The 72,089-nt window shown below is 30.0% G+C and overlaps 3 protein-coding genes across 5 annotated transcripts; 2 read left to right on the top strand and 1 right to left on the bottom strand.

Moving 5' to 3' along the window:
• Positions 1 to 18,191: 18,191 nt before the first annotated feature.
• On the bottom strand, positions 18,192 to 46,043 carry LOC119685250 (5-hydroxytryptamine receptor 2B). Of its 3 annotated transcripts, XM_038099491.1 has the most exons (10): positions 45,794 to 46,043; positions 34,326 to 34,714; positions 29,535 to 29,668; positions 26,973 to 27,082; positions 23,417 to 23,606; positions 22,936 to 23,073; positions 19,094 to 19,294; positions 18,818 to 18,949; positions 18,431 to 18,757; positions 18,192 to 18,368 (listed from the first exon to the last, which is right to left on the bottom strand). In XM_038099491.1, the coding sequence occupies exons 2-9, from the start codon at positions 34,609 to 34,611 to the stop codon at positions 18,452 to 18,454; spliced, it is 1,497 nt and encodes a 498-aa protein (XP_037955419.1). In that variant the 5' UTR covers positions 34,612 to 34,714; positions 45,794 to 46,043; the 3' UTR covers positions 18,192 to 18,368; positions 18,431 to 18,451. The 3 variants fall into 3 exon arrangements, with proteins under 3 accessions (XP_037955419.1, XP_037955417.1, XP_037955418.1); XM_038099489.1 differs by having other exon boundaries at positions 18,431 to 18,949; XM_038099490.1 differs by having other exon boundaries at positions 18,192 to 18,335; positions 18,431 to 18,949.
• Positions 46,044 to 69,151: 23,108 nt separating this feature from the next.
• LOC119673995 (14-3-3 protein 3-like) lies at positions 69,152 to 70,104 on the top strand. Its single transcript, XM_038085117.1, has 2 exons — positions 69,152 to 69,869; positions 70,079 to 70,104. Exons 1-2 carry the CDS (start codon positions 69,152 to 69,154, stop codon positions 70,102 to 70,104), a joined length of 744 nt encoding a protein of 247 aa, XP_037941045.1.
• Positions 70,105 to 71,049: 945 nt separating this feature from the next.
• Positions 71,050 to 71,757, top strand: LOC119673994 (14-3-3-like protein 2). Its single transcript, XM_038085116.1, has one exon. The coding sequence runs from the start codon at positions 71,050 to 71,052 to the stop codon at positions 71,755 to 71,757; it is 708 nt and encodes a 235-aa protein (XP_037941044.1).
• Positions 71,758 to 72,089: the final 332 nt, after the last annotated feature.

Genomic DNA, 72,089 nt, shown 5'->3' with positions numbered 1-72,089 from the left:
GTGGGGACTAAAAAATATGCCAGTACCGATGCGCTGAAGAAAGCCATTGCTCAGGAATGGGCCAAAATACGGGAAGATCACCTTCGTGAAGCATGCAACTCATTTTTAAACTGTTTGAAGATCATAGTTACGGCAAAAGCTGACCACATCGAGCTCGAGTGAATGGATTTTGAAATTTTGATAAAAGTTTTTGTAGTTTGAATAAACAAAAAATAATTTCATACCAAAATGATGTGGCCGGCAAAAACTAGCATCGTTTTTTTATCGTTCCGCAATCCCGTCAAATTGCGTGCCTGAAAAAGACACACATTAGGACGAAAACGAACCAATTACAGTTCGATGTGTCAGAAGAAACAATCAACTACTTACTTTTATACTCTAAAACATTTGCTGTATACCAAAACAGATGTCTTGTCATTACGGCATTAAATTATTTAAATATCATGGTAATAAGCGATGAATTATTGCGCTTAGCACTCTCTATACAGTGTCAAGAGGTGACCTTACCATTCGCGATACTTCATCTTATTTCATTTTTAATAGTATTTCTTCAGATTTTCAGTAACCTGCCCGAATCTCTCTGAATCTGTCTCAACTGTAACACTTGATGCACTACATAGTCTTTTGATCTTACTTTTAGATGACCACAATAATAAAAAATAGTTGTCTTGCCAATTGTTTCACTTATTACTTATCAATTATGAGCTTCTAGCCAATGCTGTTCGTTTATATTTTGTACTGGGATGTTAGGTGTTTATAAACATTGTTTGATACATTATGTCTCTATAAATAATGAAAATGAAAATATTTGATAAAAGTTTGCAATAAATTCAATCATGGAGTTAACGATCCTTCCCATTTTCTATTTTCAATATTTTGCTCTCTACACTTATTCAAAATTTTTCTAATTATTTCCAAATCGTCATTATGCGAATCTGATCGGACAAAAATGAAAAAAAATTTTTATAATTTAGTTCTTATATAAAAAGCAATTAACGCATGAATTTTCATTTCTAGATTGTTGTCAATTGTGTCCATAAGCCACCAACATTGCAAAACCCATATCATCATAACTTTTACTTTGGACGTGTTTATTGTTGTATGTTGATTGATGAATGTGAACTTTTTCTATCAGTGGAGTGAGTTTATATTTGCTTAATCTCAGAGTGAGTATGTCATCTTCGTATTGCATTCCATTGAACTACTTAAAAATTAAGTGCAATGCTTAATATTATAATAAGTACCATTTTCATATATTTAATAAATTCAAATTATTAAAAATATCTCTAATAACCTTAAAAAGTCATGAAATTTTGAAAAATGTAATGAATGAACCAATTACCTTCAGACTTTGAACCGACGCAAGCAGTTTCTCTTTCATTCGTGAAACCCCTTATTTATTTTGCATAACAATTTGCATTAACATAATTGGAGGGTTTTTTAATTAAATTCTCGCGTGTAATAAACCAAAAATTGGCGCCGTTTCTTCAGTTTGGGATCGCGTCACGGAAGGTGGCTTGTTAAACGGTTTTATAAATCACAGCAATGCACAGCGTGCAAAGGAGTATTTGCTGTTAAAAGCTCGACTACATTTGAATCGCCAATAATTAGCATGCATAAGTGGAAAAGCGTATAAGTGGAACACACTAAGCGGTTTGGAGCATTGTACCCAAAATTGGGATAAATGTTTTGCGAATAGTCTGACATCATTTAAGCCACCACAGCTGCTCACATGTTTATGGCCGTTATGTACGGACACCGCTGTTATCGTTGTAATCTTATCAAAAATAAAACACCATTCACAATGAAAGGCCCCACACTGACTGAGCGGTCGCAAGTTAGCAGTGAATACACGCCATCTTGTCATGCTATTTCGGTTTACGTCAATAGCCGTACTGCTTCATATGCGTGCCTGTTTATTTGCGTATAAGTGCGTTTATTTTTGCTATTTATTTTGGTAACACATTAACTGGTTACTACCCTCACTGACAAAAGTTCCTTTAGCCACAAAACGTAAAAACCAAACCATGCAGAGGGGTTCAGCATGCTTGCCGTTGACGATATTCATGTACTTGTTTATCTGAGAATTGGCATATACTGCTTGGGTTTGAGAATGCGAATATTGTTTAACGCCACCAAAGACTTTTGTAATTACTATGCAGATTAACTCATACAAGCCAAACAAACCAAACCAAATGGAACCAACAACAAAACATCCAAAACAAAACTATTTTCATGTTAATTCAACTTTTGTTCTGGTAAATGGCTTATAATTATGTCGGTCCGCACTTGCTTAATGCCATTGTGCATCCGTACAAGATTTCATATATTTTTTCCTGCAGTCACAATTCAGTAGAAGCGAGAGCAGTTCCAGAGTTTTTAGTTTATTCCACACAAGCGTTAATTACTGATTTAATAATTGTACTAAGTACGTGGAATGGCTAGTGGCACATTGCATACGATTTCATGTGATAACTGTCGTTTCATGTCGTTATCATGCAACAAATATGGGACTTAAGGATTATGGAGAGAACAAGTGATATGTGGAGGGATAGTGCAATGGTAAAAATTACGTTTGAATGTGATAAGATTTATTTTTCTCTACAATAATATGCTTAGGTACTTATATCTGCTTACAGTCCGTTTAATGTTATTAACTATTGTCTTTATGGTAAAAACAGCTGGTGTGCCACAATTTTTAGATTTGTTAAAAGTTTCTAAACCACCTGCACTACATGCGAATATTTAGCGCTGATGATGAGCATTTGACAATATTCGAAAAAACCGTATAGTCAGCCATAAATTCACTTAATTAAAAATAATAAATTGATTAAACCTTTCTATTGAAAACAATAGTTTATATTATGAATTTAGTTTCTTCCGTCAAAAACAGACGTTTATAAATCAATTTAATACAGAATTATGTCAACAAAAGCTCTTTTGAAATAATGTAGCAAAATAGTTAGTAACGATAGGTACTAGCATCCTCAAAGTCTTCATCATAAGTGCTTCATAGAGTTAACATTCGTTAAAAACTGTGAAGTAATAATCGGGAAACTAAACATTACATTGAAGAAAATAAAAAAGCAGACAGATTGGTTTACCCTGGAGCTTCGCTGAATGCACCTCTAGGCGTACCGGTTTATGTTCCTTTACAGATCATAAAGAGAAGATCTTACCTCTATTTGCTTCAGCTTGATAAGATACTCAAGAAGTCAAATGCAACTTTTCGTTTAACGTGCATTTATCTAACAAGTTCAAGCGTGAATTATTCTATATACCTACAGTAGTTCTGACTTGTCACTGCTGTAGGTATGTAGAAACCATCACAGAAAAACTGCGCATTTATTTCAAAACTTATTGTAGAAATTATTGAAAGTGACCGGCAAAAACAATACTCAACCATTTTCTCTGTGACTACGTTACTTTCGTTCAGATAAAACAGGTTTCTGGATATATACATTTTTAACAGTTGGTCTCATTGTTAAATTACCTGACTGTTATTTTATTTCTTCAGATTCAGTGTTAGAAATGTGGTAATAAGAAGGCGAATAATCGCTGATTGTGGGCAGAGAAAGGATATCTGCTGTCTTGTCACTACAACCATTCAACCAACCCATTTACAAATGGTGGTAAAGGATATTTGCATCTTCGCCGGAACTGCAATGTACATTATTTCACTTAATGCTAAAAGCAATCTGAATGGTTGACATGGGCTACTTTACCCAAGCAATGGCGATGTATGGCAGTAAAACTAAGTGCCTAAGTTTCTTTAGCCAGTAATTTTAAATATATTTTTTTTTAATTCCATATCTATTATTTTAGTCTTTTTTATTGGATATTAAATTTAAGTACAATTATATAGGATTATATAGATTTTTTTTCGACATACTTATTGGATTGCATGTTTGCAATCAATTATCCTAAATGATTTTACACTTATGTCAAAATCTTATTCACAAAATATTTCAATGGATCTAACATGCTCCTTTCAATTGACTTAAATGTCAGTTCAATGTGGATTTTTATTAAAAATGCAATAAAATTATCAACAGGTTTGCTTTCGTGCTCAATTGCAATTACACTTAAAGGATTGTTTAGTATTTTTTATATAGTTTTTTTATTGTCACAAAAATAAAAAATTTGATAAAATCAATTGTATTTTTGAGAACAATGTTGATATTGCAAGAAAATCACACAAAAACTGTGGTAGAACTTTTAATTCGATATTAAACAAGAACTTGCTAGGTGTCACAATATAAAAGTACGTACACTTTTGAATGAAAATAATTTCAAAGTATTCGATTAAGGAAAGAAGTTTTACCGACATTACAGAAGTGACAAAAACTGCTAAAGGAAACAAAATAAAACTATTTAAAAATAAAATACAAATAAGAAGTTTTCCATGATTTTGGTTTCATATAATGCAAGATACTTACGTTTTCCACAATATGGTTGACTGCAAGGAGGTGGAAAACTGCTACTTACTCTGGTCTACAAAGGCATTATAACGCCAAATAAACCGAAATTCTGAAAGCCACAAATGCCAACCAAAAACTTTGCAAAAAGAATTTTACAAATTTTTTAATTTCAAAATAAACACTTTGTATGAAAACTAAAATCATTTTAAAATTATTTTTAATAGAAGAATAATAAAAGAGTTTGCAATGATTTTGCAATATTAAGTGAAAATGCAGTGCTTGATTTGCATTTGTAGGAAAATTCAACACTACAACAGTAAGAAAATTATTAATAAAAACTTAAGAAAAACTTAAAATATTTGGAATCTGAAAACATGCCAAAGTAAATGCATGCAACTTTGTTTTGTTTCTATTAATTTTCACATAAAAACTCTAAACTTTTATGCAAAGCCATAAGAAGCATTAAGTATATCCATTGGAACTTGAATACCTTCAAAGGGAAAAGTTACTATGGTTTTAAAATAATTCTAAAGTAAATTAGTTTGGATTGTATGAACCTATCAAAAGAAACATCACAGAAATTCTAAAATACCACCCTACAAGACAGGGTATACTTACGAATGTAAGCTCTAGATTCTGCCAAGAGAATGAGGAGTCGTCCACACATGTGCTGTTAGAATGCCCTGCCATAATACACATATGGAATAGGCTCCTGGGAATGTATATTCTTAAGGAAGACGCAATAAAACTCTGTAAAGTAGTAGGTTTTATACTACTTTTTATTGACGCAAAAGGACTTAGAGACCTACTCTAAACTCAGAAGGGGGCACAATAGGCCCGAAGGTTGCAGTGCCTTATACCCTAACAATAATAATTCTAAAGTAAAATAGTTTTGCGAAATATATGTAGTAAAAATATATATATTAAAATATAAAATATATGAAAATAAAAAAATATGTATTGAAAATAAGTAATAAATGCATATTAATACAAACCTCGTTGCATACTTATCACTCGCACTTTTTTTCATATATATCTAAAATAAACATTTTTGTATTGCTTAAGGTAATTATTGTTTATTTAAGGGGAACAAGTGGCAATGACGTCAGCATTTCATTTTGTCAAAATATGAGCCTAAAGTGTGAAATTCGGAGTTTCATAATATATAAAAAAAAATATATGTATAAAATTATACATACATGGGTGTAGTGTTATAGAAAGTGGGGCAAATAATCAAGAGTTTCGCTCAGAAACTGCTCGAAAATATTATCAAGAAAGTTATTACATTTATTGAAATTGCTAATTTCTTTACAATTGAAAGACTGCCTCGATAATTCAGTCAGCCACATTATGTTATGCCTTTTCATTATGAAGTATTACTTCGAACTTTTAGTGGCAAGCCGCCCTTGCTCCTACCATATGGCTACATTTGACTGCTCACATAAGTGATGTAAATGTAAATGACTTAGATACCCAGTCCAACTATGAATCGACAAGTGATGTTAAATATAATATCAAAAAAAAATATATTGCCTATACCCATTGAATTACTTTTTTACGTACGTACGTAGTTATCAGTGCGACCGGAACCATTTGCGTTACATTTACATATAAAATTTTCCACTTGATTTGATGCTGTGATGCTGTAAAGTGAGTAAATTTGAGTCAAATATCTTAGAATTATGTTAAGAGATACAAATTAGCTAAATAAGTGCACAGTTTGTTGCAAAAATTTCCACTTATTTATGCGCACTCACACACAAGTGGATCAATTATGTTTGAAGGACCCTATTAGGTGTGAACTTGGCTGCGATAAGATGCCATTCATTTGATTTTAGTCAAGTCTTTTCATTTTATTTAGAAGTTAACTGTCAAGCAATGGATATATATAAATTATTATATGCTATATAAAACGTGCAGTCTTATATACCTACATCGTATGTACTATAGAAATGTGTATAAAAAACTGGATATTAATGTTTATGAGTAATTTTATTTTTGCAAACATAAAGTAACAAGTATAAATAACAAGCAACTTTTTATATTCTTTTTATATACTTTTATATATATGCACATTTTTAACTATACCTTCTGCTCAAAAAGTATTCGGATTTTGTTAATAAAACACAAATTTAAATTTTATTCTAAATATATTTTATCTCCTTCAAAATATGCTCCTTTTGAAGCGATACACATATGCCAACGCTTAACCCAATCTTCCATACACTTTTCGTAGGCCCGTGAAGGTATGGCTTTTAGTTCCTTCAGCAAATTCTCTTTTACCGATTAAATCGACTCAAAACGCTTACCACGAAGGGGCAATTTGAGATTCGGGAACAGGAAAAAGTCGCACGGATCCAGATCTGGCGAATATGGTGCCTAAGTGATGATAGTGGTGCCGTGTTTGGTCAAAAAATCGCGTACAACAAGAATTTTCCGTAGTAAAAATCGCTAAATGCACTTGAGGTAGTCTCACATTAACTGCTGCTGTAAACAAATTAATTGACAGATGGCACTCATTTGTTATTCGAGATGTGGCTTCACAGATTGCAGAAACTTTGTACATTTTCGATGTAGACGCCATCTAATTGAAAATTGGTTGATGAGTTTGAATTCAAACGCGTAGACTTAGTTTTGCTGCTATTGATTGACAGACAGATTATTATTAGCAATTTATTATATTCCACTAAATTTTTATTTCAATACTGAAACCAATACTGAATTCGTAATACTTGAAAATAAATGACACTGTGTTCTACATAGCTCTTCCTACGTTTTCACTGTACCACAAACTTGATTTTCAATACGAGATTAAATGTTTTAATTAATAAAAATTCTTTTATATGAATATTATACGAGTACGATATGAATTTTCTCTAAGGCGTACTGCAAATAGCAAAATTGCGATACTTTGAATTTACTCATTGACTGTATCCGATATCTATCACTTCTCGATATGCAGTTTCAAAATTATACACCAATGAAAATGATATAAATTGGTTTCTTTAATATTAGTGTATTGGTAAAGTGACATGTATTTCCTTTTTAACTGTTGCCACAATGTGGCAGGAGTCCTGCAGCAAATTTGTACGAGTTGCTTATTGTACACACCTTCGTTTCTGATAGTATTTTGCCCAAAGCCATAAACCGTGCTGACGCCTGCATTGCACTGCATGCGGTTATACTATACCTCATAGCATTTAAGTATTTAAGTACAATCGCTTGTTCAATTTAATTACTGCAGTTCAGTATAACCCCTGATATACACGTGTATCGCAAACATTTTTCAGCTTTCATGTAAGAAGTGTAAATGCTTTTTCAATTAATCGGAAAGTGCAATTTGAATTTTACGGGCTTTTTTACTGCAAATGCTACTGAGTACTTGATTGAGTAATCGCGTGTGAAAGTTAAAAAAGAAATTTTTCATTTTTTTTCCTAATTTAATACATTGTATAAAAATTCTGAATACCGAATCTTCTTAAATATTTCCTGATTGTGTAAAGGATTTTTGTTAAATAAAAAATAAGAAAAACTTTAAGTAATCTTACCAAAAGTAAATAAATAATATAGTTGTCCAAAGTATTATATATTCCAAAATCTGCAAAAGCTCAAGCTCTGAAAGCCCTTACATTAAATAACATATGTTGAATAAGAAAATTGAAATCTGAAAATATCTCCTGAAATAGCATCTTAAGTTTTTAGAGAGACTACAGCTTATCAAGCCATCTGCGTTATATACGGTAACACAATAAGCCAATAACCCTAAGTAAATTTAAACCAATTTTTTTTTTGAACCACACCAGAATCAGTTATTTCTCTTATACAAAAGCTGTATTTAAAAGTTCTCTATCGGGAGCTTAATATTAGGAAGCTTAATATCGCAAGTATATTGTACCGGATTACGACTTATGGTTGTTTTTATCACCATTTTTATCGATTTCATTGCTCGATTTCATTACTCACAATCTATTTTATTTTTTAATGATTTCATTAATCGAAATGTTTATTATTGCATTAGAGCAGCTTGGTATTCACAGTACCCAATAGTAAAGTTAGTAAAAAGTGCCATTCCGAATGGTTTTCATATTCCTAATAAATTTAAAATGAAGTGGGAAAAACTAATATTCACTACTTACTAATTATGTATTTATTTTACATTAGGTGCAGAAAAATATATCGGTGAAGTGTCCACATTTAAAATACACGTAGTTATGCGGTATTTTCATTGCAGCTTGCATTTATTTTTGAAGTTTACCCCAACTAATTTCCGATCTAGTAATATTTAGCAACTCCATTGAATTTCCCAAAAAAGCTTTACAAAAATAAGGGTACTGACATCAGACCATGTAATTAAAAATATTATCGCAAAATGTAAAGACAACACGATTCAGAAATTGCTTTTGCTATAAGCTTATTATCTCAAGTCAAGATGTAAGTCATAGCATCATATTACTAAAACCATATCTCCTCCTTATATGATCGCAGGATTTAAAAAGAAAGTCACAAAGCATTGTTCTGCAATAATTTCCATTGATCGTTATACTTATGTAAACAGCATTTTGAAACAAATATGATCCATACTTCATGTCCAAAGGTGATGTTACAACAAACAGTTACACGAATATAAGTAAACATTCTTGGTGTAATTAATGATCCAAAATCGGCAGTTTGGCTTATTCAGCATTCATCTTGGATAAAAGTAAACCTCGTGGGTCATCATAAAATTTCCGAAAAATGTTTGTATCTATCAACAAAATTTAGAACAATTTAACATTATGTCACGTGCAATAGTAGAGCATCAAAATGATACTGTTGAATAATCTTATTAAAAAACGATTAAACCTTTTCTAAAACCGGAAGAATAATATCTTATTGTAATGCTTAAACTTCCAGACGCTTTTGACCGATTGTTCAGTACAGAGACTTTACGGAAATCTCAAATATACCTAACATCCCCAAATCAGTTAATTATTCCAAAATTATTAAAATACCTGAAATGAAAAGAACATATATATATAAGCCAAGAAAGAGATATAGCAATAGCGTAATATTCCATTGTGTCTCAAAACAAGTACATAATTCAAAACACTCTGAAACAATATTTTTTAAAAGGGCTTACAAGAAATTTTCTATAGGATCAATTATGTCTCGAGGACACATCATAACAAACATGTGTTAGAACTACTATTAGAACTACTTAATATCTATTTTTATATTGCGCACTATACAAAAACAATACTTTTGTGAATATTTTATGAACTTACGTTAATTACTTTAAACGTTTTGAAATGGAATTAATTAAATAATATTAAAAACAAATATGATAATATAATTCTGCCCGTCCCCTTTAACACTTAACTTGTACCAAGAAGTATAAGGTCACACAGAAATAATTAAAAAAAAAAATAAAAACTGTTAAATAAACTCAAGGGAGATGTCCTTTAAATATTTTTTGTAATTATAATAAAATTCTATATTTTTATACTGAGAATTTCATTTATATCGAATGGACTTTATTATGTTTTTAACGTATATAAAAAAAGAATCAACGTGAATTATTACTTAAAACCAACTACGGAAATTAGGAATAAATTTATTATTGAAGAGAAAAATTCATGGCTGGAAATAAAATTATTTATTAAATCATAGAAAAATAATACATACATGAGTACATTAAAGAATTCCAAATTATTATAAAATTTTACTGTATATGTTATTTCAATAAATTTATTAGTTAATTTAAAATATAGAAATAAATTTATATTGCAAATATTATTGTTTTGTCATATCTGTAAATAAAAGTAAAAATGATTTTGTTATTATACTCGTATACCTTCAATAAAATAATGTGAAATAAAGAAAGTTGTTACTTGTCTTTTCGACTTCTATCAAGAAATTCAATTTCCTTTCTCGTTCCTAACAATCCAAAAAGGGTTATTAAATATTACCATTTACAAGAACTATAATGATTATAAGCATATTCATGACATACAATCATTTAAAACTTATATATTATTATATGTTCATAAATATGGAGAAGTACTTATTATTATTGCTGCTCTGTTGTTTTAGTGCGACTTCAGTATAATACGTTTATATCAGATTTTCTTATCCAGTTAAAGAATATTTTCCAATATATCAAAAAAAAACATTTTTTAATATCACAGTTTTTTATCAACAAGAGATAAATAATAACTATTCTTGCGTATCTATTTATCGATAACTTACTCACTAAGTTTCTGCGGCTAACTTAACTGACGCCTAAGGAATGTGGACCATCTTCAGTACTCATGTAAGTGTTGAGATCGACACCATTATATGCATAAAATATAGTACTAAATCCGTAAAGTGTTAGCGAATTGTTTATATATTAGCGTGGGATTGGCAATGCCTTAAACAAAGAAGCAGTAGAAGAGAAACAGTAGAAAAGAAACACTTAGGTGGACGTGGGTCTACCAAAAATTATGTAGACTTTATAAAATACAATTTATTAAATTCAAAATATGAATTAATTTGCACAAGATGTCTTCCTTTCCACCACTGTTTCCTTTCTACTGTTTCTCTTCTATTGCTTCTTTGTTGAAGGCATTGCCAACTCTACATTAGTGATGCTAAGTTCGGCTTTGAATTTGTTGAACTTTTGTGACTTCTCAATAGCTCTGTGCGAAGGATTTATATCTTCCTTTGACAAGAAAAATGAGTTCTCCGTATGACTTTCTAAAAACTTTCTTCTTTTTTCTATTGACATGTTATTAACAAATGACTTTTCAAAACAGTTATATCGATTAAGTAAGTACCTTATAATCTGATGCAAATCTCAATCAATATTTGTTAATGGTAAGTGAAAGAAACTGCGTAATTCTCAGATATGAAGATATATTTGTTACGGAATATAGAGTGAATATATGTGTGTTTGTATTCCACGTATAACGCCGTTAAAGATATTTTCAAACAATACTGCTCTCCCAGCCGTGTGTAATGTCATGTCAGGAACTTGTGTATTAACTATTTTACGGTATTACATTTTTTCTCTATGAGAAATTTGATTTTTATAAGTTCTCGACTCCATATATTACATTCGAAATTAAATTTAAAACTTAAACTAAATTGTTCAGAAATTAAAAGTAGTGGCTATGTAAGTATGGTTTTTATAATAGAAACATTTTTTTAAACTGCTTTAGTAAACTATGTTTATGACATTTACTTAATATTTAATAATTGTGAAATTCATAATTAATTTTTTCCAGCTTATGCTTCTGTCAGATTACAAAGCCATTTTGCAATGTCAATAATTCAATTAAGCCTTTTGAATGTAACCTGCAATTCAATCCAAATTGCTTACATGTTATTTATCATAATTGAATTATACGGTAAGTGAAGTTATATTAATTATTTTGTGTTTCAAATTGCATTTACATTATGTATCTTAACAATCTGAAATAATAAGAATATTGCATTTCAAAACTAAATGTCATTAAAAGTCAGTAATTATAGGAGATTTCGTCAATCAGATCCAAAAATGTTTTAAGTAATTTACTCGCCATTCACTGCTAACATAATTAATTATATCATGAATATTAATATAAATTTTTGTTCACATTGAATTATATATTTTATAATATATCATGCTGGCGTAAAAGGTGCTACTGAATTTCTAAATATGATTTTTTAAACTTATAAAATACTACAAAAATAATGGGCAAAGTACTACAGTGTACAATCTGGTTTTTATTAAAATTTTAAAATAATTTAAAATATTCTAAAAAAGTATAATAATAATATTAAACCCAGAAATAAAGAAAACGAAAACATATACACACTACCGACTATTACCGAAATTTAGGTGAATTATCTTCTGCGAAGAGAAGAAGACAGACTGAAAAAATGAGAATGACAGAAAGAGAGTAAGGAGTAAGAAATACAGAGCGAGAGAGAAAGAAACAGAGAGACAGGTTAAGCACTTTGATGTCTTCAGGATCAATGAATCTTCTTGACTACCGCATGCTTGTTTGGGCTCTCCAGTGTTCAAATAGATTTTGTTTCTCCCGTTCAAATAATAAATTATGTGTGAAGCTCTTTATAACCCCACAGAAGTGCTCTGGAAAGGAGTGCATGCACCCTTCTTTGCTAGGGAGTCTGCTATTTTATTGCCCTCATGCCCTTCATGTCCCGGTACTCACATAAGAGTAACATAGTTCCTCGATTGAGAAGTTGAAAGCATTCCCGTACCAACTTTGATTGGAATGAAGAGTTTGCTAAAGATTTTAGCGCTGCTTGGCTGTCAGAAAGAATGCAAATTTTGTTTCCTCAGTAGGCACTCTGTCGCACATAGTTCTAAGGCATAGACCTTTACCTGAAAAATGGAAGCAGTTTTCTCCATTGCACTATTACATACATAATACTAAATATTGTAGCTCAAATGGTATGTCAAATGGTACTACAGTTGTTTAAGCAAGAATCATTTTAATTGCCATTTTATTTCGCCATTTTTTACCTTACATATTTCCGTTACTCACTATATTTTTCTATAAACAAAGCCCACAAAATCATTGATCCAATAAAGGAATCCTAGCGAGCAAACACGGTAAATTGGTTTTGGACCCATAAGTGTCATAGCAGAGCCTTTATTAATTTTTCATTCTTTAAATTATTTAACTGATTATAATTTTATTTTTACTTATAATAATTTTTCATAATAATTTACATAATAATTTACATAATAATTTTTCAGATATAATATTCTTGCAATTATTACATGTAAGTCTCAAAGCAAATTTATATAAAATTATATTAACAACGTGATAGTCTTGCTTCTTCGTCGAATCCCCAAATAAAGTAGAACTGCATCAAAACAGTGATATAGAGTAAAACTGCAGTCGTCGAATTGAAGCAATTCTGTAAATTCAAAGTAAAGAAACCACATAAATCAATTTCCAAAGTAAAGCAATTGACTTGTAAGGCGAATTGTTCAATCTATAAATTAAGAATATAAAATACTATGTAATCTTTTTTCTTTTTAAGTATGGTATATATAATAACAACCGTTTTGTAAAAGTTCCAATGATGCTCTGAGCTGTCATTAAATCCACTTAATATACTAGCCGCACGCTTACCGTACTCGACTCCAATCTCACTTATGCAGTCGATAAAGTATATTTTAACCCAAGTGCTGACCACAAACAGGAAGGCAAGTAGACTCGCCAATGTCGCACAATCTTTGACGATTATGTATATGACACCGCAGAAGCAAAAAGCTATAATCCAACAAAGGCAACAGAGGCGTGTTAATAGCAAAGGAAGTTCGTAGGCTTCTTTAACTTTTCCAATTAACTTTAGCAAATGCCAATGCACATAGGCCAATCGCTGAACTTCTAGGCTAACTTTATCCAGAGCCAATAGTTGAAGTTTCTTATGCACTCTAGCATCAACAATTTTATTCCTTATTCTCTGCAAATGACCTAGCTGCTCATTAATTCTGGATAAGCTATTGCAGATATTTGTCATTTGTACAAAATAAGAAAGTACATTAAAAGCGATCATATTATCAGAATTACTAAAGAATAATATTATTAGTATTGAGTACCAAAACCGAAGTCTTACATCCAAATAAGTAAAAAGAGTTGAAAGTAAATAACATAGAAACACCGTAAAAAACTTAGCATAAAAAAGTTTAGTTAAAAATTTTGCTCGATTTTTGTTAGATGGGAAATATTGTACATGTTCCAGAAATAATTGACGTAATTTATTTTTTATTTTTAGCTCTTCTCGTTCTCGTTTGTATCATTGAAATACTATAAAAATTATTGTTAAAGTATATACGACCATGCTTCCTCCATATATGCATTTTAATAGTAACGTCCAAAAATGTTGATCTAGCTGTGATATGTGATCCCAAACACAAATGGGCAACAGCACGACCGTAAGAATATTCCACAAAATTGCCAGATAACGACTAAATTTTGTTTGGACATAGTTTAACGTTTCCTTATTGTAGTAATACGTAGTGATGCCTCCGATGACAGCCCAATAGTTAAAAACCGTCAATAGCACATTTTTTAATTTATTGCGTTCTCCGTACAACATTTTCACAAAGACTGTTTGTTCGAAATTGAGTTGGTCAAAAACTGTCCTTATAATTTTATAAAAGGACTTTACTTAATGCTTAAATGATACTAAATACTAACGCATTTTCATGTTAATTGTACATAAAGGTTTGATATTGCTTCTGTGGGCCCATAAACGATTACCATAAATGGTAATTGTTTTTTAAAATAATGTTCAATACTAATAATCACTTTAAACTCAATACACTGTTGCGATTATATAGTTAATTGAAATATTTCCTTGAAAAACTCTAACGATATTACATTAATTAAGGCTGAAATTTAATTCATTAATCCTAACCTTTTTTGTTTTATTACTACTTTATACTGAAAAGTCACACATATATCTTTTTTAGTAAAAAATAGCTCTGAGTTACTGGATCCTTGCTTTTATAGTCAATGCTAGAGTGATTGTGATAGATGCTGAACCACAACAATACTCTAGCAAATTAATCAGGAATTTCCGGATGGCTGAGAGACTGGAAAATAAAACCCAATTAAACTAAATCCAAAATATATTAGTTTTGAGACACAACAAACTTCTTTTCTCAAGATCGTTAGAACAATGCTTTGATACTCCACTCACCGAAATCCAAATATGAGGATGCGATATGTAATTTTTAAATGGAGAGAATAAGATAATGAGAATAAAAAAAAAATTGAAATTCGGATCGATTAATTTGCAACTTCTGTTGAGCTGAGTTTCAGATCAAGTGTGTCGATGCAACAAAGTAAAAATATGCCAATAATATTTTCCAAATGAAGAAGCGATTGGAAACTCTCAAAACCAGTTGGGAAATATATTCATCATCACAATAATCAGCGTAGTGTACTCAATTAAATTTCTTTTAATATTGTTGCAAATTCGCAATAGGTTCACATGAGTCCATTTCCTTAATAGTAAGAATAAGAGTTCTAAAACCTCTATTCTCCAAGTATGCTACCCCTGACTTAACCCACAACAGCAAGTTAGAGATAACTAAGACAATATCGGCTCTAAAAGGTACCTGAATCTGCCCTGCCGATAGAAGTCTAATCTTTATGCGGTACCTGCTTATAATACAAAAAAACTTTTAGGAGAAAAAATAATAACACAAGAATTTTCACTTAACATTTATTTGTTTATTTATAATATTGCAGTAAATAGTTACAATAATCGTCTCTAATACATTTACACTAAAATATCTTTGTACACGTCAACTTTTTTAATGAAAATATTTTAATTATGAATTAATACTCAGTTTAAGTATTCGTAGATACAAATTCTGAAAACTTTTAACCGAACATCTGCACAATTGTAAAGCTTAGTTTGCCTTTGTTTTAATTATTTTAAGCAAACATACATCAAACATACTAAGATTTCTGTATAGATATCATAACTCTGACAATGCAATAGTTAACTATATAACTTTGATTATAAGAAATCAACTAATAATTTCTATTTTGATTAAAATTGCACATTTGTACTTCAGAATTGCAATATAAAATTAAAATTTCTTACTGAACAGATGATAACATGGCATACATATATATACGTAATACTAAAAATATCTATATCAACTCATATTTGTTTGTTGTTTTTGCTTTCGAAATATTTAAAACTTTCGATCACACATCAAAATCACATCATTCGTTTTATATACAATTGGTCTCTGGGGTCATAGGTTTCTTTTCTTTGCTAATAAATGTAAAAGAAATTGATTTCCGATTGTCAACTACGAAATCTGTAATGAAAATAAAAACTCACTTATATGTACATATAATGTAATAATTATATAATTAGTATATATATAATTACATATAGTATATATATTAGTATATATATAATTATTTCATAGTGATATTTATTAGGTGTATGAAGTTTAGCATCCAATCAAATAGAAAATTGCTCTTATGAATGATGCAAATGGTAAGAAAAATATATTTTTATGATTTAATAGCCTAGATGGTAAAACCAGTCAAATAGAATTAATTCCCAGATATCTTTTAAATAATTTGTTTCATATTTATTTAATTATATTCAAGCAGTATGTATTATAGTAAAAATAATAAATTTGTGTTTTTATATTATAATATATTGCGTGTATGTACTATATATTAAAAATCCTACAGGTTAGGAATTGAGTAATTGGATTTAATATTTTATAAAGCCTAACAAACTTATAAATATTAGCATTTTTGCTTTTAAAACTAGATTGTTTAATTAATTCGCGGAGATCTTCCTATTCACCAGTAGTAAAACTTGAGCTTTGTTTCAATATTGAAATAGTATTTCTTTTCCACTAAAATTATTCTAACACAAACGAGTCCTACTGTAGTTATAGTCTTTCCCATGCGGGTAGAAGTTTATAATATTCTTGACGTGAAGCATATCTGCCGTAAGAGGTGACTAAAATCCCACAACATTCCGACACTGTTTGGAGTGTTTGGAATGGTAGTGAGTGGGATTCATATTCTACTCTCGACTGGAGACGTAAATCTGGTACCACGGGGGTCGGATGACCACAGCTTCGGCTGAGGTTGACAGTGTCGCGGTGGCTATGCGAGAAGAATGAGTGATACTTATTTTTCATCATTCAGCGTAATGTTGCGTATTCATCACCATGGCAGAGATACCATGGGCCTCACTTCTACCAAAGAAGTGAGTTTAGCAAAATTATGCTAAACACATATATTCAATTGGTACTAGTGGAATTCTGAAATTCTAATGGGGCGCTGATCAGCGTCTCAATGACGCTCAATGATGGTTTTAAGTCTCAATGACATAGAATTTCACGTTAAATAACAAGTTTGCATTGAGTAGGAAACTATATTCAAACGTATAGTTTCAATTGGTGTCGGCGGAGTAACTCGTAGTTCCAATGAGGCATTTATCGGCACAATATACCGATATGTGTGTTAAGAGTACCGTGGTGTTAAGCCTTCGCAGTAGCTTATCACGTTAAAGAACTCTGGATTTCTGTCCCTATATTGTGGTTATTGTACCGTTTTCCTAGTTAATGTACTTTTCGCTTTTATCGTAGTATTATACAAATCAGTTTCATCTATTTATGCTTAGAATAGTTGTACCTATATTCGAAAATTATGCCAATAGATAAATGTTAAAGAAAGTTTATTTAAAACAGTTGAATAGTAAAGATTGTTGATATCGATTGTTCGCTTTGTATAAATATTAATGGCGATTCCTAATAAATGGCATAAATCTACAAGGTTTTATCATGAAACAAAAAAGAAATGTATTATGTAGTAGGTTTCATATTCAATATTTATAGGACATCAAGCCAAAATTTGCCCCAAATTAAATAAAATCTCGAATACCTCAAGATCGATTGTTTCAAATAGTATCATGTATTAAAGTCTTAACTATTATATGTGCTTTGATTTGATGCTTAATGTTGTTTTATATATAAAATGGATCGGAAATAACAATTAAAATATTTTTGATCAATATTTCGTAGAAGCTCAAAATTTTTTTAAAAAATTTCTTTCTATCATTTTTCTCATACCAAAATATTATTTCAACTACAAAAAATCACCTTTTTGCATTAGTTCGTACAAATAAATACTATTTATTTATATAAAAATTTTATTTACTTACCTAAAATAGAAGTTTTGTTTTTCGTTTAAAGCATTTCCATGTTTTTGTTAGTTTACTTTTTTGGCTTAAGACTATACAAAATAAAATTAAATTTTATTTAATTTTCTTTTCAATAAGTAAGCGTAAGAATTTGGTTGTGGTTGCCTTTGTGCGAAGTTGCCAACAAACAATTTTTATATATAGAAAAAAGAAATCCTTCGAAAGTCAGTCTCACTAGTTTAATCAGCCAAAAAATAAATAATATTTCTATAAGATAGACCAACCAATTTATTTGTCAATAGTAGGAGAAGCTCAAGTTAAATACTCACACAGAAACAGCAAAAACTGTTTTAGATTTTGCCGCTATTCGTCTGTGAAAAGAGCAGCCTACCGTGAATCAGTCGTTTAAATGCTCGACGAAACTCTGGATTGAAGATCGTATAAATGATTGGATTTAAAGAGGAATTGAAATAGCCCAGCCATAGAAATAATGAAGCCAGTACACCGTTTAACTTGCAGTACTTGCATAAGGTCAACACAAGTGCAGTGACGAAAAACGGAAGCCAACAACAAACAAATGCACCGGTAATGATGGCCAAAGTCTGTGCCGCCTTGCGTTCACGTTTGGCTTCAATAAGTTTCCTGCGTTTTGCGAGCTTATTGTAAGGATTTGATAAGTTTACAGGTTGTAGATTTTTACGTAAAGCGGGTCTTACTTCATCTGTCATTGTGCTTAAGTTGCTGCAGCGTCCTGAAGTTGTTGTCGTCATTGCAGCAGCATGATGCGATATAGTTGTAGCTACTTGATATGAAACGGTTGTTATTTCATCTGCTGAAGATGTTTGTATCTACGAACGAATTTAGTAATAAAAGAAGCAGAAAGAAAAAAATAAAAAAAAAGAAAGGAATTGTATTTTATTGTTAGCAAAAACATGATTTAAAAATATATAACTCAAAATAAAATAATATAAATTTCTGTTTGTTGTATTTACATCGTCGGGATCTATGGATATTGCTGTATATTCCGTGCCATGACTTCTGCTGTCAAAATTACTAGTACTGAACTCAGTTTCTTCCTGTGTATTTATAGTTGTCACTTCCAGATTGTTGCCTAGTACACGTTTCTTATTAGGGCAATGCCTGCCAAAGCATATTTCCAGACGTCTACGTTTAAGTTCAGGTGCAGTTGTCAGCTATTGTATGAAAATTAAATTGAAGATAATTACAAGTTTATGAGTGTTAAAACAATATTATTTGAATTTATCTAATAAACCGTAGCTGAAAATTGAAAAGACAGTTAAGAAAAAAAAACATTGTTACTTACATTCTAAGTGAAAACCACAATCAGGAAAAACAATGACAAGTAAGTAGTGTTATTGCCCACAACATTGGATTTATGTATCGTATATGTTACATAGGAATAAAGCAATGTCAAGAGCAGAAAGTATTTTTACAACAAGCATAAAAAGTGGAATAGGATAAGACTATTTGAAAATAAAGTTGTAAAAATTTTATTCTGTTTGTGGGTATAAAATTGAAAAAATTCATGGTCGACATAATTTGACAGAAAAGTTAACGAACTCAAGTAACAACCACAAAAGCGGATTTTTATTCAATATTTAATTTCATTCAATACTTTTTAAATATCTTTAAGATGTACATATTTTAATTTACCATCAAAATATTTTTGTTTTTATTCTTCAGTAGCACTACAATTCATATTCTATGACACTCCACTCCTCTAAAATATTATTTATCTTATTCCAATACTCTTTTACTATGTTGGATGTGTTCAACTATCAAAATCAGATGCCAGGTTTTGAAAATTTAAGTTGTTGAAGAAGCTTTAACTACATTCTCTGTAAGTAAAACGTGATAGTTGCATAAATACATATCACATGTGTGTTCTGAAAATTTCAAACATTTTCATTTTTATGCATACCCATTAATGGTTACCCATTTCATAGTTCTTAGTTGGCGACACTGTCAGATATATCAGGAGAAATAATCATTTTACAAAAAATACAATTTTTTTTAAATTATATATTCCAATTCTAATTTATGCATGCTTTACTCTTCATTGAAAGGTTTAAGGTCTTAATCTTAGCACCTAATGCACACTTCTATATCTAATTTAATCCTTTAATTTAAATTCAAATAATTAATAGAAAATATGCTTCAGCACTGCAATTAGACTCTTACCCACACATACGAGGGCTCATAAGAGCTTCATTAATTATTTGATTTGTTATTAGCAACACCCTAAAGGGGTGTATTATTGATGTAATTGATTAAACTCCACACATTTTTGCATATAGAATTGAGTACGTACTCAGGCATGTTAATGCGTTCCATTGGCGATAGATTTTTCTTTTTGTTAATGACACTCGTCTAAAGAGCACAACGCAAGGACTACGCAAGGACTATGTAATTGCTTACATTGCAAATTTATTTCTGTTTTTCTTCCTTTCCTTTTGTAGCACTTTCATTTCATTCATTTCTTCTCTTTTCTTCTTTGTTTTGCTTTTGTTAATTTATTTTATTGTTTACACATTCCCTACAATCGAGTACTTGCAAAGTACGAGTACATAATAACGAGTATGTACATACTCGAACATATGTATATCCTTTGAAGTATCATCTCACAGCTATTAACATTACGAGAACCTCTTCTATCATCTAGAAAGGAGGAAAGAGTTTTCATTCAATTCTTACTAAAGTAACTTAAATAGAAAAGCATATTGCGTGTGCACACACCTTTCTGACGAAGAATTGCTATTTTATCTTCACAATGGGAATTAACTACAGTTGAGTGAAGATAATTATAAGTTTTTAAGGTACTTAACTATATTGAGGTGATGACCAAAAATTTTTCAAAAATAATTTAGTTCACAGAGTGCACATTAAGTGAAACAATAATAGTTCTTCTTGATTTCTTGTAATATTCCATTTATCTTGTAAAAACATAGCAGTGACCAATTTCAAAGTAGTATAGATTTTCATATAATTCTATATAATCTATCACGTCCATCGGAATACTTTAGGGTTTTTTTAACTATGTAAACAAATACTAGGCGGATTGAATTCACAATAGATGGCAACACCAGAAAAAAATACTCATATTTTATATATCTGTTAAGTTTTAAATGACAACTGTAAAAGTTTCGACTTCATCAGATGTCAAGTTAGTTTTTTGCAAATAATTAATAGAGTGCACCCTGATGATTTTTTATAAAATGGAAAAAATTGTTTATCGTTCAGTTATAAAATTCCTCTATTTGAGAGAACGATAGTGTAAGGTTGCCGTAAACGAAATCCATTTCCCATTTGATAGCATCATTGTTCATTCCTTTCAAATGATGGAGGATTGTTTTAATCACAAATTGATCTGGCGTTCTACTATAGAAACAAATAAAAATTCTACCAGAAAATGTAATTGACTATCCATTTACTCTTGGATAGAGTAAATGAAATAGCTGTTATATTAAATTTAGAGACGTAGCCCTGGCAGGCGTTACATGTGTTGGAAATGTGTATATAATTAAAAATACTAGATCGTATTGTAATTAATTAGGTGAGTTGCAAAAACATTGTCAAAAGAAATTTTTTCTCATTTTTTCTCCCTTAGCACAATCCTCGCTAAAGGTTATTACATTTGATTTAGTTATATTGATCAATCTTTTATCGAATATAGGATCCGCTTTGATCCCTTAATGATTTCAAATATTTAAGTTCCTATCGAAAACACGAGCTCACACTAGTACATATCTATTATCCAACTATCATATTCTTTCAAATAATCACAGACTTAAACCGAACCATTTTACTGAATATTTACATACCAGACTGCATCAGGAGTTAGAAACATTCCATATAAGCTATTCGAGAATTCCAAGACAGACGCTTCAGACAGTCAAAATAGCGCATTTAAGTTAACAGCGTTAATAATAGGTTTCTCAATTTAATTTAACTTAACCTCAAATTAATCATTAATTCTTCACTACACACACTCCTGTCAACTATCAGCCTTCAAAGACGCAACTAAAGAACACCGATATGTGAAGATTGTGCGGTATAAAGATTAAAACGTTCGCATATCTTATCTGCTTGCAACGTATCTACTATTGGCAGGAATCGAGTCCAGTATCTTGATTTGCCTTAATTTAACCGAATGGGATCTACAGCATAACAACATTGTTCGGCTTATCAAGAGCTTTTAATTCTCTAGATTAGCTTGTGAAACACTCTCTATGAATAACATAACCCTTCTTATAGGTGGCAATTTTCATGCCAAATTGATGAAACTTTTTAGATGAAAATTAATTCTAAAAACAGAAACTTTTGTAATAATTTAAATAAAAGCATTTGTTGATTCTTTAAATTATTAATTTTTTTATGTGCAATCATAACACTTCGTCAGTTTGCTTCTGTAAGTTTTAATTATAATTTGCAGTTCTCTATAATTATAATTACAGTACAAACTATTTTAATGCCTTATACTCGTTATGAATTCAATTTCCTGAACAATAAATATTTTTTCATGGTGTGTAATAAATTCATCCATTTTATTGTTTTTAATAAAATTTCTTTTAATTTTTTTACGTATTTCTTGGTGCGGATTGCAATGACGTTCTACTTTAGGTAAAATGGAATGAAGTAAATTAAATTTGCTCCAATAATAATTTATTGCACATTTTATTAGGTAAACATCATTCACAACTTTTGTTAAAATGCATTTTTCAAATAAATACATAAATAGTGCATAAAAAAAGTCTCCCCATTTAAGTTAACAAAGCCATTTAAAATTATTAAAATTATTCTTTTTTTAACTTACTTGACTTTCATTTAACGGCCCCGCAAGAGGTCGCTTCAAGCGACGTTTTATGCGTTTTTGTGCTATTTTATAGATTTTCCAATAGAGTAAAAGTATAATCAACAATGGAATATAAAAAGTAGCAAAAGTAGCAAAAATCTGTAAGTAATGCATAGAAAAATAATTAAATTTAGCTATAGACATGTCTTACTTAACATAATTTATTTTGAAAATGAAATTAAATGAGTGGAAAAATAAGTACAGTAATCCCCCCTATAACGGCGTAGATTGGTTCCGCGTTATAGGAAAACGCGTTATAGTGGTATTCCCATATACCCCACATACACACGTACAAAGGTATACGAAGCTTATTATGAACTGCACAAATCCCCACGTTATATCGGGGAACGTCCGTGTTATATCGGAGACTGAAACCGCCTAATATGAAAACGCGTTGTAAGGGTCCCGCGTTATAGGGGGGATTACTGTATTTTTAATTTACCTGATAAGTAACGTTTTGTGAAACCATACATTTCCTCTCCTCAATACGTTTCAAGTATTCTGGATCCTTCCAACCGAACTGGGGTGCCACTGAAACAGTGATAGCAACAATCCAAATGCATATTATCATAAAAAATATTCTCGTTGGGGTGCGTATGTTTCCATAGTCAATATTTGTGACAGTCCAGTATCTGTAAATGAGAATGTGTTCTTAAATGAATTTAAAATTTATTTCACAACATCACAACTACAATCGCAACGTAATTAATTGTAAATTTATACATAAGTTTTCCATTATGTCAAAAGGTTATCTGCGTATAACGTTAACTGAAATAACGCTCTTTATTGACATTTCAGCCAAATGGATATAAAATTGTTTTAAGCACTACTATAACTTCATTACTATTACTGTTAAATAAACCCATTTCACTACTTATACTGTTTTTGTATAAAATAATGTAGTGACACTAAATTTAATTAAAATTTTACAAAATGTCATTTACTAAACTTTAATTACTTCAGGTCCTGACAATCGTACACGTCATACAAATGGTTTAATAATAAAAATTACGAAATATCTCACAACAAAATGAATAACTTTAGATGAAATTATATTTATTCTTTCACTATCTATTTTTGACTATTCAGTTATTTATATCATTTAAACAGTAGTTAAACCTTACTTCGGTACCTCATACGCCTACATGACGGTCTTTCTAATTCTCATCCTACTTGAACCTTAACTCGATCTTAGCTATCGAGCACAATTCTCTAATCTACATTGGGGTCATCCCCCGCACAAAGCACGGCTTTCATGACAACAGTTTATGATAGAATTTATACCGAATATCTGCTTTGTGATTACAGAAAGGGTTACATCTTACTGGGCTAACAACCATGGGATAAGTTAAAATTGAAACTTTGAATTTAAGGAGAAAAAGGTATACGTATTGATATTTTTAAACCATAATCTGTGTAAGATAATCACAGGTATGAGAATTGTAACTGCACAGTAATGCAATTTTATTATATTAATGCAATGTCACTATGAGGTTTTGATATTCAAGTACGCACACGTGGATTACTACATATTTAAAGAGTATAAAATAAAACACTCATACGTAGTTGTACACTAATGTCCCGAAGATACTTTTACAGACGACAGTTACACCTCACTTTGAGCGGATTGGACGAAATTCGCTACTTAATATCGAGAAGATAATTCAATTGTGTAACTTTCAGTTACTTAGTGTACTTAAAGTCAAAAATAGCAAATTATTTTTGGGTAATTTTATTTTAACATTACAGATAAGTAGATCAAATCAAACTTAATGCCTCCAATTTATATTAAAAAAATCGAAAATTAATAAAAAATAATCAATAAAACTTTAAGGGCGACGTACACTCGCAGCCGCACATGTAAAAATTCACGTCCTTCTTCATATTTTTTTGTGTGTTATATTGTATCTTAAGTATTTTATCTACCGTTGGGCGGCACTTGGCATAAAATTTGTTATGAAATTCAACACAAAAAGTGAAATAAAAAATCAAAAATAATAAAATAAAATTACAAGGATCATGTGAAAGACACTGTACCAGTCTGTACGTGTATCTGAAGTCTTGTGTCCTTTACTTTTCGGAAGTTGAACTTGTTGGCAACAAATATCGAAAGTCTCTTACGAGGAAGAAGCAGATATTTAAATAATTTTAAATCGATAAAATGATTCTGTGCTTTCGAGAAACTGAATATTAAAGTTTAAAACGAATTGGATTTTTATAGTATTAAGTGATTTTATATATTCCATTGGAATTGCCAAAAACATAAAAAATTCATTTCGAGTTCTCAATACATTACTGTGGGGATTATCGTTATAATGTATATGATGTAACTTCAAACAAAAATTATAATATGATTTTATATTATATATTCATTTTATATGGTTTTTAAGAATTCTATAAAGATTTGAAGTGCAAATTGTTGAGATTTGAATAAAAATTTATTGTATATTAAATATATTTTTAAAGTCAATTTGAAGAGACAAAACTTTTGCACTGAAGCCTTAACAATTAAGAAATTATAAAAGTTGATTGCAGTTTCCATAGGATGTAGCTTTAAAGTTTGTTCAAATTAAAAAAAACACAAAAACTGCTGTTGTTGTTATCATCTGATAATTCAGAAAAAATTAAGAAAACAAACTTGAAATTTTAATAACATTATTTTCGCTTAGCTTAGGCTCGATTAGTTAAAACACACAAAATCCTTGCTTCTAATTTGACAGATACAAAGTTCTAAGCCTAACACTTGTAGTTCATAAGCTATATACTATGTGGACGTATAAAACCAACGAATATTTGCAAAGATCGCTGATGACGAGTATTTGACAATAATCGGAACAGAAGGTGTGATCAGTCAAATAATTCAATAAATAAAAATATAATTTAGTTATTGTAATACTTTAATACTTAAGTACTTCTTACTCTATTATTATTATGTTGAGGCTAGTTGACTCAGTGCACTTGAGCACTTTACTCTCTATTAACTGCGAGATTTCTTCATAACCTCTCTCTACGCCTTGACTGGATTATTGTTTATCAGTTTATCAGACTAAACAATAATTGACCTCAGATCTGCATACCTCCCCGAGGAGCCTACAAACATTCTGAGATTCGATACCGCGGTGTTGGTAAGCCTGTCAGTTTTCGTAAATAATTTCAGGACTTTATAGTTTATGTATTTTTTGATCGGATCAATCTTGAGGTGAAATGAAAACACCTTCACTAAGATTTGTAAAATGATTAGACTTTTAACAAAAGCAGGCAAATATTTAAAAATACTGTAATCTCAAGTAATAAGAGCTTGCGCAATATGTATTATTAATATTTATTTTATCTATAAATAATTAATGGAAAGAAAACTTTTTTATTAACATATTATCACTGGCAGTCGACTAAATAGGCGACTAACTTATCCCAAACACATTGAAGCCAAAAAACTGCGAAGGAAGTTCCAAATTGCTCTAAGTTGCATTGCCTCTTTATAAATAGATAAAAGAGTATAAAATATTTTTGTATATTTTTGTATATTTTTGCATCATAAAAACAATATGGACTTATGATATCCAGCTATTTGGTAATGCTAAAGCTTCAAATATTGAAACTACCGAATGAGCTCAGTCAAAAGTACTGAATAGAATCATCATCGAGATCTCAAAACTCGCGTAGTTGAAGCTAAACTTGACAATATAAGAAAAAAATAAGTTTCTCGAATCTTTTAAAAATTTTAATATAAAAAAAAATTTTATATTACTTAAGGTATAATTAATTAGAGAATAATTTCAATTGTCAACATGCGCATTACTTTTAATAGCATATGATGTCCTTACACTTTTGATCTAAATTTGAATATTTTGATCAAGAAAATAATGTCTGTTGTATATAAGAAATGCTTTCCGAATTTCTATTAGACTCATAAGTAAATTAGCTTTATTTTTTTTTTATTTATGTGATTTCTTTTATACACTTATAGATTTCTATAGGTTAATTTGATAATTACTCACCGGTCAGCAGCGATGGCCACCAAATGTAAAATTGAAGCAGTACAGCAAAGAACATCACAAGATGTCCAAATATCACATAGCTCTGGTCCCATAATCCAACCCTCACTTATCTAAAATTACAAAAAAAAAAATGGCTTATTTAATAAAAATAAAAAATATATTAAATGGAATAAGTTGGTTTCAGATACAACTAATCGTTTTAAAGATATTGTACTTCGAAGCAAAGTAGAACAGATAAAAGTTGATTACTTTTTATCAAGCCTAAAATTGGACAAAACTTCAAAGTTATGCAATTTCAAAGATTATTATTATTATGTATCTCACATAACTATAATGCAACCACATTAATTTGTTTTTTATATACACATTATTTGGCATAGAGAATTATCTGCTATCTGCCTAATTCGATAATAATGAAACTCAACATTGCCAAGTCATAATCGTTTATAAATTGCAAGTATTTTGTTGCCAAATATTTGTTAAGTATTTTATATAAATCGAGATATCCTTAATATTCAGGATAACATGTGCAACTGAAACTAAAAATATTTATGCAAACCGTAAAGAAAATTATAGCACCAAACGTGGTGCCAACACCACAAGTTGGTGACGCAGTTGGTGGAAAATTTTTTAGGTGGGAAATATACAAGTATCAGTAAATCACCAAACAACTCTGGAAATTTACGACAGAATGGAATGAAGTTTTTGGATACTTGATTGCTTTATTGTTCATGCAACAATCCAAATTGCCATTCATGCAGTACTTTGTATGCAAACCGAAGAGAACTGTTTGTGGTGCAGATATTTTCATTCATAAAAAGAAGAATATTTACTGAAATATTTTTGTATTTGACTGGGTTTCGGTACAATTTCTACGTGTATTAGATAAAAACTTGAGTTGCCTATTCATACTTATATTTGCCACTTAAATATTTAAAATGGTAAAAATCAGTCGAGGGACAAACTCAACAAGCGACAACTTGTTTCGATTTTTAGAGTGTTTTCTTGAGGATTCCTAAAATCTAGCAAAAATTTGTGTTAAATAAAGTGTGATATGAATAAAATTGCTAAGTACGAGTTTATTTTAATATAATATTATTTTACAACCTAATTTTGTTAGTGGTAGTTATATATATACATATTTATCAAAGTCATCATATTATGACAATAGTTTACAATACGAATTCTTAAACCATGCTCAGTGGAGCTTTCAACTTTCTACAGTTCACTTCCCAGTGAAGCAGTATCTTAACTTTCTGTAATATTGGATTATTTACAATACATCTGCATGTATTTATATATATTTGAACAAGTACTATATACAATACTTATCTGAATACAGTTTATATTTCACCATATCTTCTATGTCAATGTTCGATTAAAAATGTTTTTTTTTCACGGCAAGAATTCTATCTTCGAATAGAAGATAATATTAACGAAATTCTTAAATTCAAACATGTAAATAATAATCAAAAGACTTCTTGGAATAACCCCAACACATATTTAAATACCACCAACTATTTATCAATAGTACTCTTTAGAAATATCTACTGACTTAATTTTCAGCATATATTTTTTGAAATATAAGTAAGGCTAATAAGGCCCTCCAGAAAATGCGATCTACGGGACAAGGAAGCTCTAAACAAGAACATTGTAACATCATCTGCAGCTGCCATGCAACAAAGCACGAATTCAGAATTGGATTTACGTTAAGCCGAAAGACTTGCCAAAATTCATATTAAGGTACGGATTACATCACCCTAATTTGTGCACAAGCACCGACGGAAGATACAGATGACGATAGCAAGGAAACTTTCTATGAACAGCTTGAACAAGCATATGAACGCTGTCCCCTCATGACGTCAAAATCGTTGTAGGGGACTTCAATGCAAAGGTGGGTAAAAAAGGTGTTTTTGGTACTAGTGTCGGAAAGTTCAACGTTCTTACAAAAACTTCTGATAAGAGAAGTAGGCTAACTGATTTCGCCGAGACTAGAAACATGGTGGTTAGTAGTACCAGATTCCAGTATCTCTACACACACAAGGCTTCATGGCTGTCACAAGATCAAATCAAGATCTCAAATTGATAACGTTGTGATAGACGGAAGGCATGTGTCCAGTGTGAGGGAGCTATGTACTATCCAAGAAGTCAATATCGACTCGGATCATTATCTTGTTGCAGCCAAGATCCGTCTTCTGCCTTTTCCGCTTTTATTATTATATTTACTTTCAATAAAAATAATGATAATATGGTATAGGTATAATATTATATATTATATGGTATAATAATTACTACACATGACTTCACACATATTTTCAATGCTCTCTGTCTATGCCATGTTGAAATTATTATACTATACAGCTCTTAATTAAATTATTTTTGACCCCATATACATTCATCTTTTAAATTAACTTCAATTTTTAATTAAAACCGCGTTAAGACTATTAAAACAAAAAGGATTCAAAATAAAATTGTAAGGAAACTTCAGTTCCTGCTGTGGCTATTGCCATCAATGGCTTCTCTGTCATCAAAGCCATCACGATGAAAGCATAAAATTCTTACCTCGTATACAGCGCCAAGTGGCATAACTAAGCAAGCAACAAACAAGTCAGCAACAGCCAGCGATGCAACCAAATAATTAGCAACATTTTGCAAGTTGCGCTCGAGTATGATGGCACAAATCACAAAAACGTTGCCTTTTGTTGTTCAATATACATTTTTTATATACATTTTAATTTTTTTTTTCATTTTTTTTTAATTTTTTTATCATTCAAGCAACATTGAGAGAGCAATGACATTCAAGTTGTTGCAAGTGGAGCAAAGTGTCATTGGTGTCGTTGATGTTGTTGAGTTGTTGTTTTTGTTGTTGTCACATAAAAGTTGTTAGCGTTGTTGTTGATGGTGAAAGGCAGTAGAAGCAACAGTAACAGCAGCAGCAGCAGCAGTTGTCATTTGTGACGTTGTAATGTTATTGATAATTGCGATAATTACATTGACAGCCATTTTAATGTGGGTTGAGGTGTGTGTATGCGTGTATGAGTAGGTATACGTGCAGCAATTTTGCGTTGTTTTTTTGTTGTTTTTTTTTGTTTGGTGTGTTTTTTATGGTGCCAGCAACACGTGCATTTTTCACAGCATAAAGTGGAGCAAAAAATTGTCGAGTACATAAGACGACGAACATGAAAAGAAAAGAAATGGAAGAAAATTAAATAAGCATTTGTTCCTTCTTCCTCGTAATAAAGTAGAGCTCAAATATCCTGGGTAAGCAAAAATTGCGCCTTTCGATGCTCTACATTATTGGGAGGCAATATTAGTGTGGTTTAAGCTTTGAAATAATTTTCATAATTTAAATAAAATTTAAATATATAAGTGTGCATTTGTGATATGTAAAAGATATTGCACTTGAAATAATCTATAAAATTAAAAATGAAAATTATAAATACTCTACATATATTTGAATATATTTACAACATCTAAATTATTGCATTTTTTTTATTTCATTCAATCTTTTCAAATAAGAGATAAAATTGTAATAATTATTGCTCTTTTAATAAAAAATTGACTAAAATTAGAAAAGGATAAACTAATTATATAAAAGAATTTTTCGTCAAGACAATGCGAGTGCTCATATACCTCATCAAACAACCGACAACTTAAACATTCAAAAAATCGAATTGATGGGTCATCGGCCTGATTTGAATTTAAGAATAATAAAGAATAAATTGCGTGGACAACGATTTTTGTCGGCGGAAGAAATCGTTGTTGCATTTAAAAACCATTCTTTGAAGGTATCTGAAGAAGATTGAACAAATTCTTTGACCAATGATTCGAACGCATGTAAACGTGTATTAATCATAAAAGACAATACTTCGAGAAACAATAAAGCAATTTTCAACAAGTTAATATTTTTTCATTATGGAGCTCAAAATATAAATATCGATCCTAGTACAATTCAAATAAACTTTAAAGTATTCTGCAGGACCGATTTTAAATGACTTTTTTCTATTTTTTTTTTGTTTTGTGTTTTCTATTAATATTATGTCATATTGTCCATTTCACTTTTCACTTTCAATTATTTTTTAAATTTTTAGATACCCGTAATTTGAAATTAGAGTCATTGTCTATAAATATAAAAGAGGAGATAATTTTTTTTAACTTCGCTTTCATTCGAAAATGGTTTAATAATGTATTTGGTTTCACTTTACAGTGTACTCATCAAAAATAAAGTATGAAATAAGAATACTTTACATTATCCTTACCTTTAGGAATTTATTTTATTGATTGAACAGGCATTTTACTGTGGAGGCCAGCATGTCATATTAAACTATAAGCTACCTACGTTCATATTAATTCAATCTGTCTATTAATATCTTGTAATACAATAAACTTAATTTAGTAAGAAATAAAATGTGAAGTAAAATGTTTTTAAGGTAAATTTTTGTTTTTGTTTTAACTAAGGCATGATTATATTCACAATAATTTATTTTCTACTATCTTTTTATAATGTTTTAAAGGAGTATGATCACCATATTAAAATGCCTAGAGGCAATATTCTTTAAGAAATGTCTCTAAAAGAAAATACTCACACATTTTTGTATAGATTTTGTATGACAAATGCGACAAATTATGTACAACATAGCTATCAAAATAAAATTAAAAATGCAATTACTATTTTAGTATAAAATTATAATTGAAATAACTATATCTACTACAGTACAAATATTGGAGAACACTTACTTTGTCAAAGTTATCTGAATAATATTAACCATTTAATATGAATGATATTAACCATTTAATGAATATGATTTAATAGTTGTAGTTTAATCTTCTTCTTTATATAGTACCCCAACATATTTTCACCTTAAATTGAATATGGTATAACTCTTTTAAATTAAAAGTGTTTAAGTGAGCCGTATCTTCCTATGAGACGGGCTACCACTGATGGCTACCATCTTCATTCATTAATCTTCATCTATTTCTAGAACTTTACTATGTAAACTACTCAAGATTTTATTCACTACTGTGAGCAAGACAAATAACGTAAGTCATTAAAAGACTTTTTCCATTTTTTTCTACATTTAATGGTTATCTCAATTGCCAAAGATATCCCTAATATTAGTTCTGAAATAACAATGTTGTCTAACGAATAGTGTGTGGTTTTTACAAAAATACTATAAATTACAACTTTTTACTAGAAATAAAAATTAAGCGTTGAATTTAAGTTTTCACTTTAATAGAAATTTTATTTTATTTTCATTTTAAATTTATTTTATCGCCAATAAAGCTTAGAAATATTTTTTCTCAATTCAATGCGCAAAATTTTATTTTTTAGTGGTTCCGAGTGAAATTTTTATGACAAAAGTTTTTTGTGAATTCAATTTTATTTTTATTTATTTCTATTAGTTTTCCATTTTCAGGTATATTTGATATATGAATAGAGTTGTTTCATATCAAATAAATTACATTTAAATGTCACTACAATTTAGGAATATTCGATTTTTTTATATTTATTTTCTATTATTTTTATTGTAAAAACTTAAGAAAATTTTAGGATTCATATTTTTAAGAAAATTGTTATTTGTCATTCACACAACTAATAACGTAAATAATAATTCATTTAATAGTTAAATATATTTATCATATGCTTTTGAAAAACTACAAGCATTATAAAAGTTCTACTAATGGAATTCTTATTCGTTGTTTAGCGGTCCAGTTTTAGCAAGAATCTACCATTTATGAAAAAGATTTCTTGAGGACCTTTAAAAACTTTTGTGTCACAAAAATCTTAAAGAAAATAAATTGGTCAAAGTAATGCAGTTATCTCGTAAATCGATAATATATATAATATATATCAGAGACAGCAGCTCTCTATAAGAACCATACCTCCAGAACATCTCAGTGATTGGTGCTCATTACACTCATTACCCAACATAAGAATAATGTAATGACCTATGGACTATCTATGTGAAGTTTTCAATAGAAACCTACTTAATATACAATATAAACAAAGTTGGTATATAAAGCTATAATAGCAACGACAACACCAACAGATAAATCAATAAATTAACTAACTGTATTCCATCATGTCCTATAGTGATCGCTATTAATGATCTGTTCTATTTCAATGTGATAGATGTAATCAACTTGCATCTCAAAACACGGATGCCATAACCTTATCAGTTGACTGCCGCGTTTTCGATAGCTTTGGTCTAGGTTAACGGGTTGCTGTTCACGCCGATTCAATTCTGGGGTAATGTGATAGATCCAAATTTCAGCCATTGTTGCATGCCGATGCAAAAAGTTCTTTTTATGTCGCTTCCACTAATACAAATAGCTCTCAGAGCTATCGACATTTTCTTGTTTTTGGTCAGCTGTCAGCAAACTCGGCAGTAACTTTGCGAAGAACCGTTGGCGTTTTCTCATAGGAAAGTGTTTATAAGAAATGAAGCTGATACCTTCTATTGAAATTTTTAAGGTAATAGCTCTCACTTCACTTCACTTCATAAAACAATTTTGTGGACTTTTTTGATATTTTTAGCTTTTTTTAAACGATAAGTTTTAAACGAACTTTTTGCATTCTGTTACTTTTATGCATCAAATTAAAGAAGACTTAGTTAACAATAAAATTATATAGGATTTAAGTTATCTTAATAAATTATTTTTTAGTTTTTTATTTTATTTGGAACATATTTACTATTTTATTATGAATGCATTTCACTTTGACTTACCCTTACACAGTTTGTATTAAAATGAGTATACTTTTCCAGTACGGTTGCATTCATCTCTTCGACTGAGACCTTAATATTTTCATGAGATATATGAGACAAACCCTATATATAATAGATTTGTATCACCTTATACAATACATTCCGTACACAAGCATTTTAACCTTCCCATTGTGTTCAACTTGTACAGTTGAAAGTGTTATTGTTATCGTGAGGTTTATAAAAATTTATTTCGCTGCTAAGTTCATAGAAAATAATATTAAAAATATTTTCCTTGAAAAAAACTACTCTCATGAGCTGATGCCGAACAATTAATCAAAAATAAAAACTTTTTTCTAAATTAGTTGAACAACATTTTCCCCTACATAAAACTTTGAGCGCACAACAGAACAGTAGTACCCTCAATACCGCATACATAGTCTGGGTTAATAGCGCAAATAAAATAATGAGGACAACAAACGATGGTGCATAGTCACTGGTAGTTTATGAAAAAAGAAATTATATAAAACAAAAGCAATGAGTTTCCTGCAAACTAAACAATTGTTATCAAACGGATAAAGTACTTTTAAACTGCAGAAGCCCACAAATAGATACTGGCACGCTTATACTCATATATATATATACTTACCGATAACTGTTATAAGTATCATGAAGCCCAAAATAATCGATAATGTGACCACTTTAAACATGACCACAAAACGATCATTCGCCATTTGAACGTCGGTGACATTTTCGAATAGCGGGTACGTCCCATTGCTGTCATTAAGTGGAAATGCTTTGTTGGTCGTGTCATTGCCGTCTATTAGCAAAGGATTGGTCTCGAAAAATAAGTTCACATATGATGTCGCGAAATTCGTGTCATTGTCATCTTTAAATCCGCTTGTACTATTAAACGCATTGCCAATACTCGGCATGTCGATGGATTAACACTTTTTAACCTACTGGGAATTCAGTTACTAATTTATTAGAACTCCTTTTTATAGTTGGTATGAGTTGTTGTTGTTAAGCTTCGAACATCTGAAAAAGTAATATTTTTAAATTTGCAGTGCCAAAAAAAATTATCAAAAAGTTCTTTAATAGTTTATTAAAGAGATATATTTAGTTACTTTAGAATTTAATAAAGGAGATGAAATAAATCATAGAAGACAATGAAATATTTACAGCATGTATATGTATGTATATATGCATATGTATGTAGGTATGTATTATAAAAACTATTAGGATAGAAAGAGTTTTTTGTTACCCATTTGAGCTTTACAAGTTTCTATGAAAAATATTAAACAATAATACATGCAAGTTAATTCTGAACAATACAACAAGCAGTTTAACAAAAAAACATGTCCTTTGTTGTAGGTGAAAAATATTTTATTTATAGTTAAAAAACAAAAAAAAAACTTTTTAAATCCTTTTTTTCATAAAATGAAATTGCATGCACAAAGCAAAAACTAAAAAGGAAAAATTCAGAAAAAAAAGTGTAAAGGAAAACGTCATTATAAATAAAAAGTATTATTTCTTTTTTATATACAAAAAAAAATAATTATAAAAAATATGTTCTTTTAAAAATTAATAAACAGATATTACATATGTATCTTTAAAATATTATTAAAGCAATGTCCTTGCTAGAAAAAAATTGAAGAAAAATATTTATTTTTGCTGTAACTAAATAGTTTTAAAGATATCAATCTCGTTGAAAGCTTAAACAAAAATTCACTATTCTCCTACTTAGTTATTATGTCATACACAATTTAAATTAAATTTTGGAGTCCAACGTACCATTCCTGATTTATGCTCTTATTATGTTGAAGCTATTTGAGCCAGTGCACTCGAGGTATTTTCAAAACCCCTCTTTACACCTTGACTGGATTATTGTTTATCACTTCATCAGACTAAACAATAATTGACCTTAGATCTACATACCTCCACTAGGCGACTGTAACAATTATGCTCTTATTCACTAGTTTGTATTAAATATTGGGCTCCTAAATAAAAGAGGAAAATGCATTTGCTGAAGTGCTACAAATTTTAATTCTTCAAGGTTATTGTGGCTGCTTAGTAACATAGAATTGGAAGGAAATTATATATTATGCGCTGCCCCAGCATATTGCAGTGGTTAATTCAATCTTCAACTATTTACAGTTCGACCACTTAAATAGAACAATCAAGAAAAAGTGACCAAATTGACCAACTGGATATGAGCTATGTTTTATAATGACAAAGTCAAGCTAAACACTCAATATTAACTCAGAACAAATTGAACGAATTTATCTGAAAGTCCAGATCCTGCACAAACTGATTATTATTTGTTTTAGTCTCTGCAAAACTCTCTTACTTACTTACTTGCATACTTTTTTGACCATAAACACCCGTTATCGGATTTTGGACTAACGCAAAACTCTCTTATTTGTTGAAAATTGGGGAACCTAGTTAGTTAGTTGCGGTGGAGAGAATAACGAGTCCTCCTCAATTAGCTAAAAAAGCCGTTTTGAATCCACAAACCCCGTAATAGTGGATAGTAAAGAGAAGGTCAAGCTAGAACCAGCTAGTGACATTTATAAAGGCAAGAATCTGGCCAATGTTAATACTAGAGAAACTTAAGCCTAGTTCTGACCAAACCTGCACACAAACACATCAGATTGCGAACCAAAAAGTCGCTAAGAATCTTGTCTAAGTTTTCCGTCAATAAACCACAGAAGTTCTAGTAATAGTAATAATAGCCATTATAAACACTATTAAAATTTATTTTTAATTTAAAAAATTTGTATTCAAAAATGTCCTGAAAATGAGGATACTCTTTTGTTTATTTACATATTTTTACACATTTTTAGTTTTTCATGTCAATTTAAATACTTGGGATAGATTAAAGCGTCAAAATAACCACAAAATTGTAAGTTTCGAGTTAATTACATTCTGCACAGAAACCAACTTACAGTTGACAACTGACAACTGACAACATAATAAAAAATGCATTAAGGTACAAATGCGACACAGGAAAAGTGGAAATTATATGCAGGAACATATTTTAGCTTGTATGCAGTATGGTTATGACATTGCCATATTTTGGCAAAAAGTGAGTTCCGTATCAAAATTGTATATTTTTTTGTATTTCCATGTATTTTCATATATTTCAAAACCTGAAGTAGCAAATATTCCTGAGAAACATCTGTAGGAACAGTACAAGCAGCTACCCAACCAGCCAAGGCCGTATCAACAACAACACGTGGCAGTCCGAATATTTTACATTATTTTGAACTTAACACAAAATGTTGTTTTCGTTCGCATTTCCATATATATTTGCATATGCAAGCAACAGCACCGACAGATCCTTTACGAGTACATAACCCTTTGGTGCAAAGTGAAGTGCGAGTTGAAGTCTAACATGGCAAAGTGAAGTAGCAAACAGCAATTGTTCGCACACAATCGCCAAAAAAAGGATATAGAAAAATAATTGACATTCATTTCCTTCCGTTACGTGCATGCTTTACCTTTACTCTATAGTATTTGTGTATGTATGTGTGTGTGTGTGTGTGTGTCACAATGTCAGTGCATTTGTACTATGTCAGGATAATGCATATTCGTATGCATGCTCTGTCAAGTTTTCCATTGTACTGGCAAACTTGCTTGCCGCTTTCCCTACCATTGCAATGTTTCTGTTTTTAGGTTTTCCATCCTTGCGTTTTTGGGGTTCTGAATTTTTTTGGTTAAATGAGCTTTGATTGAAAAATGGCAGTTAAACTGTTGTCTTGGTTTTTAAATGCATGCGCTTGTTTTTAAGCAATCGTGACGCTCAAAGGAAACGACAAATGAAAAAACGAAAACAGATTGTAAGTTTCGCCATTTCTGACTTTTTATCTGTGTTATTGCTCTGCCATGGTATTTCCATGAAAATTGCTTATGCTACCTCCTGTAGCAAGGACATAGATTTAAGAGCGGTTTTATAATTGATTGATTGCCTTTCAGTTTACGACAATAAACCTTTAACAAGAGGAAATGTTATTTAAAAGGACGACAGACTAAAAAGTACTATCAAATGACGAAGCCATTCGAAGGTTAAGTAAGAACCAAAAAAAAAATATGTACTGCACCGGTGTAGTTCTTTAAGTTTAGTTTTTGGAATAACAGCGAATACGAAATGCTTGAGTTCGCTTAAAGTTGGTACTTAACAAAACTACATTTGCATGGAAAATACTTTTTCCAGTTGACCTTAAGATAAAAAATGAACAAAATGTACCTTAATTGATATTTATCTGCCAACATCTTTAAAGAAAGTGAATATTGCAAAGGAAAAATAAAATTGAAACTGAAATATTCTCATAATAATCCCGAGAAGTGAGTTGAATATAAATACAAAATTAATTCCAATGGAAGAAGCATGTAGAGAAGAATCTGTAATTCCTCCCATGAAAGATATTTTGCCAGCAATCACAGGATTTACTAAATAAAAAGCAATCTTCAATCGATAGGAAAGCAAATAAGAAAAGGAATATTAAATGGCATTCTAGTAAGGATGAGGCGCTATGTACAGCAACAAAAAATGTAACATCGAAAATATTATAAAAAAAAAGAACTCTTACAAAAAAATCTCAATTTGAAAATTTGCAAAGAAGCTGCAAAGGAGCAAGCAGCAGATAATGCAAGCTCAATATAGTTGACAGGAATATAGTTCTCATAATCATAAGAATATGAACTATATTCTTAGGCAGAGGTCCGAAGAATACAGAAATGGTTACTAACACCAAAATAATACATGGAGCCTAATGTGTTGCAGTTATATGTATAAAAATAGATGGACGTTTAGAATGTGACATTGGACAATATACCCAAATTTTTACTTGTGGTGCGTCTTTAGAGACCCATTATTTGCATACTGTGGAATGTAAAATACACTTTTGCGTTTTAAGGGTTTCAGCGTTAGTGAGTGCTTTGAATGACACTAGAAAATTTGTATATCTTAATGTGTGAATTACGGAAGTAGTTTTTTATTCTTTAAAAATTTGATTTAATTAGAAATCAACAATAGTAGCTACATATCGCAAATTCACCAACATTGAAGCCACTCAGTGTGCTGTAATAAGGGCACTATAATTTTGAAAGGACATTCAAATGATCTCTTTAGTATGTATATACAGCGCATATGTACACAAAGTGTGCTATAGAAAAGACGGATGATTTTCGGTAAGACATCAAAGTAGATTTTATTTAATGAAAATTTCGCTATATAATGATAAACATAATATGAGATCCCAGATTTACCAATGCAATTGCAGTATTATCGCTACTACTGTAAGAATACGAAACTAAACTTATTACCACTACTTCTGGTATTGATATCCCAAACTTACAGCGAATCATAGAGTTCTTGGAATTCCAAACTATATTAACTTGACAATAAAGCAGCTGACATTATACATATATAAGAATTATGAAATCTTCTTCGATTCAACTGTAATGATCAAACTCATTTATACTTAATACAGTTGTCAATGCCTAGTTAGCCGACGGAATCTATAATCACACGTATTTAACTTTTGCTGTATGTATATAATTTTGTGTGTCAGCAAGCTAAGGTAGTCCACGCATTATAGATATTCTAGTTGAATGAAACTCATGTGTACTTAATAGCGTTTTGAATTAGGTTCCAGAACCATAACTTTTCAATAATATTTTTATTTTGCTTGGATTAATCTCGACTCAAAGTTTTTGGGTAAAAAAAAAGTATGTATATAAACACCGTTGCGTTAATATCGCACCAAGCACGTACTTTGTGCATTCAACATTTCCTGGATGTGCGAAATTGGACTATTGTATTCCTTTTCTATCTTCAGTGTTCACATTGAAATTGGTGCATTGATTAAACATTTTGTTTTAAAACTATATTCTGTTTAAATGAAAATTTAATTAAAACTTGTGTTGTGTAATAATTACTCTGATCATTAATAATTTTCCTCCGCGAATAAGTACACATATATATACATATACATACATATCTCTCTCTTATCCTCATCTCCCAGTGGAGCATAGGACGTCTACCATCCTTTTACATCGGATTCCGTTATTTGATTCTCGGTAGATATCATTCCAGGACTAATTGGCTTCTCTTACCTCTTCCTTAATTGTTCCCTTCCAAGTTTTAGCTCCAGGTCGACGGTTTCCTTTAGGATTCTACCTCAGAGCTTGACGTTCAATGTTTTTATTGAATGTGCGGAGATTGTGACCTATCCAGCGCCATTTGTATCTACTTCTCTCAACAATACCAGGAGATTAATTAATAACGGCCCATAGGTTGTTGTCTATAATGCAGTTGGATCACCATATTCTCGATATATGACATACATACAAATAAATATATTTTACTAAATATATTTAAGTAGCTTGATATAAATTTAGCACGAATAAATACAATTATCAAAACTCTCGAGAGCTTAAATATACCACTAAGTAATACTTTTAAAAGTTACAAGCATAATAAATGTGAATTTGTTTAGAAATCATATTTAAAGAAAAAAATACTATTTCTGTTTAAATATTGGCACGAAATTTTAGGGTACATTACTCTAGGTATTTCATAACCTTGACACTTCGTAAGTAATTGAACTTCGTAAGTAACTAGATACTTTTGTATCAAAATAAATTTCGTTCTTAATTACACATCAGTAAATGTGGTCAAAGTTAAACGTTAACAAATACTGCATACTGTATAATAATTTTGACCCTCATCAATCATCTGGATATATTGTAGACTTTATTTTTTTGTTGATTTTTTTTTATTTGTTGTTTTTGTTTTTTATTTTCTATAACAATTATTCGAACGACTCTAATTGTTATTTAAATAATTAATAATTCGTCGTCTAATGGCCACACTTAAAGCCATTCAATTTATTCAATTCATGCAGATTTGACAGACTTGAGAGCAGTGCGGATATTGATTTTTTGACAAAATTTTGTTATTGACAAAGTGAGATATACGCTTGACTGCCATTTGCCATTTCCCATGAATTATTTAATTTTAATAAGCGTAATGGTTAATGTAGGCACAAAAGCAAATGTTTAAATATTTTATTAAATTTTGCAAAAGTTTACAGTGAAAGTTTTTTCACGCACGAGAACTTTTCAGGAAAGTTTCTTTGTCAATTTTAATTAAATGGCTTAATTAAAATTAACACGTACACGTTGGAAGTCTACGTTGGCAGTCAAGCTACACTCTGTATAGTATCTGCAGAGATACGCAAAGCAGCACTACCAAAAATCGCCCAAATAATATTGAAGTTTAATGTGTTGTTGTTCCGTATCCTAAGCTATCGTAACAAATGGATTGTGAGTATAGACTAGAAGCGGCAAATGGAAATTAAATGAAAACTACAATAAAAACAAAGTGAACAAAAACGTTTCCACTAAGAATTCGATTATACATAGACTTTGCATAGATATGGACTACTCGTATCTCGAGCTGAGCACAAATTGTTTTGCACGTTTGCAGATGTTTTACTCCAAGGCAAACATTATTTTGCTTTCTAACATTTTCTCATGTGACGTTCGAGGATAAGGATAACCTTCATCCTTTTAATATTTTTACTCATTTTTGTTTGGTTTATTGCAACATTTTTTATACTTTATTTATTTTCCGTGTGCACTTGTTGTACTTGTGCTACTCGACGAATTGTGTTTATTTATATTTTGTTGTTGCTTTTCTGTTTTACAGTTTTACTGTTTTTCTACTTGCTACTTTCTGCTTTCAGTTTTCAGTTTTCAGTTTTCATCTTTTTTGAAATGAAAAAAATACATTTGTGCTGAAAAATATTAAAACAATATCTCAAAGGATTACGTCCCACAGTAGAATGCACTGATACAGTAGCGCAAGTGTAAGCACAGAAAAAGTAAATAAATACTCGTAAAAACGTAGAGCAGAAATAATAACTGAAAAAGGAAACAAATACGAAATTAACAATCATGAAAAACGTTCAGCCTTTAAATGTACGTTTTTGTGATTGCGACTGTGTGCGATTGTATGCGTGTGTTTGTGTGAAAGTGTGCGGTAATTGCTTGTTTACAACCCAAAGTGTTAACTAATGTGGCGCCCCAAAATATGCTACAGTTTTTACAATATCCTTACAATAGTTGTCTTTATTGGGTTATGTATTTGCAGTTTAACAAAATAAAATGAAGTTTTAAAGCGAGATTCCCCACTTTTGTGCCGCAGTTAACATGAATGCAAATATTTTTTATTTTAATGAGTAAGATATCTACTCATATAAAGCTGAGTAGTTAAGGATTTAATTATACGAAAAAGTAGGCCAAGAAGTCTGGTACATGCTTGTAATAGTCATATATGACAAATGAAGACATTAAATATTTAAAAGGAAAGAAAAACGGAATATAAATGAAATTGTATTTTATATTTATAATATGTGAAGCCTTATATGTACAAATTTTTAAATTTACTAGTTGAATAAAAAATTTGTTTAAAAAGAAAAGTTTTGAATAGTAGTAAAGTACTACTTACTTAAACTATAATTTAAAACAAATATTTACTTTGATTTTAAGATCAATGTGACAATAGTGACTACTTTTTTTTAATAGGAACTGTGATATTTTATAAGGAAGTTTAGAAAAGTAGTGCACTACAAAAAAAAAGAAAAAGAATTTTGATTGTTGTAGTTCACCACTTTTCGAAACCTCTCTATTAAAATAAACAGTTAAGAAAATAACTATTTAAATAGAAAGACACTGAAAAGTAGTAAATTACAACTATAATATCACTTTTTTTACTTTTTTTATTTTGAGTATTGTCAAATACTCATTATCTATGATCTTTAAATATATATCTTGGATTTAAATATTCAAAAATAGCTTTTGAAACCGGTGTGATTTATTTTTTAACCAACTTTTTCTATACAGTACTCGACATTGGACTTCTTACCTGAACTTTTTGTCAATATTGATATTAATGCTCATCTACAAATTTACTTAATGTATTTTATTAGAAGGAAATATTGTTTTTGCAGTTAAATAATAAAAAATAAATTTTAGTTTTAGAAAAGTTTAAGATATTTAAACATCCTCAATGTTTTGTCTATATTTTAAAATCCCATATGTCAACGGTAGAACATACAGTAGAACAACTCATAAAACTATACGCATATGTAAACAATAAAACTCAATGTGTAAACAAAAAGTAACCACAATTTTAAATGTTTTCTTTAATTAAATCTTTAATTTAATCTTTAAAAACAGTTTCGAGTGATTATAAAATTTATAACACAGCAGTGTCCAGTTTGTAAAACATTATTGGATTGCCTAATTCGCTAATACTTAAGCTTATTTTAAGTTATTTCCTTCAACTCAATTGTTGTTGAAAAATGTCATCCTTTGTTTATAAAAACCGGTCTCAAAATTATATATCTGGAAAATTGCGACATTATATAGCATAAATGTTATAATTCGCCCCCAATTGTTACATGAGCAACAAATTTTGAGAACAAAATATTTGTGAAAGTTAATTCGTGTGAACTTTATGACATTTCTATTTCATCACAAACATATGCAATGTTAATACTTCTTTTAACAAGAAAAATCTGTATATATTTGTCTATATTTTCATGATCAATCCACATATTAAGAAGACCAAACAATGAATCATCCACATCTGAGAGGCCTATTTGATTTTTCAGAAAGCATCTGTACCATTTGAAAACGCTCATCATTATTATATACTATCGCCACCAAGTTTTGTATGCCTTACTTCATTAAATTTGTTTATTTTTAACGAAGTTTGACATAAACTGTTTGATCGGTAATATTGTCGCACAAAAAATCTCCAGAACCATTACTGTATGTCTCACTCAGTTACACAGCCGACACGAACTAAGCATCGCAGTTGCATGAGTGTTATTATGTACGGTACTTAATATGCAACCAATACACAAAAAGTGACTCGGCTCGGCTCATCTCGTATCTCTTTCTAAAGTTTTTGATTTTGTTTTTTGCTGTAGCTGAACAAACATTTTTTTTCTTCTATTGTGAAAAATGAAATATACTATTTGTCATTTCTGTCTATTATTATTACCAGACAGCTAAAAAAAATCTGAGATCTTATCTTATCGGTAGTTCAATATGTTGGAAGTGATATTTAATAGAACTTTCAGTACAAATGTGAATGCAGGAATAAAAATCAATGCAATTATTTCCAATTAGGGGAGATAATAGATTCATATATTACCATGGTTAGCAATATACTTTCATATACTATTAATAAGTACATAACTGTTCAAGTATTTCAATTTTTCACTGATATTATTGTTCTATATAATGTGAGTTTAAATGATTTCTTTCTTTCTTTAATTCATCATTTTCTAAACAAAAAAGTCCATACTGTAGAATAATTAAATAATAGGGTATAATTAAGTTTTAAATTATATTATAAAAAACAACCCAACAAATAATCTATTTGTCTACATTAATTAAAAATATAATCTTGTCATAATTGCATATAGTACATTTCTAACTTATTTACTTAAAGTACTCCTTGATAATCTTTTTCTTATATTTGATATAACAAATCTACTCTACTTTACTTATTGATAAATTCTTGTATTATTTGGATATAGTAGCTTGGTAAAAGTAGTCTCATACTCTTAAAATGAACTACAATATTGAACAACTCGAATTGGTAGCAGACTTAAATCAGTAGAATATTTAAGAGATTATAACATTTCCATTTCACCAGTACAGAACCGTGCTATTTGAATTTATGGTCGGTTTATTGTTTATGTTACTACTTTCTGTCAAGACGAAGGAATTGAAAGAAGGTATTGAGCATTATATGAACCCGTAGCACACCGGTAATCGTTGTAATCTAATTCTAAGCACAAATACTACGTATAAAGAACACAAAAAATACATGTTGAAACAAAAATAATAAGAATACAAAAAGAATATATTAAGAATCTAATAAGAATATATTCCGAATATAATCAAAACTTTATGAGAGTTTAGAAATATTATAATAGAAGTATAAAAAGACTATATTAAAATTATGAAAAGATCATTGTAGGAATATTGTCATATAATTGGAACACAATAAGAATATAAGAATGTAATAACAAAAAATGGATTAAATAGGAATAATAACCTGTTACATAAATACAAGAAACTCTATTTCGTTGGTTATTGGCTTAAGTTCATTCTTTATTACTAATTTTTGTTTTCAGAACATTACTTGTTGAATAACTGTTTATGTAATATGAATTTGTAAGAAATATGATGAGAATATGGTAACATTATAAAACAAAATCAGATTAAGTTTTGTTCTTGTTCTAGGGATTAAAAAAACATAATAATTAGAAGAAAAAATAAGATGAATATAGAAAATTTTATAACCAAAGTAATTGACTTCACTCTCTACTCTTAATATTCAAAACAAAACTCAAGAAAATGAGAAAATTGTAATAGAACTATAATAGAAATATATTAAGAATAAAAGAAGGATGAAATAAGTATAATAACCAGTAAAAATAAGTTATTTATATCTCCTAAGTTCTTGACCTAAGTTCACTCTCAACTTTTTATATTCAGAGGAAAACATTACGTGTTGAATAATTGTTTATATAGGTTAGTCCTAGTTTTAAATGTTTCCTCCTTCACGATGTTGGTAACTATCCTTCATTATAGACAACTATTATTTCTATTATTTCTTTATTATATATAAGACTAACTAATTATATCTTAAAAGAGTACATCTTGGATCAATCACATTGTTGCTATTATTCATATTTACTTACTGTACAAAACCGGTTTTTAATCACAAAGGGAAGGGAAGTCACATATCATATGTATTTCCGAATGCAATTTTTCAGATTTACAAAAATTATTAATAAAATTATATGAATGAATTCTAAACAAATACCATTACTACACGGAAGATTATACACAGTATCTTAATCAAAATAAAAACACAGTCTGTTTATAATCATGCAATTAAAAATATTTTTCAAACAATATTATATCAACTAAAAATGAAAAATTTAAAAGAGAAATTATTAATCATTTTTAGTATTTTTTTTAATATTAAACAAAATAATAGCTATTAATAAAATTTATTACCTTCTCCAATATAAACAGATGAATTCCAGATGTTCTCGTTTGCAATGGAAATCACTTATTTACATTTTAGACAACAGACAGTTCTTGTTCTTGTTTTTGTTATTGTTATTGTTATTGTTGTGGTTTTGGTTTTGTCAGGAAAATAGATTTGTGTTATTTTAGAAAGATTTTGGTCTTTTCGAACTTTTGGCGCAAATCTTCAAAGAATTTTGATTAATTTTTTTTGGTTTTTTTTTGTTTTCACCGCATCAACGCAATAATAAATCAATGTTCCTTATATCTTTTTAAATAGAATAATGTTTATTTTCATTAACGAGTTGAGTTTTGAGTTTTATTTTTTTACTTATATTATTAATAACACTTTTTAATTAAATTAAAATAATTAATTTTAAAATCATTACATAAATTATGGGTTAGCAAATGTATAACCAAACACGTTTAAAACAATTGACATACTGATACAGACGGCAATACGCTTTATTACTTAAAGCAGCTGATATTGTTTTGTAGAGATTTTCGCGCAGAAGCCCTGTACATTTCGAATAGTTCGAGTTCGAAAACGTGCGTTTGTTGTTGCTTCAGTTTGATTCTTATAAAAACTCTACACTGCGAGACATACAAACCAAAACATACTAGATACAATTACTGCGAGATATGATGAATTGTTGATAATGACGGCTGATTGTGCTAGCGTCTGCCGTTGTTAGGTAGTCTTGAAGATAATTCAATACTTTTTGAAGTAAAAAAATGCATGTCGTTTTGACTTTTAGGCTTCGAAGTCTCACATACACACACACATACTCGCCCTTAGCATACACATACACACATGTGATAAGTGAAATACCTTGGCGTATATATTTATTTTTATGTATGTTGGGATTTTGTTATAGGCATTGTGTACATAGAAAATTCCTTTATTTTTAACACTTTTTATTTGACACCCCCAAAAGGAAGCCATAAGGATACTTAGGATGTGAATGTAATTTAGGCGTGTGTGAATTCGTGTGCAAATCTGTTTGCTTATTACTAAGGGAAGCTTAAGTGAGCAAAGAAAATGTCAAACGGCATCAAATTTTCTAAAATCAGCATATTTTATGTTTAAATCAGTACGCTAATTTGCACAAAGATACAAATTTCAAATATTTAAATATTTTCCACAGTTTCTAAAATACTTGCACCGGCACGTTAGTATAGATTTTTGTGAATAACAAAGTTAAACAAAATCTGAAGTACGAGTATGAGGGAAAATGTGTTTCTAGAATTAAATTTGCCTGCTACTGAACACGAAATATTAGAGATTACAGACAGAATTTAATTTCATCGTTAATGGTTATACTTAGTAGGAGGAAAAAAACAGTAATGAGTAGCATAAATGTAGCTAGAATCCTAGACAGGGGAAGCCGAATAATTTTTTTTGATTGAAAATTTTTTTTTGAAATAAATTTTTTGTTATTAAAATACGAAATATCACAGATTACAGACAGATTTTAATTTTAAAGTAAAAGGTAGGACTTATTAGCAGAAAAAAAATAACACGCAGCATGTATTCCACCAAAAACTTGAACCGGGGATGCCAAACAATTTTTTTAAATAACAATTCTTTTTTTTGAATTAAGTTTTTATGTTACTGAAATACGAAATGTGAGAGATTACAGACCAAATCAAATTTTATAGTTAAAGATTTCAATCATTAGAAGTAAGAAAAAAATAACACGCAGCATGAATGTACTGAAAAGCTTGTACCGGGGGAGCCAAACAATTTTCTTCATTTGAAAATTTTTTCAAATTAAATTTGAAAGATTGACTCATTGTTTTATTTTAAAAGCTCAATTAATAAATATCTGCTAACAGATTCTTGCCTATTATTCTAAATATTATTTAAATTTAATTAACAAATAAGAATTTGATTAGATTTAAGTTCGTGTGACAAGCAGTGCTGTTTAGGAATGAGATAAATATTTAATACTTACATCACATAGTTTAAGCATTATTTTTGATACATAGTCACTAAGTTTTAACTGTTTATTTAAGAATCTTTTTAATATATTCTAACAAATGAATAAAGATTTAGCTACAATGCGAGTTAGCTCATATGGTATGAATGGAGGATGTTGTTCCTGCAAAAAGCTTTCGAAAATGGCGAAAAGACTTAATCACAATAGAAGGAGATTTTATTAAGGGGCGAAAATATAAAGTGTGCAGCAATTTATCACAGATTTATGTAGGTAATTATTGAATTAACTACAACGAGGTGAAAAATAATTTATGGTTTCAAGAACGTTCGGGTCTACGTTCCGGAGCCAGCGACGACCAAATGTTGTTCGAGACCTCCAAAAAGGACCTCACAATCACGTCCCAGGGGATTATAACAAAAACAACAAGAGTAACTCAAAATATCATCATCCAAATCCTGTCCATAATTTTCCACTATCTATTCCAACTTTATTCTTAGCTTTGTGTTTAACTAATTATTGCTTGTTATTATTTTAAAGTAATCGCTTGGACTCCATGCAGGGATTTATTTGCTCCATTGATTATCTGTGATGCAAGATATATACCCAAACTATCGTCCCATCGATTTGATTACTGTTTTCATCATATCTGCAAGTTTTTTCTTTCAGAGTTGTATTTGTTAAATAGCATTTTCTAGTTATGTCTTTAAATTATATTTTCGTCGCTGTTTGAACCACTTGCTACTTATAGATTACTTAGTGGTTATGAGTAAACGTTTTGCACCCGTACGTGTTAAAATGCAATGTCATACCTTTTATTTCACGGATATAACTAAATTGATTTTAATAATCTTCAATCTTTCATTTCTTCAACATCAAGTAAAAGTAAACAGTTGGTGAATAATACTGTAAGATACGGAAAAGAAAAAAAGGCGGTAATACGTCTGATTTCGGCTTACAAAAAAGACTGCCAAGATGCATATATATCAAGATATATATATATATCAATATATAAAGCGGCTACTTTGCAGTTAACAAATTATATAAAAAATTGTTGATATTGTAATTGTTAAGGTAAATTAAATTAGTTATAAATATAGAAGCATTTTATAATTAACTGATTCAATATCAAATTTATTATTAAGTGGTAAAAATCACATTCAAAACCCCTTGAAAAAACTAGTATATTTATTTTGTGAACACTTCACATACTCTTTCATACAGTTATGAAATTCACATCTACATATTTTTATAGATCAATATATGATATGTCCTTTAAATAAATCATAATATTTTATAATATTTTTTTGAAGGATAAAAATTATTTTTTACATAATATACAAATATTTGTTACATATTGATTGGTTGAATATAATGTCTATCTGTTTTTCCAAATAAATTTGTAGGCAAATCAATGAATTTTTTCTGATATTAAATACAATCTTTAAATACATAAAGTTTTTAACATATATATATATATTTTAAGTTTAAATATAAATATAAAAAACTGTGAACTACATTACCAGTTATCGCATACATCACAACATAACGAAAAACTAAAGATATATATTGCATTCAGAAACGTATTTCTTCTTCGTCTAACATTTTTTAGGATCATTTCGGTTTCGGAAGGAAGAGAACATTCAACTTTGTGGACACTCTATTGCTACCTTCAATATTGGCTCTATAAATATGAAAAGATTCTTCATTTTAAAAGTTGTCCAACATCTCTGTTTAATCGACTCATAGTCGATTCTTACCACTTTTGTGTTATCGTTGATTTGCCAAACCGAAAAGCAATCGGTTCTGTCCTTATTCTATTAGTCAGTAGCCTATTGTAATTAAAAGCATCCACCAACTGATACAGAGAATAAAGATTTCTTGCGTCGAAATATCCATCACAAAGTTAAACAGCAGCAAATTCAATGTTGAGCTCTAAAACGCTCAGCAAGAACTCAAAACACGTCATGTGTCGTGAGTGGATGACAGGTTATGAGGACTTGTTTGAAGATAGTTTTTAAGGTTAGCTGATTTCTTCAGGCTTGCTATACGTTTGTTTAGGGATGAATCAAAGGCTTTTTCAAAGTGAGTAAAACACCGTATTAGTTGTTTTTAAGTTAGTTTTTTTCATGGCAACTCCATAGTAAGAGTGGATTGGTTATCGAAGATTGTTAAGATGTTTCTAATGAGCACAACTGAGTAGTGGAAAATATTGTAGATATTATTCTGCAGTTATTTTAATAACTTTTTTGTTTTACTTTGATTTAACAGAGTGGAAGTTTATTGAATTGTGACGTTAGTTATAAAATGCCTTCTTCGCATAGTATGTGGATATATCTGCTGAGTTCCTGCCTGCTCCGAGAGCATTATTCTTTCTGATTTCAGCAACAGAAAATCTCGCTTCATGTTAATTATTCTGTTTTTGTGTTTCTCAACTGAATCTTGAATCATTTTTTTACTCATGGAAATTTAATTCCTGATACACAATATAGCTGTGGTTACGGCTGTATGGCGTATATAAACTGATTAGATTGTTTTCGCTTTTCATAGTTCATATTTATTTTATTTAAGCACCATTTAGTAAATCATAGATAAGCTCATAAAATAATTACATTTTTATTAGCAATTAATCAATTGGTGCTCTGAGTAAATAATCACAAATAATTAATTTGTTTGTGTGCATATATGCAGCTATATACATATATACTTCCACATGCAAGTATATTAGTATCAATTAATCTAATTTTTAAACTAATATTGAGATAAAAAATAGAAATTATAGAAATTTTTTTTTGGTTTCAATTGTTTTAAAATGCATCACTTTTGTGTTCAAATGTCAACTGCTGTTTTTGCCAACTGAACATAAAAATAAGTATCTTTGGGAATTCCCAGTGAAAACCAGAGCTTAATAAAATTTCAAAGGATGTTGTTTCTGTTTCTGTTTCAGTTTCTGGTGAATTCTGCGAAAAATTTGAGTTGCACATTCATGTCGGAAAGTGGTACGATTGGTGTAATCTGTTCTATTTAACTGCCAACTGAAAATTTATGATGACAGCAAAGTGCAAATAAATCCTCGAATGCTTTTTAAGCTTTGAACTGCAACTTCATTTCTGTTTTTTTTTCCTTTTTCGATTCTATTTAATTGAATGCGTTTTAAAAATTTTTCTTTGAGGATATTTTCGAAATTACCGATTGCGTATATTTACTTTATAATTACTCAATTACTGTTAATAGGCATCCTTATGCCATTCCATCGGAAAATCGTTTGCTGGAAACATTTCATGAAAATAAAAATCATTTCAAATACCATTTGCTACAATTTATTCTGAAATAAACTTTGCAAAAAGCATTTCAATTATCTCAAATATTGATTCCACCAGCCATGAGTCAATTGGCGCGGCGCCTATGCATATGAAGTCTGTTGATATTTGAAAAGAATATGAAGAGCATATGTAATTACTTTTTGTCCTTCAACTTTTTCAAAAGTTTGAAAGTGAGATAAACGTACATATAAAAATACACTGGATTTAAAAATTAAATTAATTGATATACCATAGTTCAATATGATATACAGTAATTTCTCTTTATATATGTAGCAATCTGAAGGTGTATACAATGACGCGTAAGCCTATTACTTGTTAGAAAGGACTTATGAATTATATTAAAGTATTCATGAAGAGTCTGCTCAATAGATAAATTTAAAACTGTTAATAAACTATGATTACGATTAATTCAAAGACATATCCATCATTTTTTTACTAAGTATTATATGGAAATATTGGTTCTGCTTAGCTGGATTTCAAAAAAAACTACATATGTTGAGGTTCTTTATCTCCATCTATATACTTACTTAGCGAATATATCTTAATAATAATAAATATACTATAATGTTAATAACAATCGTACAAATCACTTCGTATTGCTACATAACAGCCAATTTAGTTAGTTGTTTTCTAAAAGCTCTTTGATTGGGCAACATTAGATTACATTATTCATGTGTCTGAACCTTTACTAACTGGAGTTTCGTTACTGTCATAACTCCCTAACCATTTTCATAGTTATAGACCCATGCTCTTAGTGTTTTGCCTAATAACAATACCCGGACACATTGAAGGATAGTCACCAGAGATACGCCAAAAAAAAAAGATGTATACTTAACATTACAGATTAAAATCTAAATCGGTCGATATACATAAAAGGGTGAGTTTCAGAACACTGCTAAAAGGTTACCGTTAATCAAATAGACTCACTATCAAATTTCCCTGTAAAAATATAAATCAGTCTGTTTTTAGGTGATCAATATCAATAGTCAAAATTAGTATTGATAAACACAGTTGCACTTTTCGATGTGTGGGCCGCTTTTTATATCTCACTTGTGATCTTACATAACACTTACCAAGTGGTCTGATTATATGTTGACGGACTAAATTTTACTTAATTGAAAATAATTATTGTTTTATTTTTATTATAAGTTTTATAACTTATATGTGACGGACTCTTTATTTATAGTCACATTTCCAATGTACCAGGATTTGTTAAATATTCACTATATCACTGTATTCTGAAAGACTAGTATTCTATGATTTAATATTGGTTTATGATCTAATGTTCTCAAGATATATATAGCATATATATATATATAACTATGTCGGAATTTTGATTGAGTTAAAAATTATTTTTAAGTATATTATAATATTTATATCATCTTGCCTTTCAACGTACTCTTAAATTCCTAATCAGTTACAATAAAATGAATTCAATACATCACCACCACATATTTTCCAATAAAAGTCACTGATTTTGTTGTAAGAACCACAAAAAAATTCCTCCATTGTGATGTTGGGGCATTTTCGGGTATCTTTAAGGTTTGATTAGATTTGTTTCTTTCATATTTGCATACTTGGCAAGAAAAACACTGCAGGCATTAGAAATTTAATTTCCTTCATTTTTCACGAAGTCGGGGTAACCATAAATTGATTCTATTCAATTTAATTTACAAAGTCCGGCAAATTGGTTTTATATTTTCTGTCAATATTTTTACAGTATCCATCCACTATGCAGCTTGGTTGATGTAATATCCTGTTGTTGAAATATTATTCCAAACAGTCAACATTTTTTATTTATTTGCGAAATATATTAGAAAAAAAATCAAAATCTACAGAGGGAAATAATATTTTATATGAAAATATTCACATTTTCCACTTAATATTTTCACAGTTTCGCCACAAACCCAAGCGAAAAAAATTCAATAAAATTTAAAATATTTTTTAATATGAATTTTTAATTTATTACAGTTTAAATGAACGTCAGTTATAATATTCGCATGACATTGTAAATTGGGAGAATATGGAATCAAGCAAAGCTTACTGCTCCATAAATATACATGAAGTGAAGATTTTAAAATATACATTTCGAAGCGAATTTCTGGAGCGTGCACACTTAGGGTCAGGTCAGCTCGACACATTACACATTTAATATTGCGTAAGTTTGACTATGAAAGCACTCCGCATATAAACTGCGGGAAACTCAACATCGAAATGGTTTTTCTGGGAAAAACATATCACATTGGAATTGTTATTAATGTGAAATCTTTAAGGAAACTTTCGTTAGGAGTCAAATTCCAAGGACATGCTACCCTAAAGTTGTTGTGTTTATACCAGCATTTGCCTTTTAAAAAGTGCTCCTCTCGAGAATTCGCATGTGTGCACGTTGGCACAATAGCAAATATCGTACATAACACAAGAGTACCAAATGCCAGCGCGGTTACCCACAAACACATCCTTCAACGCAGCCAACCCAGCAGTTCGCATAATTGCGAAAACACTAAGCGAAATGTCACTCCGTAATGATGTTTATTTACTTTATTTATTCACTTCAACTTAACGCAAATACATAGATTTTAGTTAGTACAAATCCGCTGGGATGCGAAAGTGTTTACTTACACCTAAACGCGTGCACGCACGGATTTCCCTTAGTTCTGTACTTATATAAATATTAATAGCGTTTGATGGTGCTTTGAACTGAAAGCGATAATCGTTGGTTTTATTTCCTTTAAAATTAGTTACATTTAACATTTGGACCCTTATGTAGATTCCATACAAAGGTTGTCATTGGTCCTGGCAACCATTATTTCAAATGTGCAGCACATTTCATATGTAGTTAACTGCTCACTTAACAGTAACAAAACGGTCAAAGAAGTATCCTTGAAAGGACATAGCAAATTTGCTGTGAAGAGCGTTCGGGATGCGAACTCTGGGATACGGAGTTTCAATTTTTTATTTACATGTAGTTATTCGTAACGTAGTCCACACTATGACTTTTATAAGAATGCACCTAAGCTCAAAAGTTTCAAACTTAGTCGCAGTATTTAAGCGAAGAAGTGATAGAAAGGATATAATTAAATAAATTAATGTGGAATTTTTCCGACATAAGTGCGGAATATATTTCCTAGGCACTAAGTACTTGTCTTACAAGCAAAATGTTTAATTAAAAACCCTCAATATCTTAATAATGTTTCCTATTTTACAAATATTTAAAAGCATATATCACCTCAAAACTAGTGTAGGAATGCCTTCAACTTCTCAAAGACCTTGCTGAAAGGAACAGGGTTCACTTAATATGGATCCTAAGACACAGAGGATTTGAAGGAAACGAGAAACCAGATGAACTAGCCAGTTCTGCGGTTATTTATGAAGCTTTTTCAAATTCAAAACTAACGAAAAGCTAGAAAGAGCAACTCAGCCTGATAGAATTAATGTAATTGAATCAATTGTAAATTTAAAACTAACGGAAAGCTAGAAAGAGTAGCTCAGACTGATAGAATTAATGAAATTACCTGCAGACAAGCTAAGGAATTCACGCCGCCTCAATCAAAAGCCCGAACTACGGGGTTTCTAGTGCCGAACAGAAATGTCATCCAACTTGTCACAGGGTTTCTCACTGGACATTGCAGAGTAAGAAAGCCTCTATCGAACCTAGGTATAATAACAGGCCATAGCTGCAGACTTTGCTGTGAAGAAGAGGAAACAACAGAACACATTCCGTGTCACTATGATAGTCCCGCTAGAGTCAGACTTCGGAATTTATCAACTGCATATCCACTTATAATGGAATTAGGCAACATCTCTCCAAAGCATGTAATTGCGTTTTTAACTGAAACTACTCTATGGAGTAAGGCATGAGTTCGATTCCTGTTACTTGCAGTCCCAATTATTTACGAATAATTAAATACAAAAATTTATTCAAAGACCACTGATGATGGGTGTTCGGCAATACTCGAGGCAGCCGTGTGGTCAGCCAAAAATTCAATTAATTAAAATAATATAAAGAAGAATTTTTGTTGTTGTAGTTCACTACTGTTCGAAAAACCTCTTTATATAGTGTTTTATATTTTTTTAATTTTCAATTGCAAGACCCTTCTGAGTCAATTTATATACTGAAGTTTAATAAAATTCCGAATGATGATGCACTGAAGGTCAAAATAAACTTATTTTTATTTGGAAATTATAATAACGATGTACTGCTCTACCTTTTCTTCTCCATTTCTCTAAATGCGAGTACACAGGGTTTTAGTAAAAATTCAAGCTTTAACTATTTTTGAATGTTTTCCTAAGATTAAAGTGTAAAGTTTTTTAACCCAGGACGTGGTTGGTGTATGTTTTTGAATGATATACTATTTTATGAATGCCTTTGTGAACATAAAAATAATACAAAGTAGGTGTAAACTGCAAGAAAATAAGCTTTACGGTGGGTATACGACCCTTTTATGACTTTGTATGCGGTCATAAAACACATTAAAAGGATAAAGGATTTTATGTTTATAAGATTTACTTAATGTAATTGTACCTTAAAAACTAATAAAAGAAGGAACGTGTGTTCAAAATTAATGAAACGATAGATAAATACTGGAACATAGTAGACAATAAGTGATTTTAACAACAACAAAATGGCTTAATTAACTTAAGTCAAAGTTAATGAGAAAGTGAAAAGGATTTAAAGTAAATGGCATGAAATTAAGCAGATAAGTCTGTAATAATAGCAATAAATGTGAAACATTTGGAGGATATGTGGGTGAGTTTATATGTAAAATGACATACTAGATTTGTAAACCGAAAATTTGTGGCGAAGTAAGTATTAGGCCTGAAATTGCCAAACAATGGATACTGAAAATATATACACAATAAAAAAAAAAGCAAAAAAAAAACTTAAAAGTAAAGTAATGTAAAAACCATAAATGGAAGTTAATAGAGACTAGAACTGCAGCAATAATAATTGACTGTCCAAATAAGTAAAATGTCACGTATCGACTATAAAAAAAGTCCAATTTACGAGCTGCAATAAAAAATCGAAAAAAAAATTCCTGACAAACAACAACAAAGCAATCTAAATAATAGAACTGTGGTCTTTATGTAGACTAAAATTTTGACTTTAATAAACATGGACCTCACGCACTTAAACACTTGAAATATGTTTCTGGTACAATGGCCTATGAGTGCCAACAGCCGAACCGTGCCTAAACCGATAAGCACACACATACAATTAAAGGCAAATAAATTACAATTGCAGAGGCAAAATAACAAAGACACTTGTAATTTGAATGAACTATGACATACGTTGACCACATTCGGCCATATCTGAAACATTGGTAGCAATGGTCAGGCGGTTGTAAACGTAACAGGAACGTCAGTTGTCAGCTACAAGGCACGATTACATTGTCAACACACGTTCCAAAGTTGGTCAAATTGCTGGTGCAACATGGCCGATATTGGCGTACAATAAATTTAGATGAAAATTCTGTGGGCACATGGTTTTGCACCACAAAGTTGAATTCCACAAAATTCCAAATATAAATATTTACGTTCAATTTTGAATTTTAAATTTCAAATAGAAAATAAATTCTTTTTCTTTTATGGTATTATTTTTTTCTATTATATTTTAAAATATTTTATTTTATTTAACAGGTTTTTATCCATCAAATTTTGGTAGATTTGCGTGCTTCAGGGTGATGTTGACCCAAAAATGTCACCATAAGTGGGCACTATCACATAACATATTATTTTTCTAAAATGCAACAGCCAATTTGGTTAGAACTAAAATTGCTTCAATCCTATTCATGCAAAGAAAGTTTCACATGTTATTTCAAATGTGTACACCCAAAGAAAGAAGGTTCTCTAAAATTGACTTTCCAATCCTCATGATCAATAAGTTAAATATATTTATTTATTTTTGAACCGACTGCCTTCGACTTTAATCTATGTTTGGTATTTAGATATATCTCAAGCCGGCTATATATTCAAATATTTCTAAATTACGGGTCAAATTTATTATGAATAGCATCATGTTATACAGTGATATATAGCCATTTGAACTATATTTCTAAATTTTTTTCAACCCTATAACTTTTCCACAATGCTCATTTTCAAAACAATTATCAATATAATGTTTCCATTATATATTTTGCCCATAAAGTATTTGTACTTATATAAGGTGAGCATTGTCTTTTAGCTTAGATTAATGTAATAATAAATGGTGCCACCAATTAAATACAGAATAGAAATTTTGTTATTAGAATGAGAATGAGAGAATAATGTATATTATTATGCTCAGGTTCTCAAAGAACTGTTGATGAAAATAGTCAACGCTTAATATTAATAAAGTATTTATCAAAGAAATAGAATACTACTACATAATTTTAACTGGAAACTACCTCAAGCGGAGATTGTGGGTTCTCAGAAAAAGGATAAAAACTCAAAACATGTACCAAGAATATACCCAGAACTGATATATAAAGTAGTGATATATGCAGGCTGACTACTTTAATGAATGGTTGTAAACTTTTATGCCCATAATTACGAAAATGAGTTATTATGTCTAGGGAACCTTTTGAGACTGTCTGTTTAGTGTCAAGCAACTAGATAACCATCGGATTTACTACGTGTTATTAATGATTAAATTATTTTAGTTGATGATAATAATATTCTCTTAATTTCAGCTGGCGAATATAGTAGAAACCTCACACAGCTGTTCTATTTCATACTAATAATTTAACTCCTTTCAAATATTTCTCACATTCTCAAAATTCTTTTTATAGACTTTACTTATATTATTTTTAGTCGCTCTTGTTTTTTACTTCCTTTGGTGTTCTAGTCAAGCGCTGGCTTGGAAATTTCATTAGTGATTTAGAGTAGTTTGATTCCAACTCATTTTTAGTTTCTTATTTCTATTGGTTTCACACACGTTCTAGTATTGATTGGTGAGCCAATACAGAAATTCCATTTTCCCTCTACCTACTCCCGATCTACTTGCGTTACGACAATTTCTTCTGGCTTAGATAAACCTAGTCTAATAGGTTTTTAGCTTCTTACTCATATCTCTCTCTCTCTCTCTCTCTCTCGCTCTCTCTCTCTCTCTCTCTCTCTCTCTCTCTCTCTCTCTCTTGTTTACTGGAATGAAGTTTCCATTTTGCCACCATTAATTCCTAAGAGGTGGTTGTAGTGGATTCAAGTCTCCCACTGTGGCTTTTGATGCTTTCCACCAATTGCAAAATAGAAACATTTACATATTTCTTTCTCATCGAAAATATCATAACACCGTACTTCGATCCGAAGACATAAATTTCTATTTCAAATACAGATAACTGACTTTATACTCGCATTTATTTTTTTAAAAATATAATTCCAACACCCGCTTGTGAACTGTGAAGTGCTTATGGTACTTGACAGTTCAATTTTTTACACTATTTTTTATGGTTGAATCATTAAAATGTTATTATTTGCTTTTAACATTTTACTTTGAGTGTTAATATCCTGTTGTTGAGTAAAAGCCTGTAAGCCGAGTCAAGCGGTTTTGTATGTGGTTAAGTTGCCTGGTGTGCAAGTGTCCATTGTGCGAGTTTGTAAACATATTTTTAATATTTTATTCAACTATTTCAACCACAGATCGAAAACAAAAAACAACTGAAATTGCACTGAAGCAGAAGTGGTTTTTGCCACATCAATTTATATAAATAAACCCCGATGTATATAAATATGTATTTATTTACGAGTTCATACCCGTACGCTAAGGCATTAAATTACACCAAAAAATTTAAGCAAAAATGAATTTTAATTTCGAGTGAAAAATATTTATGCCAAATGCAAAATTCTATTTAATGTTAAGCGAAACTAATGCACAGGAAAGTATCCTTCATATGGAGTCATTTATTTTATTTATTTTTTTAATTTTTTAAATTACAACACATATATATTTCTATAATAAATTTAATGTTTATGCGACAAATTATTGTCAAAAATATACATTTTATTTCCTTAATATGCAAATTCCAGTCGTAAAAATAGTTAGTTTCAAAACCGAAAATATTGCATTTTACATAAATTTGTGTATTAAATTTGAAACTATTTAAAAAATAAAGAAAAAAATTAAAATACTATAGAAGAGACAGAGTTGGCCACAAAATGCACACAAGAGCATACTTCAAATATTTGCTATGCATATTGAATTTCGTAAAGCGATTTGAAAAAATAATATCGCAGAATTGAAATAAAATGCAATAAAACTAATCTGCTTCTGTGAAAATACAATATAATGCAGCAAATAAAGCACATCAATGCTAGCGATTGCACTATAGTTGCAGTTCGTGAAAGCAAACTCTACGACTGTGAACTGTGCAGACATCCTTCTCCAACAGCTAGGATATTTGCATATCTTAAAGACTTTGAAGTATGTGAGACTACTCAAATTGCAGTGAATTGCTTTCCAATCTACTTAGCATTTAACTTCATAGTACTCGTACAGTATTTTTACTGTATTTTATTTAAAGTATTTAAAGTATTATTGAATCCTATTCGGACTACAGGATTGTGATTTTGGCTAACGTATGTACATAGAATATGTATGTGTTTAATTGATAAATTTTATTAGAATTTTAATTTAAATTTTCTAATCAGGAAATTATAATGCATAATATTTAAAGCATGTATAATGTATGTTGAAATTAAATAAAATCCTTTGCTGAAATTCATAATTAAATGCTTTTCCTAATCACTGAAACTGTAATCCTAATTAATTTTAACAGAATGTTAAGTTTACTGTGCTGTTAATTTGTTAAAAGCTTTTAGTTTGACATGATTTAAATGTAATTGGATTAAGATTTACCTGCAGAAAATGTTAAATATTGGCTTAAAATAAAGTTTTGTGAAAAAATAGCTGCTAAAGGCTTCGCAAAATTAAATTATACTTTTATCATATTATCCTTTGTACTCAAAGCTACTGTTCAGAAAAGTGCAGTAACTTGTTACTAGTAATGTTAAAAATTAATTTGAATTTGAAAACAAACAAAATGAAAGTTGTGATATATGGTACTTTTTCTTGCCCTGACAACGCTTTGAAGCTTAATATAAAAAAAGAATGTTAGCGTACATGAAAAATAGATTCTTTTAATAAAAATATAAAAAAGTTTTTCAAAACTAACAATTTAACTAATAATTCTCATAATTTAGCTCAAATTTAGAAGAGTGTCTACACTGCCAGCTCATTTATAGAGTAGATTAATATAATAGTAACCAAACTATTCCATTTATTTTGTATGTGTATGCTCTGTTCTTCAAAATTTGAGAACAGTCCTATCAGGCAAATTAGTTTTCACCAATACTGTTACGGTAATACTGTTGCGGAAATAAAAATTAACGGATTGCACATGTTACTAAACTAAACTTACTAGATCTTATAGAGCACCATATAGAGATATCGTCTTTAACGAAAGTGTTAATTAGACTCATGAATCAAGTCACCACCTACTCATATGAAACAAGTCATGATCAAAAAATGAATATACCTTATGAATATAATTAGGTATGAAATTAGTTGGATGCTTAACGATAAATATGCTAAGGAATTCATTTAGCTTGGGAAGTAAACTGTGCTCTGAAGACGCTATTGAAATCAAATAAATTTACACAGCAAACTTTAAAGATTTACTTTAAAATTTAAACTTTAAAAATAATTCAAACTTTAAAATTTAAAGAAACTAGGCGTTAATATACTCTCTGCGAACGCTTAGTTAATACATAAGTTTGAACCCAAACTACTCTATGAGCATGTTTTCGAATCATTTGAGTTGGAAAAGTAACTTACTATCTGCTTATGCTCTGAAACCAAAACAAAATTAAGATGTACAGTAATTTGTATATAAACACACATATAAAATAAACTAAAAAGTAAAATAGAATCGGTAATGAACATGTACTGACTCTTAGGAAGCGGAGCACTGTGACTATGATTAATCTTTTATGTTGTGTACTGACCCTAAGCGACCTACATCTTTCGAATTAAAAAAAAATATCAGCTGTACTGACTCCAGCAATAGTATTTCTTCATTTTATATCTAGAATGATTTTGCTTTTGATGTCTATAATATTGCACATAATATATACTGGAAAGTGAAATAGAATAGGTAATGAATGGGGTACTGGCTCTTATGCACTGATCCTCACCGACCTCCTCATTTTAAATTAAAACAAAATATCAACTGTTCTGACTTCGGCAACGGTATTTCTTAGTCTAATATCTTGGTTAATTTTGATGTTGGTGTCTATAATAGTACCGAGGTAGAAAGATACTTTGCTAGCTTTGATTACCTACTAGTAGCCTGTAGGTATAGTAGTATATAGACCGCCTGATCGCTATTTTTAGTAAGTCAAAATATGTTTATAATTATATTTAATTTTATCCTTATTTACAGCTTATCTTATTTTCGCAGATTTTTTTTTTGGATAAGAAGAAACGCAACAGTAAGATCACGCCTGCTTAATGCTTAATACATAGTTGAATACTTAATGCTGAAGACATCCATATAATGTATGATGCCACAGTAGTAAGATCTCACTTGCTATATTCAGCTGAGTCAATGCTATATACTCTGTCGCTTAAATATATATACGACTATTATAATCTGGCTTTTGCTTATTAAATTTATATGTATTTCAATTTCGTTTATAATCTTATTTCAATTACCATATTCCATCTGCTTTACTAACAAATTCGTGTTAAAATAAAAATCTAAGTTTTTAGTATTATTTATATTTAATTGAAGGATTTTTTTATATGACGTTTAAACTCGAAATCCCTTGAGCAACATTACTGAGACCATATATTACAAAATTCCTGAAATTTTAAGTAAAAATTCAATACAAAAAACATTTTCTTCCTGAATTTTCTTATATAGCATTTGTTGATTCCGCGTATCTAAATCGAAACCGAAATGAGAGTTTGTTACAAATGCAGTTAAAATGAAATGAAAACTAATGAGTTTTCGTTCTTTAATGGCAACTAAATGAGTCGCATTTAATACACTCGAAAGTTTGATATAAAAATACAATAAAAATAAAATAAAAGGGAAAAAACTATTTATTTACTTTTCTGTGCCTTCAACGAATGTCAAAGACCCAAAGAGCCCAAAGAGCCCAACAGCTAAACAGCCAAAGAGCCAAAGAAGCTGGCTAAAATTTATTGGCACACTTAATATACGATCCTATCGTAATCCTAAATGTATGGAATTGAAAGTAAATGATACGTGCGAAAGGCGACAAAAGGACATAAAATGTCGTTTGTGGCAATAGTAAAATTCGAAGAAAATAAGTAAGAAATTTTTCCATTTACCATTTTCCATCGGTGGCTGCAGAAAGAAGTGTGTAAATTTACTTGTCGAAAGAGTTTCAGCAGCACGTGTATCTGTTGGAGTTGCTTTAAAATCAACATCAAATGAAGGTATTTACACTTGGAATGTGAAATAAATGGAGGATTCCAAAATTTTGCTCTTCTATATTAAATCAAAACTTTTCAAGCGAAAATGTTAGATGTCAGTGCGTTGAGTGTGGATTATTTGCTTGACAGTCAGGCTTTCCCATACATTATTATTTGTTGTTTTCACTTTACAGCTCAGATTTAAAGTAAATATTTTGAATTTGAATTTGAATTTGAATTCTATTAATAAATATTCAAAAGTGCAAATAGAATTTTATTTTACTGAATTTATAAGTCCTCGAGTATTGCTTATAATTCTGCATAAGATTGACGTTATAAAAATACAGAAGAAAATAATTTGCTTATTTTTATGAATTTTTTTTGCAATATGCGCAAATTTAGTGTTGCAAAAGTGCTCGATTTAACATATCCTTTAACCACAATAATGCCATAAAGAAGCTCAGACCGGCGAAGCATGTAATATTGCTCAAGTGGAACGCATGCAGGCAGCAGCAGTTGAAGCAAAATGATTGAATTATTTAAATGCTATATCAGCAAAATAGCAATAAAAAAATATACATATCTATGCATATATATAAATAAATACATACGTATATGTAATAAATTCATGAAAGAACAATATATAAGTTACTCCTACAGCGACTGTAAATGGCAGTAACGCCGACTTGCAAATCAACTACGTTTGAAGGAATATTTTTACGTATTACCGACTTCATTTATGTTATATGGTATGTAGTTCTATGCGACTGGTCAGACATACATATGTATCTCACAGTCTGCATACTTTTGCATAATTTGTGTTTTGAAATCGGTCAGTTTATTGGTCTGACATTAGCAGGGATTTGCTGTGTGAGTCAACAGCCCACAAAATCTGGTGTCAACATCTTTTTGCTCACTTTTTAACTTTGTGATTTTGTCAGGAATTTTGTGCTAAATTTGCTTAAAATAGAAATCCACAGACAATAGTTTTTCATGCCAAACTGAAATTGATTTTTATTGTTCAATTATAAATTCGTATTCCGATTTTCAAACTCTATATCATGCAAAAAATTCATGGAAATAATTTATTAACTAAATGTTATTGCAGCAACATAACATAGGAAATAACAAAAAGTGCTTAAGCAGCACTTTTAATGGAAATGAAACTCTATTGTCCTTAGTACTGATATTACTAAAACATTTCAGATTTTGAGATATTAGAAATAATTAATAAATCATGTTTATAATGGAAAAAATATTTTTCTATGCTTATATTATATTAATGTTTTTAACTTCGAAAAAAAAATATGTTGTACAGGAACTCAGATTTCTCTTAATTGAACTTGAAAAAGTATTTCAATTACTAAATGTAATTTTCAACTAGAGACTAGAAGCTTAATATCTAGTATTGTGCATAAGAGACCAATGCTATTCTAAGTAAAGTTGTAAAGTCTTTAGCAAGAAAGGTCTAACAAAAATTTTATTATATGGCCCTATGCATACTAGCTACAGTTTGATGCTTCAATATGTTTTCATATACGCATACACCATCGTTAAATTGAAAGCTTGCAATTTGTTTTGTCATGCAAAGTCTTACGAAAGATTTGTGCACAGCAGTACATAGATACACAGTCCAGATGGAAATGGTTCGAACAGATATCCATCCGTCCAGATATACAGATGTCAAAATATCGTCATCGATCGAAATGTATGGCAGCCATTGAAGACATTTTCATGTAAATACGCATAGTGTCATTAATGACCGATTGGGTATACTGACTAGCGTCCGTATTCGAATAAAAATTTGTCTTTCTAAGTTAGCTGCTGTCTGTTATCTCCGACAATGTCACCGAATGGTCCACAGGCAATGTCTGGCAAATAAGTAAAGTTGCGTTTTTCGTTATCCGAATTTGAAGAGGTATAATCATACATTAATCTTCATCTTTTTAATTATTATAGAAGCTGGTTCTGCTTGAAACTGCTTATGTGAATAGATCGTATGGGGTGTAAATGGGGAGTGGTGGCCACCGCTGAGTACACAGAATACAATAATATCTTATGGTCGTAATTCATTTGAATACTTACTGATAGAGTAGTAGGTATCTCTGTGTTGAGGTGGTGAACCTGCAAACAACAATCTGACCTTAAGCAAAAGTTAGATATAAATATGTGTATATCTATGTGTTGAAGTGTACCCGTCCCCGCACAACATAATTGCAATTATTTCGTAGAACCACAGCTGCTCACCGAGGGTATAGGGTCCATACATCAAAAAGGTGAGGCTGCAAAGGGTATATGACTGTTTGCAAGAGGATCGATCTGTGGAAGTCCACATTTTGAAGAAACCGTGGAGAAGACTCTAGTGCCATCACACTATATGGTTGCGATCTATATAGATAAAACATACACTGCTTTGATTGTGGAAAGACTCTCGACAAGTCAGAATGGAAAAAATTTGTTTCCACAACATTCTCTTATTAAAAGTGATACTAACTAATAATAAAATATTAGTAAGAAACCTATCCCAGTACTTAACTTTTGAAAGACTACCTGAAAAATTAATATAATATGTATAAATTAGTATTTTATGTGCTATATGCAATATATATACGATATTAATATTAAATGCTTATTCCTTCTACCGTAATCACACAGACTGCCGTAATCACAGAGACTTAAGTAAGTCTTAAGTTTGTCACATATAAGTTTTAATATTAAATACTTTTTCAACACAATCGAAGCTATTTATGGACTGTTTTATATTTTCTTAACAAATAATTACGGAAATATTCCAAGAGAATATTCTTCAATAATTTCGCTGCTATCTTACAACGATCAAAAAGCAAGAACGAATTAAATAAATGTTTTTTAGTATTGTTTGCAGTGTTTTTTGGGGCGTCCTAATGACACGACCATAAAAATTATGTGCTTACCGCAAACTCTTAATTAAGCCAATTAACTTAATAATGGCTGACATTTCTTATAATTATTTTTAGTCATTTTTCCTATTTCCTCTGTGCTGAAATAATTTGCTTTCTCTTGTTCTGTGGACATTTGCAAATGTGGTTACTTTGCTGCCGTATGTCCTGAACAAAGGCCAGTATTAATTGTTTTCGGAGCGTCAGACCCCTTTTTTTTCATATAAATTCACTGAAAGTTTTTTGTTGTCTGTTTAATGTAATTTCATTTAATTCTATTCGTACTCATTTTCTTGAATATTTGTGTTAACTTCAGTAAAATAATTTCATAAATTAACAGAAAAAATATTTAAGGCGGGCGGTCCTGTTTATGTTAAGATTTCAAATGTGAGTGAAAACATTCACTGATTGATGAAGGATTCCTATCTTGAATGGGTGGAACAGTACTGTTGTTCTGTTGATTATATGAGATTTGGTTAAAGCAGTTACAAATAATGGTGTATTTCAAGTATTTGAAAGGTATGAAATTTGGTATTATAAGGAAAAAATAAAATAAAAGATATATGTACAATATTCATGCAAGTATCATATACGGATCATTTTTCAATGAAATGAATCTCTTTCTGTAAATTATCGTTTAATATTTAAAACAAAGTTAATTTTGGATTCCTCGCGGATTCAAGAGACCATAAATATAAATTCTTTCAGTTACTAGTTGGGTAAAAAAATATAATTGAAAATAAATAAAAATGATCCGCCTATAAAAGCCTTTGATTCGATACCCTCTGGTAAAAAGCACGGTAGAGAGAGTCTACCACATCTTTGATAACAGGACCAGGTGCCCAACGATATAAAAGCACTCGGTACTACCAACTGACGAATGCAGCCCACTGATCAGGTTAGCTAGAAGAATTTACTCGACATGACCATATATAACTCACGTCAATAAGGGATTAGCTCTTAAAACAAAAATAAATAACTATTTTATTTAATTTGTGAACATTTACTTACTTAATCCGAAAGTGCTGTCCACAACTTAACTTCAACAACTTCAACTCCCGCTATAGAAAATTGTAAATCTGTACAACTACTTCAGAGACATGCTTGAAAAAATTATATAAAAGTCAAGTACATGTCAATACCACTTTAGATATACGTCATTTAACTCTGCAAGACCTCCATATAAAAATACTGGATAGACACGAATCTAAAGCTATTAAAGGTATTGTCAAAGCTCTAAAATATGTACCAAATCAGTCAATTCAACACGAAGAAATAATTTATAATTCATCTCAATGAGCTAGCTGTTATCTTTTAAGGCAATTCCCTACTTGCAAAATCATTGAAGTCTTCTACAGAACAGTGGCTCCTGTCCTTTCCTTCGAATAGTAAATCCCTAATATTACTACAAAATTAATATCTTTTGATCACTTAGTTGGACTTTTAAAACTTTAACTATAAGTAGTTAACATTATATGAGCCGTATATATGAGTAGTTAAGCCGTATATATGATATTTTCTACTAAATTTCAAGCATTTTATCCTTAAATAACGTTAAGGAATTCATTTTAAAATGGTAGCGCTTATATCGTATCGATAAAATTAATTTAAAATAACTAAAGTAAAAAGTAAAAGAAACGTTTCAATAAATTTAAAACTTATTCCCTTAAATAAATCGAGAGTTTTCAAACTTTCGAAACTTGAAATGACTTTGCGAACTGCAAAAATTAATTTTGCAATAAACTTAATATTTTCACTGAAATGTTCGGAACTTCTGTGTTTTTCGAAAGGTTGTCAAAATAATTATAACTTAAATTGCACTATTAAAACTTTATAGAAAATAAATTTGAACACCTTCACTTCTTTAAAGGATCAAGACTGCAATATGTTGAAATAAACTAAAAACTTTAATCAGTTCAAATAAATGTTAAGAAAATTTATTTGTTTATTTGCAAGTAAAAATAGTAAAGAATGAAATCGAACTAATTTAAAAGATAAAAGATATAATAACTAAGATTACTATATATTTTGAATAAAATCTCGAAAAAAGGTATGCAAATTAGTCCGAAAGCTTTGGGTCGTCTTATAATCAAATTTTTTCATTAACAGACCTACTGAGACAAAACTAAGCCTTATTTTTGTATGATGTGGCATTCCGTGATCATTTTCTTGCTTACATTAATTATAAATATATCTATATAATATAATGATAATGATAAATAAATATATATATATGTATAATATATATATTTTATATATGATATATAGTATGTATTATACATAAAGATAAAATTTAAGTCTTACTTAAGGAAGCGATGATAATAGAGAGTTAAAATACTAATTATCAACTATAACATATAAGAACCGTTAAATCGAAAAAAGCACGATCTTAAAAAAGATTCTTGGTATATTGTTATCAATATACGGCAAAAAAATATATATGTTTTATTATTTTCAGTTAGCTAAATAAAAAGTGCTGCACCTAAAACTCCTTTTATTCATTCCAAAATACCGAATGATTTCTCTTACAATAATGCAAAATTGTAAAAGAAGAATCTGTTCCAGATTCCAAAAAAAAAATTACAACTCAAAGGCAGGAAAATTGTAAAATCTTTCATTTTTCTTATTGAATTGCAATCAGTGACGCAAAGTTAGTTTCTAAGAACTCCTTCCTTACAACTTGGCATGGCCTCAATGCCTAACTATGTTGAGAAGTGATTTCTGCTAAACTAAGGCAAACAGTCTAGTCCGAATGAGGGCAAAGGAATAATTTAATTTTTACGATTTACTACCCTTTCTCGTATTCCAGTTTTTAATTGCAGGGGCTGCTTTCGTATAGATAAATGCCCGAGATAGCTAAGAAGACTTTGACGGTAAGCTGCATTAAACTTTGTGTTTTAAAATAAAAAGTGCAAATGAATGAAGGTAAGAACGTGACAAAAGTGTTTTATTATTTTTATATTACTTTTTACAATTTTTTTTTTTGTTGTATTCCCCCTAGTAAGAAAATTTTAAACTTAACAAGGCTGGGATTGAAGCAAAGTGAAACTAGTTTCCTTAATGGAAGTTTATTTAGCACTAATCTTGAAAGCCTTAATACACGAGTAGTAAGATAGAATAGTGTCCTAAACTAATATTTATTAGTGATGTTACTTTAGTCCTTAAATATAAATTTATTTAAACAAATATGATCCTTTGCTGTAGAACGAAGTTAGAGATTTTTTTCCTCTTCCATTAATATTATTCATGAAATATAGTGCAAACTTTATGTTATGCGGAAAATATTTATGTATCCTGTATTTACTAATATTTAATTATTCACAGTTTGTCTAAGATTAAATTTATTAGTTCTATAACTGAAATGAAATTTGCATATATGCTTATTATTTTGTACAATAGTAAAGAGATTTATTAAAAAGCAAATTGAAGTTCAAGAAATTTTAAAGTACCTTTATCTAAACAATAGTATAAAATTTTTACTCATACCCTACATAAATTTTAATCATTCCCCATATATATTAAATATTTGTTATCAAATTTATTTTAACGATTTACTATATAAATTTGTATTTCTATTTATATCTCATATGCCTTTTTTTCAATTTAAAACATACAAAAAATTTATGTTGACATAAGTAAATTTTCTATAATATGGATAGTAAAATTTTATATCAAATGTTTCCTCAAAAATGAACACGTTTATTCTGCTCTTCCGTTAAACTTTTACAACTTCAAAATCTATAGATAAAATGGCTATGCGTGACGAAATTCTAGCTCAAATCCAATGTGCAGAATTGGCTGGATCTTACGAGCAAATGATCAAGTATTTGAAAGAATTGATTAAGCTGGACCCGAAATTAAATCCTGAAGCATTGCAGTGGTTATCGACTGCGTACGAAAGAGTCGTTGGCAATCGTCGTTATGTTTGGCTTGAAATGAATAACGAAAATCCAAAACCACGCTCGAGTTCTAAGTTTCATAAATTTCATGTTGATTCTAATCCAAATAAGGTCGAGAATGAGATTCGTCATTATTGCAGAGAAATTATTAATATGGTTACTGAAAAACTACTTCCAATCGCTGAAACACTTGATGAAAAGATTCTTTTCTACAAATTGCTTGGTGAGTACAATCATTATTTAACAGAAATTGAGAATGGTACTGCTTGTAGAGAAGCCAGAGATGCCGCTATCATTGGATATAGCACAGCTTATGAATTATCAAATGGGTATTTTGCATCTTGTAATCCCATCCGCTTAAGTTTGATTCTAAACTTCTCTACATTTCGCTACAATATTCTAAATCATTATGATCTTGCCTATCAAATGGCAGAACAAGCTTATAGTATTGCTACGGATGAACTGAACAATCTCGATGAAGAAGATAAGCCCATACCTATGCAAATTATTCAGTCTATACGCCAAAACTTGTCGACGTGGGACAGAGAAAGCAAGCATCGCGATTCGCGTAAGAAACGTGATGAAATAAAAATTTACGAACAAATGTATTGAATATATTTTTTATAAAGAAAATTTATTCATTAATTACTGTCAAATAATTTTGCAATAAATAAGTTCATTTTTCTATAAACTACTTTGGATTTTATGTTGCGCAAAACCGATATGAAAGGATTATTTTATTATAAAATAACCTGTACTTTATAATTGAATATCCAGATAGAGTTAGGTTAAATTCCTATTGAGATTTAATATACTTTTTTCTGTGAGAATTTAAAAGAGTGGCATACCACTTTTAGGAGAAAAAAAATATCAGTATAACCCAATTGAATCACATCTTGCGGCGAATAAGAGCTGATCCTTATTCGGAATCTGCCATTGCTGTTCATTTTAAATTTCTCCAAAAAATAAGGTAAGAACGTCGCATTAATACTCTCGAATCTATTTAATCTTTCTTTTTCTACTGAAGCCTGTTAATTTTTAACCATGTTAAGCACTAAACTCGTGCTTCAAGTGAACAGGTAGAATTCTTTATGTTTATTCCCAATATTATTCTTTAAGAAAGGAAAAACCTAACTATCAACATAACCATATAAGTTTGAAAGTAACTCCTTGTGATTTTAAAATAAACATGAGTATCAGGTTTTAAATCATTAAATCATTACTACTATCAGCTTTGGACAGATTGATAGATGTGTGATGGATGCAAACTAATTTAGTAGAATACAATATACACACCAGCGTTTTCGTGGTAACCCTGATACCAGAAGAAAAAGAAAAGGTGCTGGCTATGCAGAAATCATAATCTATACATTCACAACCTGAGATGGTTGAACAATTAATAAACGTTAGTTTCTACGGGGGAAAGTGCATATAAGATACCTAGCATAAGAAGCCTTAAATTAGTCGTCTGAAGATCATATTGCATTAAATAATATTTGATAATAGCTTGTAAATGCTATCTATGCTTGGAAATTTATAAAACGTAGTCAGCGGTGAACTTATAAAAAAGGGTAACATTATGATTATTAAAACTAAAAACAAAAGTTAATTAAAATTTAGAGAAAAAATTTAAAAAAAATTTATTAGTAAAGCAAACATTTTTTACTAAAAATGAGCACTTAGTAAACCGCAAAAAAATTGATATTCTCCATAGACCAAAAATTATTATCACTACTGCTTAAAAAAATATGGATGAAAGAAATCAAATTCGTCTAAAAGTGGAATACGCCGATTATACCCAAAACTATGAGGACATGGTTGTGGCATTAAAACAGCTTGTGAAGCTCGATCCCAGACTAAGTAATGATGAAATCTTTTATCTCTCTGTTGCTTATGAAGCAATCTTAGCTCAAAAAGAGAAGGGCTTAAGTGAATTGTCCAGCACGTCACCGTATTCATATCATGAGATTAGAAAAGCTAGAAATAATTACAAAAATTTATGCATAGAATTTCTTTACATGATTAACCTACAACTACTTCCCAATGCTGTGTCTTCATATCAAGAAATGATGTTGTATAGATTACTTGGTGAGTACAATTACAATTTGGTAAATAATGAAGATGAAGACGACGAAGCACGTAACGTTTATATAAAAGCAGCAAATGACAACTTAAAAAAAGGATTCAAGATGGCAAGACAAAATTTGGGTCATGCAAATCCTCTTCGATTAGCCTTAGCTTGTAAGTTTGCTGATTTTAAATACAAAATATTGCATGAGTATGACATTGCACTGGATATACTTGAGGACGAGTACAGTGCTGCTTTCCCACTTATGACAAGTTTGTCAGAAGAAGTTTTGAAGTCTGTGACTGTTTATATGGAAGCAATCGAGCATAACATACAAGTATGGGTAGATGAAAGATACGCCTCGATGTCTGAAAAATTAGATAATTAACTACAGTTTACAATTCTTCTAAATTCATCGTTAAAAATGTATTTAAAGTTTCTGAGTTATTATATTTTAGCATTAAATATTTTCATATACTAAACAAGACAAACTACAATATTAGGTGTTATGCATAAAAGTGTATCTACTGAATTTATAAAAGTTTTCGCTTGAAAGTAGACAAACGTAGTGCGCCACCGACGAGTACTTGAGATGACTATCCGTTTAGTGTCCACCATACTAAAAATTTTCGTTGGGTTCGTTTGGTCTTATAAATTCAGTGGCTCATAGGTTAAAGAACCCTTTTGGGAACTTTCGAGCGACTAGTAGGAAAATTTAAT

Source organism: Teleopsis dalmanni, chromosome 2 (genome assembly GCF_002237135.1).
Source record: "Teleopsis dalmanni isolate 2A chromosome 2, ASM223713v2, whole genome shotgun sequence".
NCBI lineage: Eukaryota > Metazoa > Arthropoda > Insecta > Diptera > Diopsidae > Teleopsis > Teleopsis dalmanni.
The sequence above is the reverse complement of the archived record's forward strand: the minus strand, read 5'-3'. Positions and strand labels throughout refer to the sequence as shown.

What these genes read in the sequence shown, in the direction of transcription:
- LOC119685250 (XM_038099489.1), bottom strand. Translation starts at nt 34,611, where the DNA reads ATGCCGAGTATTGGCAATGCGTTTAATAGTACAAGCGGATTTAAAGAT. An exon ending in GATACTTATAACAGTTATCG is followed by an intron (nt 29,669 to 34,325) that starts GTAAGTATATAT and finishes GAACAACAAAAG; the next exon opens with GCAACGTTTTTGTGATTTGT. An exon ending in GGCCGTTAAATGAAAGTCAA is followed by an intron (nt 19,295 to 22,935) that starts GTAAGTTAAAAA and finishes TTCATACAATAG; the next exon opens with CTGACAACTGCACCTGAACT.
- LOC119673995 (XM_038085117.1), top strand. Translation starts at nt 69,152, where the DNA reads ATGGCTATGCGTGACGAAATTCTAGCTCAAATCCAATGTGCAGAATTG. An exon ending in AAGCAAGCATCGCGATTCGC is followed by an intron (nt 69,870 to 70,078) that starts GTAAGAAACGTG and finishes TTGAATATCCAG; the next exon opens with ATAGAGTTAGGTTAAATTCC.
- LOC119673994 (XM_038085116.1), top strand. Translation starts at nt 71,050, where the DNA reads ATGGATGAAAGAAATCAAATTCGTCTAAAAGTGGAATACGCCGATTAT.